The following is a 72089-nucleotide window of genomic DNA, read 5'->3' as shown; positions in this document are numbered from 1 at the left end:
CCAAATCTAAAATTTTCTCTAAACATTATAATGATACTACTAATATAAAAATTTAAATATATAAAAAATATTTATGAAAAAATTTGATAAAAAAATATTTTTATACACCTAAATAATTTCCAAAACTTGTTTTATCTTTCAGACACCTCGCTTTGTAACTCTCTCGGCTTCTTGCTGCTCCCGCTTCCTGTCTCATTCTCCCTCTCTTTATTTGTCTTGCTCCGCCTTTCTCTCCGCGTGAAGAAAATAGTGGGATTGTCAGGGTATTTAATACCCTCACATTAAATTTTCCCCCCAAATTTCTTCGTCCTATTCCTCTGTCTCCCTTCTGTTTACTCCTTATTAATGCGCCAACTACCCCCCTCCAAAGACTTTTTTCTGTCGGCAAGGGGATTATTTTTATATATTTTAAATAATAAAATATTATTTTATTTAATTATTACTAATTTTTTAATTTAATTTATTATTATTATTTTTACATAAATCCTAAAATAAAATTTAGAATATTACAGTTAGAAAAATATTTATGCATCTCATAAAATCATGATTTTGATTCTTATAAGTTGATTGAGTTCAAGATGAATCAAAATGGTCATGAAAATCAACCAATCTACACCCTCACCAGTATTACTCTAATAACAATATCAACGTGGATCCCCTCAGAATCCTTCTTCCTCTTTTTTCTCTAAAGTACTAAACCTTCATCAGTTTATATAGTAATTACAAAGTTAGGTGGTATTCCATTCTGTCCATAATATAAGAAGTTGGTTAACTTTTTTCACATATCAAAAAATAAAAGTTTAGTCATTAAATTTGTCCTAATATGATGAAACTTTTCTATTTTACCCCTTAAAAATATAGAATTACATTTAATATTATACTTTTATTATCTCTCGTGGGGGCAAAAGTGAAAAAATAACATTAATTATCCTGACATCATTTTATATTTTGAATCACAATTTTCTTCTAACCGATGTCTTATACTATGAACCAAGTTAATTAAAATCATGTGATTATTTTTTATGATAATTTTAAATTAATTAATTAACCAACTATTTTATGTTAGATATATAAATAGCCACACCATTTCACTTGGCTCTATATCTTATGCATCGTGAAACACATGTATTTTTGTCTCAAGTGCACTGGAGACCCTTGTGTGTGGAAAAAGGACCATAGTAATATCAAAACAAAATATATCTTTAATATAAGACCCATTTTGCCGTGCAAATTATATTACAAAATGAGTCTTATATTCATTTGGGATAATTAATTTGCCTCCCAATTCCACTTATAATCTCTCTATAAATTGACCTCATTGAGGACATATCGATGCACACCAACGACAACCAGTTTTAGAGCTGCATATCAACGTTCGACAACTTCAACTGAGCAAATGGTATGTAAGACACAATCTATCTTTCTATTCATGGTATTTCTCAAGGATTCATATGTTTCTGTGACTATTATATTAACTGGTTTTTATTTTATTGGTCAGGCTTCCTTGGCAGGAATCATTTCATTGGGACCGTGGGGAGGTTCAGGTGGCGACCGTTGGAGCTTCAAGGCAAGCAGTGGCATAACTGAGATAACCATCTATGTAGACAGTAATGTTAAGTCCATTTCTTTCAGCGATGGCAACGGTGATACCTCTGGCACATTTGGTGGAAAGAACCATAATGACTTGGGTGAAGAGAAAAAGGTGACCTATACAATAATATATTAATTAATACATCACTTCCTTAATCGTTAGCCTCATCATTTTAATTACTTATTACCTTGCCTGTACTGTAGATTAAAATTGCTTCGCCTTCAGAGTATTTCACAACTATAAGTGGAACTTATGGAAAGTATGCTGGACTAACTGTAATCACCTCCCTGACCTTCACCACAAATCTCACGAGTTATGGGCCTTACGGAAAGACTGCTGGTGATGAGTTCTCTATCCCAATAGCAGACAGTGTCATTGTTGGGTTCCATGGCAGATCTGGTCACTACCTTGATGCTCTTGGAATTTATGTGCAACCAGTAAGTAATTCATTTAACTAAAACATGCTCGCATGTACAAGTCATGCATTGGATTTGACCCTTCTTCATACATATTATAGTGTTGGTTTGCTGATACGGATTTCTGGTGCAGGTAGCTGGAAGCATTTCGTTGGGGCCATGGGGTGGTCAAGGTGGAGATGCTTTTAATTTTAAAGTGGCAAGTTGGATAAAAGAGATAACTATTTTCGATGGACAATGTATCAATGCCATTGTTTTTAAGGACGCTAATGGACACGAGTATGGAATGTTTGGTGGTCGTGATCCAAATGAAGCTGGTACCAAAAAAATAGTAAGAGTTTTGAATTTATATATGGCCTTTCTACCATAACAAATCAAATTATTCACATTCATTTCTATGATTTATCTTCTTCATTCGTGCAAGCTATTTTTTTCCTGAGGTAATAACAATTTACATTACATGGTGCCAATGATAATGTGCAGATTACAATTGATGGGTCTTCTGAGTATCTGACATCCATATCTGGAACATATGGAACTCACAAAGTGAAGACGCCTGTTATCACCTCACTTTCGTTCGTAACAAATCTGACCACATATGGACCTTTTGGAACTGTTAAAGGAACTTCTTTCTCCATACCAATGGAAGGTTCTTTCGTCAATGGATTTCATGGAAGAGGTGGTTATTATCTTGACGCAATCGGCGTCTTTGTGAAACCAAAAGCCACAATCTGATTTCTGATATATTAAGAGATGATGGAAGTCTATAAAATCAATGTGAAAATAAGGCTTGTTATGGCCAATAATGACGTTGGGGTTAAATGTTATATAACATATTGATAAAAAAAACGTCATATAATATATGGGTGTTGATGTGTTTAGTTGTCTTGTCAAGTTGTTTGCAAGGGTTTTTCTGACTCTTGCTTTGCTCAATTTCTTGATGGCTGTATTGTGTGTCTGTAACGTTACTTCGGTGAATAATTGTACTACTTTGTGAAATTAATTAAAAAAAAAGTGTTATTTTTTATTGCTTGATCTTATTCTTGCAGCTTTAATTTGACACACTCTAGTTGTCAATGCAACAGTCAAAACCTTATTTAATTTAAGGTTCGATTAAAAAAAATTAGGAAATGAGAATTTAATTGGTTACATTGCGATTAGAAAAAAAAAAAAAACCCTAAGAGAATGTCTTGTCAGTGTTCACTAAAATAATGTAATGGGCACCTACCAACGAAATGAATTTTTTTTTATAAATGGATCAATCTAATAGTTCACATTTGTCCCTACTTTTTAGTTGTGATGGGCCTGAATTTTTCGTTGTTAAGCTTGGCCCACTTACAATTTACAGTAATGATATTGGGATCCCTTATATATACTTGAAATAGAAGTCATAACTAGGATTTTTTACTAGGGTATTGTGAACAGTAAAATAAAATATTGAGATGCTATGCTATAAAAAATATTTATCTAAATGCTGCACTCAAAGTCAGTTAGAAAGAAGAGTTCTACTTTTTGTGAAAAGTGACAATTTTTTTTGTACTAAAAAATGAAATCGTTCAAGCACTGGACCATTTTAAGACTCTTCTCTTCTCTCACTTGTACTGTCTCATTCTCTTTCTTATATCATTCTTCTCCCTCCTGCTGCAAAGTTAGCGCATTTGTTTGTTCTTCTTGCTCCCCATCCAGGCTTTCTCTTCCTTTCCTAGTTCCTACCCTCCCATAAAATAATAAATTATTCCTTCTCTCTGCTCCTACAAAGCCCTAGATTTTACTGGATGTCACAGACTCATGATTTAGATTCTACATGGCTTTTTCTTACATGTATTTATTTTTAAAAATCACAATCATCCAATAAAACAATACATTGCACACCTAAACTAATTTCCTTTGCCCCAAAAAAATTATAATTGTAGTTATTCAAGATACACTACAAAAAAAACAGCTGATTAGTGATGGAATTTGTGACAGAAACAAATTTCGTCGCTAATTTCTGATTGAATTGCGACGGAAATTCCATCGCTAATTTTTTCAACGGATTAGCGAAGGAAAAATTCCGTCGCTAATACTAGTGACAGATTAGTGATGGAATTTCTATCCGTCGCTAATCTGTCAGAAAATCCGTCAGTAAATATTTAGTGACAAAATTAGTGACGAAATTTTTTTCGTCAAAAATTTCCGTCGCTAAATTGTTTGTCACAGAAGTTTTTGTTACTAATTCCGTTGCTAATTCTATTCCATCGCAATTTCGTTGCTAATCCATCACTAATTTTAAATTTTGTTATTTTAAATTATAATCTTACAAAAATTATATAATAACAATTAAGAATATAATGATTTTAAAAAAATTTTAATTATAAAATAAATTGATATATTTGTGGAGTTGGTGTTAATGAAGATGTCGTTATTATTCATATCATCATTATGTATATACTGAAAATAAAAAGACAATTTCTTAGAAAACTTGTTTATATTTTGTTAAAATAAATTCCTCTTGGTTATTAATAATAATTTAAAAAATACAATAAGAATATTAATAACTTTAGAAAGAAATAATTTTATCATATGTAAAATATATTGAAATATATAATATATGATAGAAATTCAAAACGATTTAATAAATTTATATGAATGCAAATTAATATTGAAGTGAATTTTGAATTTCAATCATTAAACAATTAAATTTAATCACGATATAATTAATATCCATAATATAGATTGATTTTAGTCTTCAATATAAAAACAAATGATATATACAAAGAATTTTAAGAAAATAAATTACATAGGATATATATACAAGCAGGAGAATACCAATAAAGCTTGTTATGGCCAATATTGACGTTGCGGTTAATTTAGGGTCCGTTTGGATTAGTGATTGGAAAAGTAGCTTATTGTCAATTTGACTTATGGAAAAGTGAAGTTGGATAAAAGTTAAATTGAATAAGCTGAATTGTGTTTGGATTGGAGTTCAGAAAAGTTAGTTTGTAAAAGTGAGATTAGTAAAAAGTTGTTTGGATGATGATTGAGTAAAAGTAAGTTTGGTTGTAGATATGAGTTTTAATAAATAATGAAATATGATTAAAAAAATAATTTTACATAATACAATAAATTTGAAATAATTTAATTAATTAAATGATATACTTGTGTACAATTTATATAAATATAAAATAAAAATAATTTTAAAAATCAGAAATATTATTAAAAAAAAAAAGGTATGTTAAGTGAGCATGTATGTAACGTATACGTAAGGGAAGACGGACCTGTTGTAAAGAGGAAAGGAAAAGCCACGACAAAAAGTAAGGGAAAAGAGAGAGAATCTAGTAAAAAAGCCCGATCAGAAAAGCGAAAAGCAGCTAAAAATAGCTTCTTCAAATCGCGCGATTGAACCCAACTTTCAGCCATAAGTCAGATATGTTAAACGCTAATCCAAACAATATCAATCTCCCCCAATCGTACTTATAAGCCCAAAAGCTGCTTTTTCATGCTCAGACCGCTCCTCTAAACAGGCACCTAATATATGGATGTTGATGTGTTTAGCTATCTTGTCAAGTTGTTTGCAAGGGTTTTTCTAGCTCTTGCTTTGCTCACTTTCTTGATGGCTGTATTATGTGTCTGTAACGTTACTTCGGTGAATAATTGTACTACTTTGTGAAATAACTTTTAAGAAAAAAAAGTGTTATTGTTATTGCTTGGTCTTGTTTATGTAGCTTTAATTTGACACACTCTACTTCTCAATACAATACAGCAGTTATAACCTTATTTAATTTAAGGGTTTAATTAAAAAATTAGGAAATGAGAATTTAATTAGTCACATTGCGATTAGAGAAAAAATACCCCAAGAGAATGTCTTGTCAGTGTTCACCAAAGTAATGTAATGGGCCACCTGCCAACCAAATGGGTATCATCATCAATATATCTTTTAATTCTCTTCCATTCAAGCTGGTGCTTTTAGACGGCTTAATGATGACTCCACACTCAAAACACTGTTCACAAGAGGTTCATGGATCAAATACAAAAAAAAAAATGCTTTGGGCTCCATTGTCAGCTGCACAGTTCATTAATTATTCATATGGCTTGGCGCCAGCCATCAAACTATGAAGTTAAAGAGCTCCCGAAATTTCTATCACTTTTTTTGTCGTCCACAAAGCTTTCCTATCACATTTCAAATTCAAATTTCAAAATTCTCATCTCTCTACTTTCCCTCTTCTTTTTTTCTTCCTTCATATCTTTGTCTTTTTTTTGGTACACCTCCTCCATATCTGTGTCACTTTTACAGTTTTATTCTGTTAATTTTTTCCTTCAAATTTCAAAACACCTTCTCTCCAAATTTCATCCTTATCTATCCTCTTCAGATCTCATGCATCCCTCTCTCCATACATTCTCATTCTTCTTTTACAATTTGCAAGTTTACCCTGAAAGAAGAAGCATGGACGACGTCTAAAAATTCCTTCTTTTCCCAACCAGGTTTTTTTTCCTCTAATCTCCTTATGGCTTTAGCTTTTCACTTTCTTTCATGCTACAAAATTCCTTCTTTTCCCAACCAGGTTCAATGTTATGGCTTCCAACTCTCCTTGCTGGTGAACTGCAGAAGAAGATGATGAGGGTGAGGAACAAGGGAGGCGAAGTCGTTGGTGATCATTGAAGAAGATAGGGTTGAGTTCACAAGGCTTCTGTTCTGGTTTGGCCGACTGTGATGCTGGATGTGAATAGTGAAGGTCGCCAATGGTGGTTACGGTGAAGGAGATAGGTGAGGTGGATGGAGATGGTGATGAGGAACAGAGAAAGAGGATGATGTTGACGGATGAATAGAGTCCAAGTTCATTGAGGCCAAAGTCGTGACGTTTAGGCTGACTGTTTAAGCAAAGAGGAGTATCAGATCTCCTTAAACCAATCGGTAAGTTTCACGCCCTGGAGCAAATTAATATGTAAGTGGCGGCGGAGGGACAGCGCTAGAAAATCCTGACACGTGACTGCATGTAAGTGGCAGCGGAGGGACAGCGCTAGAAAATCGCAGCCTATATATACCCCCCTCCGCCTCATTTGCACACTTTTGGCGAATTGTGAAGCGAAGCTCTGCCGAATTCTCTCCACAAAGCATATCCAAATCCAAATTCAAATAGTATTCCACATTTTTAGGTAAGAATAGAAATTTATTTATAAATTATTTTTTGTTTTTATTTTATATTTTATTTATTTAGTGTATGTCTTAGATAGTTCTCTACAGTTTGAATTATGTGTTATATTTTTTATATTGAGTTTAATAGATTGGTTTAGTTAGAATTGATAGAAATAATTTTTTATAATAGACTGGTTTATTTAGAGTTAACTGGAGTAATTGTTTATTTTGAATGAGTTGATATGAGATTTAAATATACAAACACTTGTTATTCAATTATTATTATTTGATTAGATTTATTTGAAGTATTTATTTAGAGTTATATTTTTTATATTGAGTTTAATAGACTGGTTTAGTTAGAGTTAATAGAAATATTTTTTTATAATAGACTAGTTTATTTAGAGTTAATAGAAATAATTATTTTTTTAATGAGTTGATGACAAATTTAAATTTACAGATATTTCTTTTTCAATTATTATTATTTGATATTATCTATTTGAATTATTTATTTAGAGTTGATAGATATAATTTTTTTATTTTTAATAATTATTAGTTGTAAAATATATTTTTCATTATAATTGCTATTTGCTATTATTACGATGACTTGTTGACCAGGGCAGGAGCCGGTCGATCCTGATAGAGGAGGACCAAGTGAGGATCATGGTGCTGGGGGTGATGATATTGGTGAGCCATTCCCAAGCATTCATGGCAAATGCTAATGTCTAGCTTACTGAGGAGGCTAATTTTTTGGGGGATGAACAACTCTATATTGAGGAGGAGGAGGAGGAGGAGGAGGAGGAGGTTTAGGGGAATGAGAATCCCCATAATGAGCAACGTCCTGCTCCAAGACGCCAGATCGGTTTTGAAGTAGAGTTTGTGGATAAGTATTTATTTAATCTTTTTAATTTGACAATTATTTGATTTATATAAAAATTGTTTTAATTTAATTAATATATAATTAATTTTCTAATTAAATTTTGCAGACTCTGAGGGGAACAAGTCCTATAAGAGGTTGATAGCCAGAGAGCTGTCCATAATAACGAGCAGACGGGTGGTTGTGCCGCTGAATGAATTGGGCCAACCAACTAAGAAAGGTGGCCAGTTATATAATAAGTATGTGCGCCTTTTTGGTCAGCAGTAGACTTTGTTCTCCATTTATGTGAAGGATTGGAAAAAAATCACTACAGATTGGGAAGTAATAAATGTAATATATATATTTTATTTAAATGACTTAATTGTTTGATTATAATTTGTTATTTATGTAATTAATATTTTATTTATAATTTTTTAAATTAGGTAAATGAATATATATATTTTATTTAAATTACTTAATTGTTGGATTATAATTTGTTATTTATTTATAAATTTTTTAAATTAGTTAAACGAATATATATTTTTTTATTTAAATGACTTAATTGTTTGATTATAATTTTTTATTTATGTAATTTATTTTTTATTTGTAATTTTTTTAAATTAGTTAAATGAATATGTATTTTTTATTTAAATTACTTAATTGTTTGATTATAATTTATTATTTATTTAATTAATATTTATTTATAATTTTTTAAAATTGTTTAAATGAATATATATATTTTATTTAAATGACTTCAATGTTTGATTATAATTTTTTATTTATGTAATTAATATTTTATTTATAATTTTTTTAAATTAGTTAAATGAATGTATATTTTTTATTTAAATCACTTAATTGTTTGATTATAATTTTTTATTTATTTAATTAATATTTTATTTATAATTTTTTTAAATTATTTAAATGAATATATATTTTTTATTTAAATGACTTAATTGTTTGATTATAATTTGTTATTTATGTAATTAATTTTTTATTTATAATTTTTTTAAATTAGTTAAATGAATATATATTTTTTATTTAAATGACTTAATTGTTTGATTATAATTTGTTATTTATTTAATTAATTTTTTATTTATTTTTTTTAAATTAGTTAAATGAATATATATTTTTTATTTAAATGACTTAATTGTTTGATTATAATTTGTTATTTATTTTTTTTTTATTTATAATTTTTTAAATTAGTTAAATGAATATATATATTTTTTTATTTAAATTACTTCATTGATTAATTATAATTTGTTATTTATGTAATTAATTTGTTATTTATAATTTTTTAAATTATTTAAATGAATATATATTTTATTTAAATTAGTTAATTATGTGATTATAATTTGTCATTTATTTATTTTATTTTTTATTTATAATTTTTTTAAATTAGTGAAATGAATATAATTATTTATTTACTTAATTCATAGTAAATTTATATTAGAAGAGGAGTTGGGGGCGGACACCATCAAGAGACTTGGGGTAGCATGGAAGAACAAGAGGGCCGACCTGTGACGGGAGAAGAAAGGTGACGGGATAAGGCCCCTGCAGGAGATACTGGCAGATATACCTGGTGGAGTCCTGGAGCAAGACTGGTCAAGTTTTGTGTATTTTAGGATGTCGGTTGAGCAAATGGTATGATATTACTACATTAATTATAATTTTTTTTATTTTTTTGTCCAATTTGACTAACTTGTATAGGACCCGCACGATGCGCGGGCAATCATTGGGTAATGCACATGTTAGACAATTTTTGGTTAAATAAATATCACTTATGCATGAAGGAATATACAAAAAGTAACAACATTTTACATCACTATCCTTGGAATCAAGTATTGAAGAGACAAGTTGTAAAAATTTTTTGTTTAAAACTACATTAGAGGTTTTGTTGCTGGCATTTCCTTGATCGTCAAGGATTAGTATTTTGAGGCCCTGCTTATTCTGAACCTTGGAGACAACAATGTATAATTGCCCATATTTGAAAACAGGACGAGGTAGATATAATTTAACATTGGTTAGAGTTTGACCTTAACTTTTGTTTATTGTTATGGCAAAAGATAGCATAATTGGAAACTATCCTCTACACAATGCAAATGGTAATGAAGTTTCTGAGGGCGTAATGGTAATCCGTGGAATTAAAACGTGATGGCCTGTACCAATTCCTGTAATGATACCTGCTCCAATCGCACGTGCTTCTCTAATCTTGTGACCACCAAACGGGTTCCGTTACACAATCCTATTGATTTATCCAAATTTCTCATCATCATTATAGGAGCTCCAATCTTCAAAACCAATTTGTGATTAGACAAACCAGACATGGTGATTTTGTTTAGGAATTCAACTAAGTGCATTTGTGCAATAGATGCACTGACACTGTTTTACTTAGAAATACTGTTTGCACTAAGATATATAACTTTGTCCCCTGATAACATGAAGAGTATATAATTATTAACATCATCAACTATTGATAGGTTAGATGTTAGGATTGAATGATTTTTGAATTAAGATTTATCATCCAAAAAATGAAGCAAATCTGGATATGTGTTATCAGTAATGCAATCCATTGCATCTCCTGAGGGAAATAGTAGCAAATCTTCTGGAATAGTAATGGTATCATTAGTTCTATCTTCTATAGGCATTTCACCATCACCAATCGACATAATCTATTGTGCAAACTCAGCCACTTCAACCTCTAATTTTTTGTTGGTCTAAATAATTTGCAATTATTCCATATGTAAGATGCATTGATAGTGGCAAACACGATATCCTCTCAACTATCCCTTGGTATAACAAAAAGTATTTGCTTAGAATCCCCTATAAGGACAATATTCTTTCATCCAAATGCCTGTTGCTCAACATAAGGGTTTGAGTGCTTCATTATATCTCGCAGTGTTCTATCCAATGCCTCAAAACAGTACTTATTTTCCATAAGAGCTTCATCCCATACTATCATGGAGGTCTCTACTAATAGCTGTGCAAGAGGTGTTCCTTGTCTTATATTGCAAATTGAATCTTTGGTTATTATAAGGGGAATAACAAACTATGAATGCGTAGTTTTTTCATTGGGTAATAGCAATAAGGCAATTCTATTGGAAGCCATACTCAAGACTATCTTTCATTCTGGCCTCAGTGATGCACACAATACTTGCCATAAGTATGTTTTATCGGTGCCTCCATAACCATAAACAAAAAAGACTCCACCACATTCTATGTTAATAGCATTCATGATAGAATTGAATATTGTGGCCTATTCATGAGTAAAACTATTGAGATATTCATGCAATTACTGTTGAAGAGCAACTCTATCAAAGTTTAGGAGATAGTGCATGTAGCAAGAATTGGTATATACTTACTTAGTAAGAAAATGATCAACCTCTTCAAATGAAGGGTGGATAAAAAGTCTTGATGAAAATAAGGTATTTGTAATCATTGTCTGTCCTAGTTATATAATTGGTTAAAAAAAACGTGATAACAAAGGACAAAATGCCCAAAAATAATGATACATTGGAGAATGCATAGCTGTGAGGGCTAATGGTCTACATAAACAATACTAATCTACATAATGATTTGCAGACTGAATTGAGTTTAAGATTTTATCATGATATTAACCAATTTTTTCTATATAAACAACACTAATCTACATACATGCTATTAATCTATAGAATTTCATGTCATTTCAGCACTTTTTCCTTGAGTTTTATGCACTCGTAGATGTATCTGTTTATCTTTTGCCTTTTATCCTTGTTATTTTTGAGCTTATAAAGTTTGTCACCTTTGCAAGGTATATTTTGACATTAACAGTAATTATGTCAAGCCACTTGGGAAGCCTTTGGAAGTATTTGAGGATCAAGGTTGCTTTAGAATCACATTATGGTGATAAAAAAAACAAATAGACTCTAAATCATGGGTAGAACTCCTCATTTGAGCTAGAAGAACAAAATTTTTCAGAGCAAAATGAGTTACTGCGCACTCTGTCTTGGTTGCAACCCAACTCAAAAAGAGTTCAAAATTTGGCTGAGGCACAAAATTTTTGGGCTGCAACACTGTTGCTGACAACAAAATGCATAGTAGCACTAAGTCAAAAAAATTCTAGGTTTTAAGGCCCTAAACTCAACCTTGGCCCTATCTACAATTCTAGGTGGTTCTTGGGAATATTGTGCTGTACGAGAGCTTGCTTCTTGAAGGAGATTAAGCTAGGAGTTGGAGCTTTGAAGAGATTAGGGCTTCTTTCCTGGGTTTTTTTCCTCTCCATCTTGCTTTGTCTACTCTTATTCCATTTTGTACTGATGTGTATGTATATATATTCTCATGAATTTTCTGAATATATGTGGTTAAATACTTTGATTCTAAGATTATTTTGAACTCTTATATGGATTAAGTACTCATTGCGTCTTTATATTTGTGATTAATGATATGATTGCACTGATTTTACTCTATGCTTAAGGCTTCTTGTTGATTAGCCACCAATTAGCTTGTTGGATTCACTTGATTGATGCTTGAGTGGCCTAGATTGAGTGTAGAACTTGAATTTAATCGTGTCAGAACTTGAAATTTGTGAGTTGGATGGATAGTTTTGTTAATGAGATGGAGATATACTCATTAACCTCACATAGCCACATAAGGTTTGTAATTAAAATTGGGGCTTAATTAATTAAGAGATTAAGCTCAACCCCTATTTGGAGACTTGAGAGAGCACTCATATATAGGTAATTTTTGTTATTGGCTAGCATAACCTATAATTAGGAAGCAAATACAATAGGGATTTAATTGAGTACTTTTGAAATATAAGGGAGATAAATAATCTTAGGTCCCTTTGAATCTTTGGAATTGAAGAATCACTTTCTCTTTTTATTAATTTTTAATTTTATAAATAGTTTGCTTTCCACAATATATTTAAATGAATACATAATGTACCATCCCTTCAATTCTATTAAACATAAAAAATGGCAAATTTATTCATCATTTAGTAATAAACAGTATATCACCAAATTAATAAACATATAAAACTAATTCCATACAAAACATCTTTATAAACTTTTCATCTCCAACGCATCTGGATGTGTAGGATCAAACATCACTCTTGTAACTTCTTGAAAATTGCTTATTATGCAATCACCTGCATGAAGATGTATAGAAAGTCACCAATTGAATATTATGGATATCAGTAGTAAAGATAAAACTACGCAGCCACACAACTACCCTCCACTTTGGCTATAGTTGCTAGGGGTGTTCAAGGTCGACCCCCCCGGTCGGCCGGTTCCAGTCTCGGTCTTATTGGGATGGGACGGACCAGTCCCGAAATTTTTCGGGACGGGACAAACCAAGACGGGACAAAAAAGGGACTGGGACTGGACGGGACATAGGATGGGGTCGTGCCGTCCTGGTCCCAATCCCAATCCCGGTTCCTTTTTTTTCAATTTTTTTATCCTATTTATATAATATTATTTTTTTATATTTTTTAAAGATTTGAGACTATTATATGGAACTATAGATATATTTATTTAGAGCTTTTATATTTGTTGATGATTAGAATTTTTAGCAAGTTTTTATTGTGTTAAAAGCTTTTGTTTAAAGTTTTTAATGACTATTATATGTAATATTGTGAGCTTTTGTTGAAGAGTGTCCAAACAAATAAAAAAGAAAATAAAAAGATGTTTTTATAAGGCATAAACCCAAAAAACTATAATTAAAAAAAATCAGATTTTATTAAAAAAATTAAAAAAATTTTAAAAAATAAAAATATATATATTGGGACATCCCAGTCCCGTTCCCGTTCCAGATTGGTCCCATCCCAATCGGGACCGGGACAGTATCGGGACGGACCGGGACGCAGGACAGATTTTCTGTCCCGTTACTATTCATTGGGACGGAATCAGGACGGGCCTGTCCCAGTCCCGATCCGTCCGGTGATCAGCCATAATAGTTGCAAGCTCAATAAGAATGACAACACTATTTCTTTTAGGCTGCAGATTGAATTCATTGAAAATCCACCACGTTAGACCATCTCGGTAGGAACACTTGATGGAGAACTGATTGCACATTTACCTACTCAGCAAAAAATGCTGCAAATACTCCACTGTCTGGAACTACAAAAGTCATCATATGTCTGACAACAATGACAAAAGTTAAGGGGATTGATTCGGTCTATGCCATCAAGAACAGTAGTAAGATCACCCGTTTCCTTGATTTCGCCCACAAAATCTAAGACACATATAACCATTGAGTTGACCCCGAGATTATACAGTAAACATAATAGTAATAAAGGCAAGTAAAAAATATTACTATAGAGTCTCCTGTCAGGAATGTTACCTCCATAAAATGCAGGGTATTTATCTTCGGCTGTAGCTTGCTTACTGCAATTGGTGATACTTCATACATGGTATAACTCAATGCTATAACCCTATATCTATCAGGAAAAGAAAAAACTAAAAAGTTAACTGAACTCTAACCCTTTTAAGAACATAAGTATAGTCTTCCTTCAGAGAACACATCATTCAGATCATTACAAAAGCACTTGTAGACTCAGATGTCGAAGCTTCATCGTCCCCTGAGGTAACTATAAACAATGCAATTATAATAGCTAAAAAAACTCATCATATAACTCTAAAAGCACAACATATAAATTACCTCCTCATCTAAAATAAAAGCGATGAAACTTTTAACAGACCAACCCACGTCCCTGTCAAATTCAATACATATACGCAGCACCCATGCACAAATACAATCTTCTTTTCGGCCATTGATCAGTGCTGAGAGAGGAAAGACATCTGAAGTATCTATTATTCTCTGAAAAGCACACTCACCCAATTATTGTGTACAACGTCGAAGCTTATGTTTCTAAGAACAGTCTACATGTCATACATAAGTAGTTCTCCAAATCGAATTCAACATTGAAATAATTTATAATGAAACCGTATCCCCATGTTCCATAGTGCATGATTCAAAACATGGGGTAACCAAGATATAAGATAATCAAACAATTATTAAATGATTTACTAAATAGCAAAAGAGATGACTCGTTAAATAAATTTTCCTTACAGACAACATTAGAAGTTTTCCAAATTCATATAAGTTGATTTAACTCAAATTCAAAAATGACCTCATTTATCTCTTTTTTTCTCTGCCGGAAGATCTCATTTATCTCACAATTTTAGAAAAACTCACCCCGCAAACAACACACTCATTTTTTAGATAAATTTACAAAATAAATTAGTTTAAATTTGCAAGTTTAGTTGGCAGTTACAGGAAAATTAGAAGTCTCATTGTTCATTTCTTTTTTTATTTTATATTTCCCAAAAAAACCATAAATAACTGCCACAATTTTGACTAATATTTTATGGGCAGTTCAGAAACTAATATTCTATAATTTATTTAATTGAAAAAGGAGTGTAGTTTATTTAAAATAATTAAAATTTTGCCCATAAAAAATTTATTTTAAACTTGCTAATACCAAAATCTCGGCCAAATCAAGGTAAACGGACATATTTAAAAAAAAAAAAAAGGTCATCTACATAAATAACTATGGAATAACAGGCTTTAATTATATCCCTTGCGTATTATTTACACAAAAAAAGTAATTAGTTAGACATTTATTTCAATCAGCACAAAAAAATAAATTCAAAAACTAATTAGTTCAGGACTAACATAATTACACCTTAAAAATTAATAACGATGACATAGTATCAACACACACAAAAAACTCAGAAATCAATTTTTTCAGTTACCAACAACCTCAATTTTGAAAAAACCTAGCCAAATCAAAATATTTATGAACAACATATGAGGAAAATATGGATTTCTCAATTTTGAGTGCAGAAAATAATTCAGTAATAAATTTCGTTAGATATTTCCCAAATCTATAGTTGACCCGATATTCTATTATGTGGAGAAAAATGATATATATACATATATATATATGATTTCAAAAAATTATATCCTATCGTTTGATTTTTGCTTTTTAACTTTTTAGAATAAATTATATTATATATTACTTATTTTTACTTAATTTTTACTTTATTCTATAATTTTATTTCCATTATATCATATAAGAAAATCCAATGCTTTATCATTTATTTATTTATTTTTTTTTACTACATTATATTAGAAAAAACCAATATTTTATCATTTATTTAATTAGGAAAAAATGATATATATGAGCTATTAAATGATTTATTAAATAGTAAAAGAAATGACTCGTTAAATAAATTTTCCTCCTAGACAACATTAGAAGTTTTCCAAATTCATATATGTTGATTTAAGTAAAATTCAAAAATGCCCTCATTTATCTATTTTTTTCTTTGCTGGGAGATCTCATTTATCTCATAATTTTAGAAAAACTCACCCCACAAACAACACATTAATTTTTAAAATAAATTTACAAAATAAATTAGTTTAAATTTGCAAGTTTAGTTGGCAGTTACATAAAAATTAGAAGTCTCATTTTTCAGTTCTTTTTTTTTAATTTTATATTCCCCACAAAAAAATAAATAACCGCCACAATTTTGACCAATATTTTATGGGCAGTTAAGAAACTAATATTCTATAATTTATTTAATTGAAAAAAGGAGTGCACTTTATTTAAAAATAATTAAAAAAATTTGCCCATAAAAAATTTATTTTAAACTTGCCAATGCCAAAATCTTAGCCAAACCAAGGTAAACGGATATATTTCAAACAAAAAAAAAAGGTCATCTTCATAAATAACTGTGAAATAACAGGCTTTAATTATATCCCTTGCGTATTATTTACACAAAAAAAGGTAATTAGTTAGACATTTATTTCCATCAGCACAAAAAAAAAATTCAAAATCTAATTAGTTGAGAACTAACATAATTACACCTTAAAAAAATTAATAACGATGACATATTATCAACACACAAAAAAACTCAGAAATCAATTTTTTCAATTACCAACAACCTCAATTTTGGAAAAACCTAGCCAAATCAAAATATTTATGAACAAAATGTGAGAAAAATATGGATTTCTTAATTTTGAGTGCAGAAAATAATTCAGTAATAAATTTCATTAGATATTTCCCGAATCCATGACTGACCCGATATTTTGTTATGTGGAGAAAAATGATATATATATATGTGTGTGTGTGTGTGTGTGTGTGTGTGTGATTTCAAAGACTTATATCCTATCGTTTAATTTTTGCTTTTTAACTTTTTAGAATAAATTGTATTATATATTACTTATTTTTACTAAATTTTTAATTTATTCTATAATTTTATTTCCATTATATCTCATAAGAAAAACCAATGGTTTATCATTTGTTTATTTAATGTTTACTATATTATATTAGAAAAAAACCAATATTTTATCATTTATTTAATTAGGAAAAAATGATATATATGAGCTAATAACAACAATCGAATAACTTGAAAAAAATAATAACAGTAACATAATATTCAGTAAAAAAAAAAAAAAGGAAAAACACACTGTACCGTTTTTTTTTGTTTGGTAGAAGAGTATACGGTTTCTTTTAAATTGCTCATCAGCCACAAATTTCGGATAAGTCAAGCTAAAAATAAAAATTCCAGCAAAATATATCGAGAAACTGATACATGCAGTTAACAAACAAAATAATATTTCATACATTATTTAAAAAATGAATAAAAAATTAGGAAAATCGAAATATTTCTGGAAAAAAAACGCGGGAAAACTGAAATGGGTAGGCAACAAACAAACATAATATGATTTATTAAATTGCAAAAGAGAGGATACATTATTTAAGAATCAATTAAAAAATTTACGTATTTATCTTCTTTCTTGCTGTGCCACTTGTCGCACTTTTAGATGACCTTGCGGAGACCTCTCCCTTATAATAGTAATAGAAGATTTAATTTTTATACATTTTGTTTTAGGCTCTTTCCCAAAGAAATGCTGGAAACGTCAGGCAACAAACAATACGTCATAAGGCTAGATCCAGGAGCTTTGCTATCACCTATGATGAGATTGTAAGTACATAAAAAGAATTTATATGTTGTGTATATGTATTTAATTTGTAAATAATAATTTTTTTTCATTTCATTTACAGAGGGAAAAGATGTTGCAGAAGCGGGGATATGTACCTACCTATGGTGAGATGTGGCAGAGTCTGTATAGGCCTCGAGATGAGTCTCCTGCATCGGATGAGGTTGAGGAGATGACGGTAAGTAATTAATTAATTAAATATTCATATCGCAGTATAAATATTCCATACTAATATTTTTATATTAATTTTGATAGGCGTGGATGACACAGGTCAATACCGAGCTGCGGGAGTCTTAGGGGTCTGCCTTGGATCCCACCGTCTCACTTTTAGCGGGTCGTGGCCGAGCACAACACCCCGACTGAGCTAGCGGGCTCGGTCTTGGACCTATACCGAGTAGGCTACCCCGCTCAGGTGGCATTGGCCCTTCATACATTGCGAGGAGCTCTCAGTCAGCAGCGGCTTCCCATCAGGCCAGTGCAAGAGCGAAGTGGCTGGGTTCCTCGATCTCAGATCAGCTGTGAGAGGAGATCAGGTGAGAGATGGAGGCCAGAATAGAGGAGCGTGATCGTCAGTTGCTGTTACAACTTGACCACTTCAAAGCAGCTGCTATGGCCATGTGTGATTTCATGATCAATTTCGCTCCGAACATCCTGTTTCCCAAGTTACCTGACATACGCCTGATACTGGCAGTGTGGATGACCAACAGCCAGCGTAGCCCCAGCATGACCAGCAGCCTGTCTAGCCCCGGTAGAACCAGCAGGAGGATCCACAAAACGACGATCAGGATGGTGCTACTTTTGCCCCTCACCCTTGATTTACGTCCTTCCCTTGTATTGACTTTTAATAATTTGAATTTTATTATGTTATGTTTTATCTGGATATTTATTTAAATTTTATGTTTATTTATTTAAAACCATAGTTGTTTAATTTTATTATTTGTCACTCATTCCTTATTTTTATTTGTTACTGTTTTATTTTTTCTTTTTATGCAGATGAAATTTGTAGTGGTTACAAACCGCTACAAATGTTGCAAGAAATTTTAAAATTTCAACTTCAGATTTTGCTCCTACCTGACAATTTCTAGCGGCTACTAACCGCTAGAAAATTCTTACTGTTACACTCTTTGAAAATTCTTACCGTTACCAAATTCAAATCTCCCTCCCACCTCAACATTTCTAGCGGTTAGTAACCGCTAGAAAATTCTTTGGAATTCAAATTTCTAGTGGTTGTAACCGCTAGAAAATGTGTATAAACGCTAGAAATTTCTAGCAGTTTAGAACTGTTAGAAAATGTTGACAGTTATCTATTCGTTGGCAGCTCCCTTTATAAGTTGAAGAATTTCATCTGAAATTCATTTTAACTTCTCTTTGAGCTTTTCATCTGATATGTTCATGAAATTTGAGCAATATTAGTGATGGATAGGTCTTGCATCAACTTGCACCGATCGACACCGCAATACTTGGATGGTCTAAACTATTTCTTGGATTTTGCTTTTGCCAATGCCGCTATAAATGGTAAGATTCAGTGTCCATGTCCTAAATATAATTTCAAGAAGTGGCATCCAAGAGATATTGTTAGAGAGCATTTGATATTTAAGCCCTTCCTGCGAAAGTATGTATTTTGGCAACTACATGGGGAACGACCATATATGATTGCCAAGTCAGTTCTAGTAGTTTCACGGATGGGAGTTTGAGTGGAAGAAGCCAATGTCATGAACGATGCTGTGCATGATGCTTTTGGCATTCATAAAAATGAGGATCCCAATGAAGATGAAGTCTAGGGGCCTTAACCGGAGTTCTTTAGAAACGAAACTGCCTAGGAATTTTTTAACCTCATGAACGAAGCTGATAAGCCTCTTTATTCTAGGTGCACAAAGTATTCTAAGTTGTCATTCTTGGTGAAGTTTTATCATATCAAATGCTTGTGTGGTATGACTGACAAGGCGATGTCCACGCTATTGGAATTATGGGATATGCTTTTCCTCAAGCTGAATTCCCTCCATCTTTTTATGAAGCAAAGAAAATTATAAACAAGCTTGGCTTGGACTACAAGAAGATAGATGCATGCCCAAATGATTGTATGTTATACTAGGGAGATGATGCAAACAGGTAGATTTGTACGAGAGGTAAGACATCTCGCTATAAGTCGGTACGGAAGGGGAAAAAGCAGAAGAAGAAACCAGCCAAAATTCTTAGATACAATTCATTATAATGTGTTACTTGTTCTGTCTCTAAATATTTGATATTTGAAATTCTTAATACATTATTTTGTTAGGTACTTTCCTTTGAAACCGCAGTTGCAAAGAATGTATATGTTATAAAAAATAGCTGAGCACATGAGGTGGCATGTGACTGAGAAAAATCCAGATGGCAGGTTAAGATACCCACGAGATTTGGAGGCATGGAAAACATTGATGCGAAATTTCTAGACTTTGCCGATGATCCTAGAAATGTACGTCTTGCATTAGCAACCAGTGGTTTTAATCCCTTTGGAAATATGAGCATAAGCTACAGTATTTGGCCTGTTGTTTTAATTCCATACAATCTCCTAGCTTGGATGTGCATGAAACAGAGCTCTTTTTTGCTTTCCATGATCATTCCTGGCAAGAAAGCACCGGAGAATGATATAGACGTGCACCTGCAATCGTTGATACACAAATTGATCGACTGTGGACGGATGGTATTGAGACATATGACTCATATGACAAGCGACTATTCAATCTCCGTGCAGCCTTGATGTGGACAATAAGTGATTTTCCCGGTTTGGGAACTTTGTTCGGTTGGAACGTGCATACTGGGTTGGCCTGTCCTGAGTGCAATTTTGATGCCATATCATGTCACCTTCCACACAGTCGTAAGTAGTGCTTCATAGGACATCGACGGTTCCTCGATTCCAAGCACAGATTTCGATTGCAACATATTCGCTTTGATGGAAAACAAGAAAAAAGAGATCCTTCTATTACTTTGTCTGGTGTGGATATTTTGTGGCAGTTAGAAGATGTTGATGTTGAGTTTGGCAAGAATATGGATCCCGAATGACTGGAACGATGGTCTCGTGAGACATCTAATGCACAACCTATGCAATGGTGGAAGAGAAGCATATTTTTCACTCTTCCTTATTGGGAATCTAATTTGCTACAACACAGTTTGGATGTTATGCACATTGAAAAAAATGTGTATGATAATGTGCTATATATATTGCTCAATGAAGCTGGAAAGTCCAAAGACCATCTCACAGCTAGAAAAGATTCAAGGGCCTAGGAATTTGTGAAGAGGCTTGGCCTGATGAAAACGACAAGTTTCAACCAGCTAAATTCACCTTGACGAAGCAGAACAAAGATATCTTCCTTTTGACGCTGAAGAACATAAAAGTACTTGATGGATATTCTAGCAACATCTCAAGGTGTATCGATCTGCAAGCTCAAAAGGTTACTGGGTTAAAAAGTCATGACTCCCATGTTCTTATACAACAGTTACTTCTATTGGCTTTGAGAAACACACTTCCTTCTGATGTATCAGTGGTTTTGGTAGAATTGTATTCATTTTTCAAGAAGTTGTGTGCAAAGGTCTTGATACCGAAAGAGCTCGATCAGCAGCAAAATAAAATAATTATTACACTTTGTTACTTGAAGACGATATTTCCTCCATCATTCTTTACTGTCATAGTTTACTTGATTGTCCACCTTGTTCGAGGAGTAAAGGTTGTTGGTCTAGTTCAATATCGATGGATGTACCCTATAGAGAGGTACTAGATTATCTTTTATCCCTATCTCTTTAAATTTGACATTTTTATTTCAATTGCTCACAATTATTAATGGACTATTAACCTGTAAGTATTTGAGAAAATTAAAATCATATGTTAGGAATAAGGCGTGACCTGAGGGGTCAATAGCAGAAGGTTATTCCAGAGATGAGGTCCTAACTTTTTATTCAAGGTACTTTGATAACATAGAGACATCTTTTAACCGCCTGTGTTGCGTAGATAGTTGTCCTCCTGATCCTTCCACGTCCACTTTATTTTCTCTTGTCGGGAAACCAGTTGGAGGATATGAATTCTTCAGACTCACTCCCACAGAGAAACTCCAGGCACACAAACATGTTTTGATAAATTGCAGCCAAGTTGAACCCTTCATGCAATAAGTATTATATAAGCTCACTAACTTTTACACTTTATATTTGTTTCTCATTGACTCTTCTAACAAATTACACTTCATTGTAGTGAGTTTAGAAATTACCTCAGGTGGCAACTACGAGGGCGTGCGCGTTCCGCTGACATTGACAAAAGAGTTCACAGAGAGTTTCCCAGTTAGTTTACATGTCGAATACATAATGACAACAGCTCATACATAGATGAATTCAAAACTCTTTCCCTCGGTCCGTTAGACCATGCATGAAGGTTTACCGCGTATAATGTCAAGGGGTTCAAGTTCTGTACGGTTGGACATGATCAGGGATTGCTCACACAAAACTCTGCAATTTGCAGGACATTCAGGACAAGATGTTATGCTAGCAGCAGTGACGATGATATGCACTTTGGAGGCATCACTTACTATCCAAAGCTAATTGACATCGTTGAGTTAAGTTACCAGCTTTTCACCGTAACTTTGTTCAAGTGCTCCTGAGCAAATATGACAACTTCACGGGGACTCACTACTGACTACTTAGGCATCACCTCTGTTAATTTCTCTAGAGTCATTCATATAGGGGAATCTGAAGATGGTAAGTCATATATTCTTGCCTCTGAGGCACACCAAGTTTACTATGTCGAGGACGAGAAACATAAAGACTGGAATATGGTCGTTCACCTCAAGCCACGAGATCTTTATAATATGGGTGATGGTGACATTACTTAATACAATGAATCCTTCCAACCCACGAATTTTGAAAACTTCTTTCTTCAAGGAGATAATAATTTGGCCATTATTAGGTATATGTCTTTTCTTAAATTATTTAAATAATTAACTACTAATTACTAATTTTTTCTAAATATATCATAATTCTAACAATAATTTTTTTTTAATATCTCCTTTTAGACAGGATGATGATCAAGAATAGCAGTTTCAAAAATTTTTATCATTAAAATAATTTTTTTATAAATAAATATGTACAAATTAAAATTGGTTCAGTTTTTTAAAAATAAAAAAATTACAATTTGTAGTAGTTACAGAGCCGCTAGAAACTGCACAATCGCTACAAAATTAATAAACTGTTGCAAATAGTAAACAACTGCTAGAAAAGTCTCACTGATCTCTATAAATACCATCTCACCTTCTCATTCATTTACCCCATCTCTTTTCCTTCATCTCCTTTTCTTTTTTATAATTCTCTCTTTTCTTTTTACTCTCTTATATGGTAGTTTTTTCCTCTTCTTTATATGGTAAGATGGTATTCATTTTATAAATCTTAATTTCTTTTATTTATCTTTATTTATAACTTACTAACATATTTATTTATCTTTTTCTTTCAGATTTTTCTTTTTCACATTTATTATGCCCTCCTCAACTAATTCAATCAATTTTCAACATAAGAGTTAAGGTTCAACATTATAAACTATCTCATGTCCAATTCAACTATCTTATTAAATTCAATTTAATTAAATTCAATTCATTTGACACAATCATAATTTAATTACTTATTATTTATCAAAAAATTCAAATATATAACATGCAATACATTGGTAAATGTACATATTAACATAAATTCTCTAATATAATCTATTTACTGGTTTTTTAATTTATAATATTATATTTTATAATAATGAAACATTTGAATTTTATTCTTTTTTCACCTGGAATGAATTTTGTAGTGGTTTAGAAACCGTTAGAAGAATAAAAAAAAGTGGGAAAAATTTCACAAAATTTAAATTTGGTGCTACCTGGTGCCAAATTTCTAGCGGTTCAATTTTTTTACAAATTTTCTAGCAATTTTAAACTGCTACAAACGTCGTCGCATTCTCCTGCACCTGCTTGTTTTTTTTAGTGGTTAACGTAATTGCTAGAAATTTTCTAACGTTTTGATCATACTGTGTAACGGTTCCCTTAGCCGCTAGAAAACTGTTTCTTACACTTGATTTTCTAGCAGTTTTTTTAACTGTTACAAATGTTGTTCGTTGCTGTTAAAACTACTAGAAACGTCATAATTTAACCACTAAAAAATACATATTTTTTGTAGTTGTTAATCTAGAGTATTAGTAGCTTAAAGTGTCTTTCAATCTACTTATATATCCCAAATCAATAAGGTTATATCTAACTCAAATGCTTAGAAGGATAAATAAATCATATTCACTCTTAGTCAATTATATAGGGCTCTTAGATATATTTCTATCCTACTCACAAATCAGATAAAAATCTAATTTCATATTACGCAATCTTAGAGCCTAATTAATATTTCTTTCATCAAGGCTAACTGCAATGCTATCAAAATCATATTTAATGCTGATCAAATATTAAATAAATATATCAAAGCGTGATTAAGTAATCAAAATTGACATCAAGCATAATTAATTAAATGAAAACAAAGTCAAATGCATAGTTCAGTTTATAGCTACTCTAAGTCAGAAAGAAAACTAACCAAAAAAGCAAATCTATGGAAGGTCCTTCTTTCTTGATCACTGCTCTCGCATGAAAGAGAACAAGGAACCAAAGGAGAAGCCTTCACTGCCATCACAAGGAAAGATCTTCACTTAGTGGCAACTTTTTGTCGCCGCCGAAAACTTTCTTGTTGAAAGTCAAATTTTTTTGTAGTGACAGGACACTTTCATCCTGCATCCCATCCTATGCTAAGACAGTTTTATCCTCACTTGCTTTTGTTATGTCTCAAGAATTTTCAAAACAAGACTGTCCTATCCCATGATGGTTGGAACCAGGCAGGACGTCAAAACGATTATGGTCGGACACCCCTACTTAATATGTGTAATTAATAAAGAGTTCAAAAAATATAAATTTAAGCGATAAAGACACAAAATAGACCAGGTTCTTATGTTTAAAATTTGCGGAGTCTTTTACCGACCCTTGAAATGGAGAGAGTACAACTCATTGGCTTCTCTTTGCCTAAAGAAAATCCAAACCAAATCTTTGTAAAGCTTAAAAATGGCATGTGTCGTTGAATCTCCATCTCCAACAATATCAAATAAAACTTCCTTTAACGGTAAATCTTCAAACATCGATCACAAACTATTTTCAGCTTCGGCGCAAGAACTATACATGTATTCCACAATTATTCTTTCAGTCTTCCTTTTTAAATTCTTAGCCGTTCATTCATCAATCACCAACGATACGGAAATAATCTTCGGACTTGAATCTTCTAAGAAGAAGAGGTTGCTCCGTGATCTGCGGAATCAAGGATTCCTAGCCTCTCTTGTGTCCTCAAGTTTCCTAAAAAGCAATCTAATTATTACAAGTTATGAACTTGATATTTCCAAAAGTAATTGCTTTATATATATATATATATATGAATGTGATAATCTTCTTGATCTTTCTTTCGTGATTCTCTTTCCATTTCTCAGAATCAAGCAACAACCACAAAAATGAGTTCAAAGCATCGACCATTACTCGCATGCACTGTATCGATCTTAGCAATGGCTGAAATTGTCTCCAGAAAAGCTCAAGATCTCAAGGGACCATTAGGCTCAACATATAGAACAACAGCGAAATTGGCCATACTTGTGATGAGCCCTCTAATCTGCGCCATGAAATATCAATGGTCAGTCATCGTCTTCTTCGTCGATTACCAGTTTCTGGCGATCGAAAAGACGATCAAACACTTTTGCCCGTCCGCATCACACGTGTTCAACAACAAGATCGAAGAAATCTTGCTCATGATCGAGTCCATGCCGGAAAAATTCGACGATAACATCGACAAGTTGCCGTCGATAATCTACCAATTCTTGTTCTCTATCAAACAATGGTCATTGGTTCATTTGATTTATTGGTTGAGTCGTTTGATCTCAACGTTGAATCATATGAAACAGGAAGATTCGAGGATCAAAGAGATAGATATGGATCATCATAATCGTAATAACCTGCAGCGACTAGGACCACAATCAGATTCTATATATACAATTGAAAGTTTCTGCTCTGCAGTACAGTCTTTTCCAGGTGAGAATTATAAGGATATGGAAACGATATTGGAACGGATGGATTATGAAGGCGCAAGTGGAAGAGAAGAGAATGATAATAGTAATATAGATAGGGCAAAAGATAGTGCAAGTACTGTGAATTAGAGATATTGGAAAGAGAGTAATTATGCAGGAAGAACATCCATTTTGCAATTGTTTGAGTCTAACTGGCTATCAAATTAGGGTTCCAATGCCCTCCTGATTCGTGAAATAGACACATAGGATGGATAGGTCAGAAAAGAGAGCCGGACCCTCTTATCGATGCCTTTTCTCTTATGCAAAAGCCTAAATCTAGACGTTATGTGAGTGATGAATGGGCTTTTCACTCTACCATCCTTCATTTTCACAAGTTTATATATATGAAGCGAAACTCCAAGTTTTCCTTCTGTTTTTTTTTTGGGGGTTAATTTTACTTGTTTTATGTGCTCTTTATTTTTTTTCAATATGACCTAGTATCTTTAGGGGAAGATACCATATTCAATGGAAAAAGAAATTGTAATTGATTTTATAGATTGTCGATGAATGTATCATACACTTCTTATACTCCCAATGAGGGGTGTGTGTCTATATACACACACATATAAAACTTTCAGAGCTATATAATCAAAGTTAGAACTACCATTGCGTACTTTTAATTTGAAAATTCTTAGCATACGTTCGCGACATTTTCGGCCTGAAGATCTTTTCACAGATGCATGCATGTCACTAATATATGATATCAAATTCATCATAAGTTACGTTATTTGTTTAATTTTTCTTTCCATGAAACAACTTTTTCATTGTGTTAAGCTTTTGAAAATAATTACTTTGAAGTTCAAAGTGTTTTTCTTTTCATTTACTTATTTTCTTGCCAGAGAAGAAATCCATATAACTGAAATAACCAAAGTGCAAGAGTTCGAAAATAAACAGCAAATAAACAATTAAAGTCGAAGAAAATGAAATTATCCATTATCCCAAGAGACACCGCAGCTATATATATCTCGATGGATGGAGGAGACGCCGAAGAGTAGGAGGCGGTCTCGAGTCGAAACCCAATATAATCTGCAGGGAACGGCTCAGCCAGGAAGCTTTTTGCAATCCAGTCAGCAACCGAACTAGCCTTAGCTTGCACGAAATCCACACACAGGAATGGTTCCTCATAGAAGTCATTGAAAACACGAGATTTTCAAGGATAATATCACATCTCCAGTCCAGAGAAGTAGAGCTGAGAATTAGGGTCGGCTCTTCAGGGCTGATGGGCTTAAAAGTGCCGGCCCTCTAGGGTTAAAGTTTCAAAAATACCCTAATTTGCTAGGCCCGGCCCTTAAGCCACAGGGCTCAGGGCCGGTCCGCGGGCTTTTGGCCTGTTTGAGAAAAAATACTATTTTTTATATTTATCATAATTTTTATAAAAAAATAAAAACAAACCAATAAAATTATTAAAAAAAAGATGTAAATATGAATAAAATTAAGTCACAAATATAAAATATCATCATATATAAATATCCATCAACATCATCTAAAACATTCATTAACAAAATAACAACATCCAAAAGTTTTATCTATAGTGCAATTGTGCAATAAATAAACACTACCATTAATTTTTTGAAACTTCATCATCACTATAATTAATTACTCTTCTTCATAAGTATGCTTTTCTTTCGTAACAAAAATATTAAGTTTTTCTTCTTTATAGGACTTTTACTTTTAAATTGTACAATCTAGCTATTATTTTACTTTAATGTGAGAAATATTGTTGTTGAAACTCATGAATTTCTAATTCAAATTATAGAATCACAAGTTATATAAGTATAAAAATACTCTATTATCAAATATATATATATATAGTTTAAAAATATCAACGCATATAATATAAATCAAATCATTATTAAAATCCAAATTAACACATTTTTTAAAAATTTAATTGGATAAATTATTGTCTAACACTAAATTTAATTTTAAAATGATAATAATAACTAAATATTTGAAATATTATTAACAATGTAAAAAATTAATAATATTAGAATTATATAAAAAATTTAAAAAACTAAAAAAATTATAAAAGGGCTTAAAAGGGCCGGCCCGCGGCCCTCCAAGGCCGACCCTTTTAAGCTCTCGGCCCTTCAGGGCCGGCTCTTTTAAGCCCTCGGCCCTTCAGGGCCAGCCCTCCAGGGCTTATTTCCCATTTGAAGGGAAAAATATCAAGCCCGGCCCTTATAATTTCAGGACCTAAACGGGCTCGGCCCGGCCCGCCCAGAGCTCTACAGAGAAGAAGCCTGATTGTTTACACAATCCATTAGAGTCTTGTTATGTGACTCAAAAAGAATGTCATCCATACCATTCTCAATGGCATAATTGAATGCTTCTTGAAGTGAAGCACCTTCTGCTTCCAAAGAGGAATCAGCTCTAATTAGTTTAGGCACCCCATCTAACATGAAACCATTAGAGACATCATGCACACTTATCTTCATCTCTTCTTCTTATGCTCTTCATAGAACCATTCCCGCTAACAATTTCCTTTTACACAGGTTAACAAATGTGGGTAGAGCATTATGTAGAGTTCTCCAAAGAAAGTTCTTAAGAAGGAAGAAAAATAACTGATAAAATTTAGGGAAAATTTCGTTCAAGGACCACAATAGAATTAATTTTAAAAAGCCTCCAAAGCTTTCTGAAACTTTACTGTAGGACCAAGGGGACAAACTGATATTAATTCCACAAAGAAAATGACACTATTGCCCCTCATAATAAAAGTGGGAGAGCCCATTTGCAAGTAAGACTAAACAATTTGCAACATACATACATATATTTATAACTAGAATTAGTTCCTTTACCACCTGAAGAAGGTGTCCATGAGTGAACAAGTATGGGAGAGCCCATTTACAAGTGGGACTAGACAATTTGTAATAAACATATATTTATTTATAACTGAAATTAGTTCATTTACATGTCACCTCCTTCACCTGAAGAAGATGTTCGTGAGTGAAGAAGTGTAGGAGAGCCCATTTGCAAGTGGAATTAGACAATTTGCAACATACATATCTTTATTTACAACTGGAATTAGTCCATTTGCATATCACCTTACAATAAGTATTATGAGGGGCAATAGCATCATTTTCTTTGTGGAATTAATATTAGTTTGCCCCCTTGGTCCTGCAGTGAAATTTTAAAAGCTTTGGGACTCTTTGAAATTAATTCTGTACTGTGGTCCTTAAACAAAATTTTCCTAAATTTTATTAGTTATTTTTCTTCTTCTTAAATTACTTGTAAATATCTTCTAGGAAAAAAGACAAGGAAATACCTTCAAAGTATAAAAATCCCAAATCAGTGCTCCAGATTTCATAAGTACCAAATCAGTATTCAGGTACTAAATTGAGATTTAGAAATGCTGTTAAATTACCACACTGCCCCTCCTTTATCTTTAATCTAACATCCCTTTTCATCATCCTTCTCACTCTCTCTCTCTCTCTGGGGTGAGAATCTTAGTGGCTCTGTCCCCGCAACTACTCATTGGAGAAGAAGGTAAAGGTTAGAGGGGGTGCTTGCCAGAGAAGAAGACAACAATGATAGGCGACAGGGAGGGGTGCTTGTTTTCAATATCTTCTTCATTCTTCTTCAACCTCCATTTCCATTTCTCCTTTCTCTGAGCTCCAGCAAGTGCTCACCTAATCACATCTTTACCCTTCACACTCCCAGACCAAAGTGCCGCTCATCACCCTCCGCCAGTTACCTTATCATCCGCAATTTCTTCATTCTATCTTCCATAATCTGGGTATGGCATCTAAGAATTGCGCTTTGAGTAGAAAGATCGGTTCTATCATTCACCACTTTCGAGAGGCTTATTGGAGCCAACTTGTGCCTCTTTGGGGGATGAGTTGATTCAAGTGGTGCTTTTTTTTTATTCTTACCCTCTTGTTTCTCTAGTGTCGTTTTTGTGATGTGGTCCGTTCAAAGAAAAATTTTCTTTTTCAGACCTTGACATTTGATGTGTGTTTTATTAACTCTGGAGAATCTTGTTTATTTTGGGCAAGTTCTTGTATAGCAACAATTAAAACTGAGACCATGATGGCTGAAAATATGCTATTATTTGCATTTATCATGCTGCTAATTCTGATGTTAATTCTCCCTAACTGAATTAATTTTTATCTCCTTTAGGAAGTAAGAGGTGATCGATGATCAAGCTTGGGGATTTGTTGCCAATGACACTGACATTTTCATTTTTTATTGGTTACTTATAGCATCTCATTTGGTTATAGCTGACCCAAATGCAGCTAGATACTTTGAATTTTGTGATGTAATGAAGATAGATGGTTGGAGTTTTTGGACTGATATATTATATCAGTTTGTATAACTTGATGGATAAATTTTGAATTTTTCCTATCTCAAGCCTACCTTCCCTATTAGTCTTCAGCATCATATTTGGTTCTATGGGATTTTGATTTCCTTGCATGTAATGCTTTTTGCTATGAAATTACTTATATTAAATATTGAAGAGAAGCATCAATTTCACTACATGATGCTAAATTGCTCATGTTTGGGGTGTTTGTACTGTGAAGCAAGCAATAGCAGAACATTAAATAGCATGCTAAATTGGGCTTTATAACAAGAAGTCTGCAATAAATAGTTCATGTTAAGGGTGCCACTTAATCAGATTTTTTGTCATTGATTTGCTGATTTATTGTCATTTTTTATTAAATTATAGTTAATCACATATGTTCTCATTGTTTATCAACAACATAGATGACGGAAAGGAAAAGTCCGGAAGGAATTGCATGAGTCTTCCATTATATTCATTGGCACTAGTTACGAATTTGACATACAAAAGGCTTACTTTATACTCTCTTGTTAGAGTCTTCGGTCCATACTGAATGGAATGGGAAGATGATGGAAAGATCTAGGGCGTTGGGTGAATAAGAAGATGATTAGATGAGAGGAACTTTCACATTGCAGGAGATATTTTTATGCCCCTGTAATTAATGATTCTTTTGTTAAGTGCATTGACAACTCTTTCAAATATATTAACAACACTTTTATAAGTATTGATAACAAATAATAAAGAAAATTTATTACAACTTTGTTAGGCACATTGACAACTCTTTGAAAAAAAATTAACAACACTTTTATTTGTATTGACAACAAGTAATCAGAAAAATTCATTAAAATTTTGTTAGGCGCATTGACTCAAATAGATTAACAACACTTTTACATGTATTGACAACAAGTAATAAAGGAAATTCATTTCAGGGCAAACCAATTAGTAAACTTAAGCAAATCACATGGACCCAATATTGGTTATGGCCATTGCTAACTCTTCCAAACATATTGACAACAGTTTTATGTATATTGATAGCAAGTAAATAATGAAATTCATTGTAAGGCAAACAAACTGGGAAATGTAGGCAAATCACGTCATCCCCTTATTAGGTGCATTGACAACTCTTTTATACTGATTGACAACACATATATATAAATAGACTACACTATCTTGCTTTTTGTATTGTCTATCCTTTTCTCAATTTATCCAGGGCAATGTTGTCTTTTACCAACATTTGGAAATGTCAAATCAGTACCCTTGTACTGATATGGGTTTTTGCATTTGACTAGCATTGATATGAGATTTTATATATTTAAGGGTATTTTCTTGTCTTTTTCCCTATCTTCTATCTTCTTTTTTTTTTTTTTTATAGAGCAAAGATGGACCCCATTTTGTCTTTTTCCCTCTTGTACATCTTTTCTCTCTAAGGCAAGAATATGCTTTTTTCTCTAAAAGCAACATAAAATAGCTTCACTAGTACTGCACGGTAGAACCAAAAAATTCATTTGCACAAAAGCTATCCCAAACAAGTATTCCTCCTTAAATAACCCTGAACCGCACATTACACAACTTCTCAAGCACATTTTTCACTCCAAACAGTGATCCAAACACACTTGAAATCTCCAATCAAGTTGAATGACTCAATTAGGAATTTTAAAATTTAGTGAAATGAAAAGAATGGCCCTGTGTAATTAAAAATAAAAGAGAAAGCAAGTGAAATCCTTTGTGTATCAGAGTCAAGAAGCAACCTGAAAAAAACCCTAAACCCAACAAACTTCCCTCCTCTCCTAGCAATCACATAATTAACAAAGAAAACAAAGCAAGAACTTACTAAAACTTAGGCACAAGACAACATTATTAAAATTAACTAGTTAATTAGGTGGTTCACAAGTTTCAATTCTAAACTAACAATTTCCATTTCACCACAATATATTGCATTAAATCTTGACTAAAACTTTATTAATCGCAATACAACATTAAAAGTTAACAAGTTCCATTACGCAAATCACAAGTTACAATTTCCAATTAACAACTTTCTTTTCACCACAGTACATTTGCAATATATCTTGACTAAAATTTAAACATGATATAGCCTTTTAAAATTTACAAGTTAAATTACAGCTCTAAATTAACAACTTCCCTTTCTCCATGGAACATTTTCAATAAATCTTGAAAAAAAAAAAAAGCTTGAGCGCAAAACAACGTCCTACTGTTTTATAATTTTTATATATGCATTATTTATTATATATTAAATTGATCATGACTGGTTTGACCACGTCCTACTGTTGACCCCTTGAACCATAGCCTTAATTACATGACTGATCCGATTTTTAAAACCTTAGTTACACCTTCATGTTACGAAGATATTAGCTTGCTTCTTTATTTCTTTGGTTGGAAGGAGATGGAGAGAAGGGAACGGATCAATGGAGGAGAAATCGTAATGAGTTTGATTTCAAAGAAAATAGGAAAGTGAGATTAAAGTTTTTTGTAAATATTTTTTATTATTTTTTAATTTACATTTCTTTATTAAAATTTTACCGTTTATCCCTTTTTTTTTTTTTTTAATTCCAACTAATTAGAATCTCCTCCCTGCCCTCTTCTCCGACTAAAAAAGGGGTTATGCAATTTTTAAGTTGAATGGCGATGAATGAATAGGTCATGTTTTTCTTTTTGTGGGTATGATAAGCGTACGTACTAGCAATGAAAGAGAAACCTGGAGTGCAATAATGGGTTTCAAATTAGCAAAAATGACAGAAATGCCCTTTTCTTATAAGGGAAGGCAAAATCAAATGGATATTTTGAAATTGAAGCAAAATGACAGAAATACCCTTTTGTTAATTTCTATTATGAAATTAGGAACATGAATTGAAAATTTGTTATTAGCGCCTGAAGTTTAGGAATTAAGAATTTCTTCAACATATGATTTTTCTCAAGTATTCAGGTTAAAATTGTGAATTGCTAATTTACTCCAAAGCTGTTATTACTTATTGAAATGTAATCAATACCTATACAAAAGTATGAATGACTTGAAAGAGTGATTTTGTTACTTGCTAAACAGAAGTTGTTGATACCTATTAAAATATAATCAATACCTATTAAAAAAAGTTGTGAATGACCTAAAAGAGTGGCTTTGTTATTTGCATGGAAGTAGTTAACTATTGAAATGTACTACGTACCTCCGATTCTAATTATAAGATCTTGGTTGTAGCCTACAAATAAGGTCTTATAATTAGAACAGGAGGTAGTAATCAATACCTACATAAAAATTGTGAATAACTGGTAGTCAAAGCTAAGTAGTTTTTTTTTTTTTTGAGTTGACAAAGGTAAGTAGTTAAACTATAAATTTTTTCACATTATGTTAATACTACCTCCAATTCAGTCCTAATTATAAGATCTCGTTTGTAATCTACAAATAAAATCTTATAATTAGAATAAGAGGTAGTAGTAAAGTATTGGTGGTCCAATGGTCATTCTTATTTTGGCACAAATCACTACTAGTGGAATCAAATTCCACCTCCATGCACTTTCCAAAAAAAAATCCTCCCACAGTAGCTCTAGTAGTGGCCAACTATTGGTGAGGTCTTGGAAAACTTTTTTTTTTTGGAAATAAAGGGCATTTCTGTTATTTTCTTTAATTTCAAATGCCCATTTTCGTTTGGGGGCAAAATAATAAGATACCTTGAAAATTGCTAAATGACAAATCAATATGGGTAAATTTCAAAATCCTAATTCAGACTCCTTGTACTATTTTGAAATTTTCAAATCTTGAAAAATTACACAAACTCCCTTCATGATTTTTTTTTCCTAAATTGCCATCTCATCACCCTTAGCCAGTTTTTCAGCCACTAGAGCTTCGATGCCGGTGACCTCGCCGCTGGTTAGCCACCGGCGCTCTAGCAACATGTCACCGGAACTCTAATAATCAGTTACTGAGGCTCCAGTGACTACTGTTTCTTATATATTGACTACTCTTTTTTAGCTATTGATTATATTTGTTTTTAGAATTTCGATGATTACTTTTGTTTAGCTACTAACGACTCTTATATTATGATTGACTACTTTCATTTTCAAACATTTGGTAACTATTCCTGTTTAGCTATTGACTATACTAGTTTTCCTATTGACTACTTTTGTTTTAAAAATTCAAAAAATGCATCAACTATTGTTAGATATCTAGTTACTACTTTTTGCTTCATTATTTACTACTCTTGTATTGTTAATGGCTATACAGGAGTCATCGGAACTTTGAAAAGAAACGTAGTTAATAGAAAAATTAGAGTGGCTAATAGCTACATAAAAGTAGTCACTAGGAGTAAAGGACAATATTGTCATTTCATAATATTTTAAAATTCCAAAATAGTACAAAGGGTCTTATTTGAGATTTTGAAATTTATCCAACCTAATTTGTCCTTTAGCATTTTTGAGGATATTTTAGTGTTTTTTTTCCTTTTAGTTTTCCTCAGCTTCCCTTTGTGACATTATTAATTGTTAGCTTCTTCAGATTTCATATTTTTATCTTCCTTTTCATCATTTTCCCTTCAAATTACTCAGTTTTATTTCTATTTTTATCCATGACTTATAGTACATTTTTGCCATGAAAAAATATATTTATGGAAAAGCATAATTTTTCAAAATCAGTCTAATAGTGATTTTTTTAACCCTCAAAATTAAGTTAATTAACTAACGAGCTATTGATTAATATGGTAAGAGGTCTCATTCCCCTAAGGAGAAGAACACAAGTTTGAATCTCGGAAAGTGTATTTGTTTGAAAGGTTTTAATTTTAACGCTCTCGACCCAATTGCTTAAAGATATTGTGAGTTATACTAAAAAAATATTAAGTTAATTAATATTAGTTAATATGGGTTAGAAGACTTTTTGTTTTACCCAACATGGAGTAGAGAATGATTATTTTCTCTTCAGAGAGAGTATTTTACTTTGCTTGGCCAATTTTTCACGCACTCACGTTAGGTAGTAAACACTACACACACAAAAAAAAAAAAAACAGTTGATTAGTAACGGAATTTGCAACAAAAACAAATTCTGTCACTAATTTCTAACGAAATTTGTGACAGAAACAAATTCAGTCGCTAATTTCTGATGGAGTTGCGACGGAAATTCCGTCACTAATTTTTTCGACGGATTAATATTAGCGACAGATTAGCGACAGAATTTCTGTCTGTTGCTAATCCGTCAAAAAATCCGTCAATAAATATTTAGTGACGGAGTTAGTGATAAAATTTTTTCTGTAAGAAATTTCTGTCGCTAAATTGTTTGTCATGGAAGTTTTTGTCACTAATTCCGCCGCTAATTTATTCCATCGCTAATTCGTCACTAATTTTAAATTTCATTATTTTAAATTATAATCTTACAAAAATTTATATAATAACAATTAAGAATATAATGATTTAAAAACATTTTTAATTATAAAATAAATTGATATTTTTGTGGAGTTGGTGTTAGTGAAGATATCGTCATCATTCATGTCATCATTATGTATATACTGAAAATAGAAAGACAATTTCTTAGAAAATTTGTTTATATTTTGTTAAAATAAATTCCTCTTGATTATTAATAATAATTAAAAAATCTAATAAGAATATTAATAACTTTCTTATACAAACTAATATAAGAAAGAAATAATTTTATCATATGTACAATATATTGAAATATATAATATAGATAGAAATTCAAAACCAAAAAATAAATTTATATGAACACAAACTAATATTGAAGTGAATTTTGAATTTCAATCATTAAACAATAAAATTTAATCATGATATAATTAATACCCATAATATAGATTGATTTTGGTCTTTAATACAAAAACAAATGGTATATACAAAGAATTTTAAGAAAATAAATTACATAGGATATATATACAAGTAGGAGAATACTATTTATCATAATCTATTCAAATCATTTAATTTTTTATATAGAATAATTTATTAGATTTTATTATAGTAGTTATTTTTTCAATAACAAGATTTTTTGACTAATTGTAAATGATTTTCTTCAAATATATAAAACACATATAGATAATATAATATAATGTAATATAATACATATATAATTAAATTGTATATCTTATCAATGTTAATTAGAAAATAAATTTAAAAAATATCTATAAAAAATTATTTATGATTTAAAATTTAAAATTAGTGTCGTTAGAATTTAAAATTATATGAAAAATATTTTTTAAAAAATAAAAAATTATAAGACAAAAAGTAAAACAAATATTTAAAAATTATGTTTTCATTAAAATAGTTATGATTAAAATTATCATATAGTATATTTTTAGTTTTTTAATAATATATATGTATATATATAATTGTTTGTGTAAAATAATATTATATATATCTATTTAATTTTACATAATAAGTCAATAGGTTCATTGCAACTCAACTGGTAAAGTTGCACGCAGGCACAAAGGAGGTCTTGGATTCGAGTCATGTAGAAGTCACTTTGAGGAGGGAATTATGTGGTAGCAACACATGGCAGGCAGAGGTGAGGTGAGGTGGCAGCACAGCACACGTGGAGGTGGTCACTGGTGATGATGTGGCGATTGGTAGAAGTGCCACATTTTAATTTTTTTTTTCAAAAATTGGGTGAGGGACGGAAAATTTTTGTCAGAAATTAGCGACGGATTAGTGATGGAGAATTTTCGTCGATAATTAACGATAGAATTTTTTATCGCAAATTGGAATTAGCGAAGGAACAAATTCCGTCGCTAAAAGCATTTTTTTTGTAGTGAAAAATGGTACTTTGGGACCTTGCTAAAAGAATTATGACAGTCAAAGGCATTAATTTTGAAATTATCAAATTTCTGTTGAAAATAAAGTTATAGTTAAAAATAATAAAAAGCTGAATTAAAAATATAGAAGCCAGTTGATTAATTTGAAAAAATTAGAAAAGCTAAATTATGCTACATAATCTCTCTAAAATACTTATATCTATCATTAGATCATATATTAATTTATAAGGTAAGCAAATTAATTTGGAGAAAACGATAAATATAAATATTTTAAAGTAACTTATTTAACTTTCTTAATCTCCCTAAATCAGTTAAAAAAAACTTAGGTCAAATTCCTTATCCATTTTTTTGTTTTATATAAATTTATAATTAAATGCTATTAAACACTAATATTTCAAAAATAAAGCATGTGTTCATGTGTAATTAAAAAACTTGATATAATAAATATAAAAAAACTTGATAGAAGTACATCAAGGAAATGAAGTAGCAACAATTATGTCAAAATATAACAAATAATTAGCGGTTGACTCAACCAGCCAGCAATAATAGTGTGACACATTAAACACTCCAAACCCATATTTTATATTTCTATAAAAAGAAAAATGGAAAATACACACATACCCCAGCACTTTTTTTTTTTGGAAAAAAAGATAAAATTTATGAAAAATTAGCAGAGGAAGAGAAGAAACAAAAAATCATAACTAATTAGCCCTGTACATCTCGTGGCTTCCCACAAAAAATGATGGTAAGCAGCAAAAATCAATGAGAACTAGCTAGATAGAGGGGAAGCCGGAAGCAAGACAATAGAATCATATAGATACAAAGATTTTTAACATACCATTGGAGCTTAATTGTGATAAATAGAATAACTCTTGCTTTTGGAGAAAAATCTAAAAGGCTTCTCAATTATTCTTCTAGACAATGACTTGCTAATCAGAGGTTTTGTTTCTTGCTGAGAAACAACCAAATTCCTCTTATTATCAGGTTCAGGAGCAGGAGGACACAAACGTATCTTAACAGGTGAAGGATCTCGTCGCTGCTCTCTAAAGAGCATCAAAAGTTTCTGAGCTTTTTCTTTCCCTCTTGGGGTCCCATTTACTGATATCAAAACCAATGAAGGTATTATACCTTCTCTTAGGACCTTGTGGCTACATTTCTCATTCCCATTACACAAGATTAAAAGACAAGACACAGCTTGTTCTTGCTCTAAGAGCTCACTAGATTCTAGTTTCTTAGCCACTGCATTAATGAGTCCTGGGGTTGAGATTATTTCCTCTTTTCCCAAATTAGAAGCAGCCAAATTTATGAGAACAGGAATGCATTTCTCTGTCCACATGCTATTATCATCACCCTGGCCTGAAAGAAGGGACAGAAGGCCATTGATGATCCCAGATGAAAGGAGGTTTGGAATATTTGAAGGGACAGTGGAGAGATTATAGAGTGAGTGGAGAGAATCTTGTTTGCATTGAATTTCGGTGTCATCTTGAAGGAGACGGATCAGGAACTGGACAGCCTGAGTCTTCCCTATCTTGGTCTTGGCTTCTTCCAGGCAAGAGAGATTCAGATAGAGGGCCGTTGCACAACCATATGAACTTGAGTTAGAAATTTCCTCCAGCAATGGTAACACTCCTGCCGATAACATAATTGCCTTATTTCTGTTCAAAAAGACAATAAATAAATTATTCAAAATATATGTGGTTAATGATGCTCCCTAAAAATTTCCGAGAAGAATCGTTTCCTAAGTTTACAGCGCCAACATGGCTTACAACAATATCATGTTCCATATCTTTGGAAACTTCAGTCACATCCTGGAACTGAAAAACAATGTCCAACTATTTTGTTCATAAAACATGCTAATAAGGAGCATTGGCCTGAAAACTGAAGGAATAATTACACAGTGTAAAAGAAGTATAAATAATGTTTTCTAAAAATCAGCAAATCTGTCACATAACAACAGGACAGTAATCATTTTGCGAGTGTTCTGTAGTGAAATTGCGTAAATATTTACACAAACAATTGTCATGTCTTTTACTAAAGTGCAGTGGCGGCTGAACAAATATCAGAAAAAGAGGCCCAGACAGCAATCACGAAAGTTGTGATAAGTTACAGTATAACCATATTTTTGTGATAGTTTAAGTTCGTATGGCAATAATAAAGGATATATAGAAGGCACTACAAAATCCCTGATGTGGCCTGATCTTGTAATAACAATAAAATTAGTGTCGTTCAATGTTACGAAAATGCAAAGGGTAGAACAGATAGTACACCTGTTGTTATTCACAGCAAGGTTGAAGAGAGCCATTGCTCCACTTTCCTGAGCTTTCAGATTCCCTTCAGACAGAGCTGACTTTAGAAACTGCAAAAGTGCCTCAACAAATCCATGAGCTCCCATATAATTCCTGGCTTCCTCCTTATCCCTCAGTAATATCCTTAACTGTTCGACCACATTGCACTTTGTCTTGTAATCTGTCTTTTCAAGCAAAACTTTCTGCAACCTCAGATACTGCTCGGTATCTTCCTCCGGTGCAGACAAAGCTTCGTTTTTATCTACTCCGGCTTCTTCTGAGAGGCCGCTCTCTTCTAAAGGAACCACTTTGACACCATTCGACTTGCATGAACTCAAACTATTTACAGCTTTTGAATTTGTTGATTCAGGCTCTGATAAAGCCAAGGTCGAGTAGTTAATATCAAAAGATTCAGGAGGTCGACCAGGAACAGGGACTCCATTCTGTTCACACCAGTTAACAACGAGACCCTTAACACAGTAATTCGGAATCAACAAAAGATGATCGAGTTTCTGTTGTGTCTTGGGGCAAGTATCGTGTCCATCTCTGAACCATTTCTCTATACAAACCCTTTCATATGTTTGACCGGAAACGATGATGACGGGATCACACATAAGTTGCAAAGATATTGGACACCTCAACTCTTCAGGTGGAAGAGGCATCTGACCTGATCTCCTATTGATTGGATTTAAATTAATGGAACAGCGTTTTGAAATCTCTCTTTCAAGGGCCTGACATTGACTATTAGGAACACTGCACTCAACAGATCCCTGAGTACTGGGAGAACAAGGAGCGGAACCTTGTGAATCATTGTCATCAGAAATTTCATTTTTAAATAACTTGGAATATTTCCTCATGAGGTGTAGAAGATATGCAACTATTGATTCCTTCTGATTGTCTTCCTCAGCCCTGGCTCTTTCAATGAGCTTCTTGAGAGCTCTTCTTTCTGTAAGAGCTTCTCTCGAAGATGTGATCCCAAGTCTAATAGCGCACTGGTGAAAACACTCAAGCTCGCTGGCGTCATTAGAGTCGCTACATTGTCTCCCTTGATGTAGCAGTTCAATTAAATCAGCACCAACTTGCTTCTCCAATGGGTCAAGTGCAAATTTTACACCCTCAAGTTCATTCACAATCCCCTGAAATGAATAAGGACCATTTATGAAGAGGGTTCGAATGCTTTCCGGTTAGAATAACAGAAAAGGGCAACACCTATGCATGTGCATATTCATACAACAGTCGGAATTGAGCAAACACAAACCGGATGGTCTACATTAAGTTTTTCATTCTAGTGCCAAAATTTTCAAACTTAGATGGCATTCCTTCAGGATGAAAGGATGAAATTAAATACTAACGATAAGCCCCCACTCTCTCATGCACGAAAAAGGCACAAAGCATGATTCATCATCAATAATGTCCACTTCCCATTATTAAGGCTGAAAACTACACATTTAAAATGTGAAAACATCATCAGAATATATGCTTCACCCACATATGGAATACTACAACATGAGCATGCCACTTTCAAACAAGAAAGACAAACTAGAAAGTCATATTGTTCAGGTACCTGACACTGACATGCCATAGAACGCGGAACAATATCTTCCACCTGCATAAGGCCATCTTTAATAGCAGATTTAGACTTTTCAAATTTTAGAAGAACGGCATCCGCAGTTATAGCCTGCATAAGTATAATAACGCATTTCAGAAAAAGTGACTTCATCAAGCCACAGTTAAAAACCCATTCGATTTAAACCCACTATTTATTGTCATAGGCATAAGGGAATAAATAAAGGCATGAACTCATACCAAGTAAAGTTTACTACACTCTGAACAGTGCTGAAGAAGATTCTTGGCCTTCTCTAGGGCTACGTGTAATGAACATAAAGCCTCAATACCAGCTTTGCTCCTAGGCCTAGCTGCTTCTAAAGATGGAAATATTGACAATACTTTGCAATACAGTATAGAAAGAGCTTTGCACATTTCTCCATGTAACTGTGTGATAAACCAAATTTACATTGTTTAGACTACATTATTGGACATGAACAGGAAAGAAACTAGCTGCAACTTGTGAAACAATGGCTCAAAAAACCAAAACAAAAAGAAGAATGTATCATCATACCTTGGCATCACTTGCTGCAAACAGATTTTCTTCAACCTCGGCAGCGTCCATCATTCACTTCTTGGTGCTAAATAATCTCAACTACTTTAGCTGTTTGGTCAAAAAAAAAAAAAAAACTTTAGCGCCCAAGTACATGTTAGCCAAAGGGGTGAAGAGGTATTATTACTTATTTATTTTATAAATAATAACAGCATGGTGAAACTGATTTTAACTTGTGTTTAGTAACGCCCATAAAAGCAAGCAGAATAAAACGTTGAAGGCGATGAATGTAATAACCAAAATTTACTGAACAAGCAAAGAAAAACAGATCTAGTTTTATGGCACGGTGTTCATCTCATGATGGACTCTCCTTATGCCGTGAACACAAAGAACAGTGAAATGTACATTCTGTGGGGCATTGTGCTCATCACAGTCCCATTTAGGACGTAATCCGTGACACAGAAGGCCAAAATAAATAAATGAATTAAAATGAGATAAGGGTCTGCTTATATATAAATCACGTACAAATGAAAAAAAGAATATGTGGTAGCTGAAGCTAGAATACGTAGTCACATAACTGTCTTAGGGGGAAAATAATCCTAAAATCCAAAAGGCAAATAATTAAGAGAAATTTCAAAGAAAAGAAAATACAAGTACATCAATGAACACATTTCAAAATTTCAACGAATAGGACATAGAACGCGGAACATTGACTCAGAACAAGAAAGGATAGAACAGTCGATCATTATTTCGGTAAAAGTGTTAATCATTATAATTTATAAAGGTATTTGGATAAGAACAAAATCATGGTTTCAGAAGTATTTTTTTAGTATACGAAGTAAATATGTGAAGAAATGTGTCTCGATTTTCAAAAAAGTATTTCTGAAAAGTGATTATAAAGTTACCTACCCTAAGAATTTGGCTAGAGACTCTTACTCCCTGAATAACACCAAGTGGTTCCTTTTGTTCAATAACATTTCAGACCAGATACAAACATAGAAGACTTTGAAAACAGAATTCCTAGCTCCCACGCCCATTAAAACAAAACCCAGGAAAAAATCTTCCGCAATACAATTTCCAAAATGCAAGAAAAGGACAAGCATTCTTCGTTGCAGAAAATGAGCCGTATAACCACCAGTCGCCAATGAAAATTCTTATTCAGAAACAAAACAGAGTCCCATATAGGGGGAAGAAGAGAAAAGAGAAATTTCAGACACAAACAACAATATAATCAGTAGATGCGAACAGAGAAACAAGATTAGGATTCGGGGCAAATACTTACCCACAGAAAATGCAATCAACTAAAGCCCCTTCATCTAATGACACTTCTAATCTAAAATAGCACTTGTCGGAAGATACGTAACTTCATTTACGTCAAAATCAATGTGCCAATTTCTCAGAGGACCCATACACCGGAAAGAGACGTAAAAATTGTAAGAAAAATATGGAAACCGTTGAGAAATAGAACTTGGGTTTTGATTAATTTGAATGAAAATAACACAACGAGTCAACGACCATGATGTGTAACTTTATAAATTTCCATCTGGGAAATGAGCATCTTAAAGACAAAAAATCGGAAGTTAAAAGATAAAACTTTCGCCGCTGTCATCCCTCCGGTTTACCGGCCCGCAGTTGCCGACCTCCTAGTCTATCGGCGGCTAAAACTTGTCATAACCATAATTAATTAATTATGGTCCAAACGAAGAAAAATTGGTTATTTTCGGCTTTTTTTGGGCTTTTTGTTAGTTCTTTTTAATTTTTTTGCCTTTTGCCAGCAAAGTCTTTTTTTAAGCTTTTATTTCTTAAAATTAGTAAAAAAAAATTTATTAAATAGATAATTCATTCATTTAACCATAAATAGATTAAGTAATGCAGCTTGAAATTAACTCCAGTAATTAAAATTTATAGGGATAATAATAGAGGTAGTTGAATAATAATTTTTTATATAAATTTAAATGTTTTTAACATGGTATTAAAACCTTGTTCGGATTGACTAATCATACCAGTAAACTAGTAAACCAGCCCGGCCGACTTAGTTAACAGTTTTAGTGGAGCCAACTGAATTGGATTTTATATATTTTTTGTTCTTCATTGATTCTAAAATAATATTATTTTAGGTGTAAAAATTAAGAGAAAATAGCAGCATATCATATTTGTGTTTTAATAATTTTATTATGTATTATTTATGGTTTAAATATTATTTTAATTATGCGTGATTGGTTTTATGGTTTATACATAAATGTGTAGATTAATAGCTTTTTATTTAAATATTATTTTAATTATGCGTGATTGGTCTTACTCTAAGTTGACATCCATCGACTTAAACCATCAATCTTTTAAATCACTATCTTAAGCTCATCCTTGCCTACCTAACCAAGCCTGATTTTTTTTTTTTGACCTGATAAACAAGCCTGATTTAAATTTCTTTTACGGGAAATGAATTATTTGAAAATACTATCAAAAGTTAAGAATTTATATCACTTTTTTTAATCTATCTAGTTGATAGGCACAAAATTGCCAATTCGTTATTTGTCATCCTCATAATCTGTTGCCTAATATATGTGACTTAAATCTTGGACACAGGACTTGTGTGTGTGTGTGTTTATATTTTGGGTGAGCACAATACTTGTATGTAGTGATGAAACAAATGTTTTAGGTTAGCATGTGCGCAATTTTCCATCAAAGTTTGGGTCTAATTATCATAACTGAACAATGTTCTTGTATTTTTTTACTAGAGATATCTACAATGATATAATTTACAAAGATATAAAATCAGATGATAAAAGACAGTCTGATTGACATGAGATGATATCATAGGCTTTTGACTAGAAGATTAATCACATAATAATAAATAATCTTAATATGCCATTAATGATTAAATTGCATATAAACACTAGTTAATGGCTTTATTTAAAAATCAAAAATTACAAAATAAAAAAAAATTAATGACTTAAACAAAAATAAACATATTCTAGCTTGATTGGTCTTTAAATGATGCTTTTTGAGCTTAAACATGCAAGACTATAACCCAAATTGCTACATAATTGCCCTCTAAGTTTGCATCATTGCAAGTTGTAAAATTTGAGAGAAATTCAATTTAATTTAGTATAATTTAGAAATTTATTTTAGTCTTAACAACAAAATATAGAGGGGAAATGGGAGCAACCTTTTTGAAGAGCGACTGAATAATGTTACTTCACTTCACAAGTAATTACAATTGATGAAGAAGACAAACATTAGCTAAGAAAACACTAAAAGAAAATAAAGAAAAACAATATAGGCTTTTTAAACAATAACCTTCTCTTACAAATGGGAGGTGGTTGTTCAAAGATTCAAAAATTCTAAGATTATGAGCAAGTTTTGCAAATTGATCTGTCCTGGTGTTACTCTCCCTAAAAACATGTTTGATAACTATCTACCAATTTCTGTGAAATAAGAGTCTGAATTCATCTACAATATCCTTGTAAGGGTGATTTATGCCACATCCTCACAAGATCATATTAACTGTCTCGATGCAATTAGACCAAACTTTGACTTTGTTGAGTCCCTTATTCCAGCGTAGATGCAAACCGTGGATAATTCCTATTGTTTCAGCTTTAGCTGATAGGATTGCAGTAAGTTTGGAGTTATATCTTGAAATCCAGCATCCATCCTCCCGAAAATAGCACCTTCACACCCACTTTAGCTACAGCAAAGAACCAAAGCATCAGTTTGTAGCTTGACAAAACCTATATCGTATTGGGAAATTCGTCCGATTCCTGCTTGGACTTTCCCATATAGAACTTACAATTGGCTATGAGATCTTAAACAATGGTCCTATTAAGCACAGAACAGGATGGCATGCCCATTCTTATGCTTGCGAGGATACTCTTCTTGAAAGAGCTTTTTGCAATAACCAAATGTCCCCGCAAATATATTCAAAGAGAATGGGCCAAGAAACTTCTTTTGTGAATTCTTTGCCCACTCTACACGTTGTAGCGAGACGAAGATTACCCACTGTGTGTCATTGATTATCGAGAGCCATTGTTGTTTAGCACTGAAGCAATCTGTCAATATTTATTAGGAGGTGCGGTTAGGAGTAACTTAATATTTTTAAATTTATATTTTAATATTTGTTCCTTCTTAATAATTACAATTTTTATGATTCTCTGTAATAAATATTTTTATGGATTTTAATAAATATTATTTCCTCTAGGTCCTTCTCTCTAATTTCTTCTCAATAACTTTGTGTCTAAAATTCAGGTCCTTAACTCAATCCCTCAGATTTTAGTCATTTAATAAATTTCAGAAAACTTATACTATATATAGTCCTAAATATAAAATCCACTTTGTATAGTGCAAATTTAAGATTCAATTTGTACTGCAATGCAATTTATACTACATAATAGATTAAATTATATTTAGGATTGGAGGTAGTAGTTAAATAAGTTATAATCAAATAAAAATTTATAAGGACTAGCAAACTAAATAATGGATGAAATTCGATCGAGTAAGTTGCAATTGAATCAAAACCATCAGAACAAAATAATTTATTTTCCTATATTTCATTAAGCTTTTAACTCACATATATAAAAGCCTGATGATCGTACATACTTTTTTCTCGGTAAGGAAATAGCATTATCATCATTTATTTGAACTTTGAACTATTTTTAGAACTCGTTTGGTTCAAAGAATCCGTTGGAATGAAAATGAATGGAAAAGAATTGAGAGGAAGAGAATGAAAAATTTGCGGCCGAGTGAGTGTTTGATTCGCACTGGAATTAAAAATGGGTTCAATGAAAAATTTATGTTTGGTTGGATGAAAAAAGGTGAGAAAATTGAGTTATTTTACCATATTATCCTTGATGAAAAAATATAACATTATTTAAATAAAAAAATGGTTTTTTTTAAAATAAGAACAAAATGATATAAATAAAAAAATACTTTTTAACCTTATAAAATAATAATATTATTGAAAAATTCGGTAATTTATAATTTAAATTAATAAATGAATATTAAGATTCAATATAAATATAAGATTCACAATGGATATTAAATTAATAAAAATAAAAAAATAAAAAAATAAATAACAGGGTAAAAAATATATTAAAAATAACAAAATATTAAATTGGAATATGAGAAAGATATAAATAATATATAAATATTATGCACCCTAATTTTATTATGAGAACTGGAATTTTTTTTAATTTCTTGTTTATACTTTTATCAATTGAATATTTTTATTATAGACAAAATTTATATAATATATTTTAAGATAATCTCATGTGTCTTTAAATTGTAAGATGTTATATGATTTGTTGATTATGTTCCTTACAACAATGCTGGAAGATGATAATTCATCAAAACAAATTTTTAAAAATAGCCAATTAACATCTCAATTTTCTTATTAACAAAAAAACATGTTTTAGTATTAAAAAGACAAAAAAAATCCTTGTTTGCCTCATTGAACTTACAAGAATAATTAGCCAACATTCTAATTTCTTTATTTGTCAAATGACATATCATTGAAAATCCCACTAAGCCTAGTTTTTTACGCAATAAGACCCTTTCCAAAAAAAAATAATAATTTGTTTTCAAAGTTATGTCCTGTAAAATTTAAGTTTTAATATAACAAGGAAAGGAGCAAGTGAATTCGAATTTAACGCGGCAAATTCGAATTTCCTACAAAAGTGCAACAAAATGTCCATTAAGTTCAAATTTGTTCCATCAAATTCAAATTTCCTACATTATATATCAACTTTCACACAAAATTTTAATCTTGCTACATTCTGTTATACACTTATACTCAATTTTTTATGCACCAAACAGAGTAAATTTTCAAATAAAAAATCGCGACATACTGTAACCACCCGCAACAACTAATGAATATATAATTTATCGTTCATATATATATATATATATATATATATATGTAGTCATTACAACCACAACCATAACTAAAATAAGCAAACCGAATCAAACAAGAATTAAATATGACTATATTCATATTTTCCACCTCGAAATGGGTTTTGGGGCATTTGGTTCCATAATCACTACACACAAAAAAATACTATTGGCGACGGAATTTTTTATTTAGCGATGGAAACCGATTAACGACAGAATTAGCGATAGAATTTGTTCTGTCACTAATTAGATTAGCGATGGAATTTTCTGTCGCTAATTATCGATGAAAATTTTTCATCACTAATCTGTTACTAATTTCTGACAGAAATTTTCCATCACTAACCTGATTTTTGAAAAAAAAATTAAAATGTCACTTGGCACCTCTACCAATCGCCACATCATCACCGGTGGCCCCCTCCACATGTCCCTACCACCTCAATGATGACTGTCACATAATTCTCTCATCAAAGTGACTTTTCAATGGCTCAAACTTAGGACCTCATCTGTGTGCGTGTGTAGCTTTACCAATTGAGCTACAATGAACTTGTTGACCTATATAAAATTATATATCTAATATTATTTTATGTAAACAATTATATATACATATATATTATTAAAAACTAAAAATATACTATATGATAATTTTAATCATAACTATTTTAATGACAAAATATTTTTTAAATATTTTTTACTATTTGTTCTATAATGTTTTATTTTTTTAAAAATATTTTTAATATAATTTTAATTTCTAAGGATACTAATTTTTGAATTTTACATTATAAATAATTTTTTATCAATATTTTTTAAAATTTTTTAATTAACAATGATAAGATATACAATTTAATTATATATGTATTACATTACATTATATTATATTACCTATATGTGTTTTATATATTTGACGAAAATCATTTACAATTAGTCAAAAAATCTTGTTATTCAAAAAATAAGTGCTATAATAAGATCTAATAAATTATTCTATATAAAAAATTAAATGATTTGAATAGATTATGATAAATAATATTCTCTTATTAATAGTACCTCAAAGAAAATTATCTCTAATAAGAAGATATTTTTTGTTAGGAAAAAAAAATACTTCCTATGTATTTGGTTTGAGATTGAAATTACTACTTTGAGACATTTGAATTTTCTCTCCTTAGTCGTAAAAATTAATTTATTTGACGCAATTAAAAATAAAAAATAAAAATTGTATACACTTTTAAAGAAGTAATTAACCATCGTAATTTTTTTCTGTAATATCACATGACTATAAATAATCAGTGTATGGTTGGTCAAAAAAATATTTAGTATATTAATACATTGTACTTTATATGAATACGATCAAAATGCAAGCTGCACGCAATGCATCTATATATAAGTGCTTTGCCTTCGTTCGTTCTACCACCAAAAAAAAGGACCTCAATCTATCATTTATTCAGCATAATATATAAATTAAAACAAATACGACTCATCATCGTCAACCATTATAACCTTGATATAATTACATTTTCCCCACAGTTACCATCTAAAATTACATGGGAAATTGAACCTGTAACCCTTAGAACTTTCACATCACTAGACCAAAAAATTTTATGCATAATACAAATATATAATGCTTATGAAAATCACGAGTATAACTCCAGTTTCAACCTCAATTGAGTATATCGTGAATGAAGCGTCCTAAATAAGAATAGGAAGAGCCACCCTCCATTAAAGCCCTCTTACTCATCTCGCTCATCTCCTTCACTTTCTTCCTCACTTCACTCTCTTTCTCCATAACTTGTTTTATGCCTTTCTCTATTCTCTCTGCACTTATCACTTCCGATTTGCTCACATCACCAAACTCCATCCGATAATCCAATGAGATCTCCACGCCCAGTTTCAGCTCACGTGCCAGCTCGAATGCATTCAATTGTTGCTCCGAGTAAAGTGGCCACGTGGCAATGGGCACTCCATAATATGTGCTCTCCAGTATTGAGTTCCACCCACAATGCGACACAAAACCTCCCACCGCTTTATGGGCCAAGATTTGGGCTTGTGGGGCCCACCCAATCACTTTTCCACTCTTGGCCGTTCGCTCTAAGAATCCCTCCGGTAATACGTCTTTAGGGTTAGAGCAATCACTTGGCGCTTCAAGAGGCTTCGGTGTGGGCTTCTGTAAACGGAGAGACCACACAAAGTGGACCCCACTTCTTTCAAGAGCACGTGCGATTTCTATCACTTGATCATCGTCGTCGAAACAACCCATACTACCGAAGCACAGGAATAAAACCGACAGAGGAGGCTGACCATCGAGCCACTCTATAACGTCCGACCCTCTTTGAACCGTCTCGCTCTCAGTCTCCCCTACACTTAAAATGGGCCCCACTGTGTAAACGGTAAAATCCGCGTTACGAAATGAACCAACCGCATGCGATTCAAGCTCCTCGAATGTATTTACTATAATACCCTTGGCTTTCTTTAACCTGCACGCATGAAGGTAGAAAAATGTCGCCCACTCCTTATCCAAGGCGGCGCCCGGAAAAACATTAGCCGGAACAAGGTTCTGGAAACTCGGGATGGCAAACTGCGCTCCGGAGTCCTTGAAATTTAACGCAGTCGTATCGACGTTTTCTCGTTCTCGAAGCGTGTGGATGTGAAGCATGTACCCAAGGAAAGCAGCACCCGCAGTGAAGAATCCCACGATTGGAACTCCGAACTCGTCGGCGACGTCAATCATGGTGGAGCAGTACATGTCGACCACGAATCCGGCGAGGCGAGGGGAGTCGGGGCCTGAAATGAGGGCGGAGACAGCTTGTCTGACGTTGAGTTTCTGGTTTTCAACAACAGAATCGATGAAGGAAGCTGGATTAAGAGACTGATTAGAGTTAGGGTCGTGGTTCGGATCAGGCAGGAGTATGAATTGGAGCTGTTTTGGGAAGGAAAGGGAAGAGGTGAGGGAGAGCGCGTAGGCCTCGCCGGCGGGGTCATACGGTGCTTTGATTATGAGGATGGTGACCGAAAGATTTCCATGGCGGTTGACGAGAACCTTAGCGAACTCGACGGTGGACGCTAGGTGACCCCTGCTTGGTAAAGGCACAAACACTAGCTGCGATTTCTTCATCTGATGTGTGTTTCAGGTGAATGATGAATCAAGGTGCCGAAAGCAATCTTGCAGGTAACGAAGTTACGAGAAAGGAAAAAAGGGATTGTGAGATTAGTTAACGAGATCTACGTCGCTTTTTTAATCTGTCCCAAGAAACGTCCGCATTCCGTGCTAATCACGACTGATGAGCACGGCGTGCTCAGCACTCAAAAGCGAGCAGTATGGGATCTTAGGCTATTTTTTCTGGGTTATGCTCATCACCTACTGGTTAATTTGAGCCGTCAGATTAAATCTGGACGGTTTATATTTAATATTATTAAATAATTATTTTAAAATAAAAAAATTATATTTTTAAAGAATGATCGTTATGAGATTATTTTTATTTTTTATTTTATACATATTAAAATAATTATTTTTAAAAAATAAAAATAAAAATAAAAATAAATCTGGACAATCTAGAGGAGTGATATCACCTGATGAGCACCTAATACAAATCTTTTTTTTTTCCCACCTTTTTGGGTTTAAGGTTTATTTAAAAATATTGTGTTTTATTAGATATTTTTTCCAGGTGTGCCCATAACTTAAAATATTTCCTGATGCAATTATTTAACACCCTAAATTATTTTTTAGGCAAGTTCAGCATTCTAGAAATAATTTTTGATTTATCTATCACCTTAAAATATTTTGTCAAACACATATAGTATCTTAAAATATTTTATGATTCATCTAGCCTTTTTAAAACATTTTTCAAATACATCTAGTATTTTTTTTTAAATGCACATGAAAATTTTTTTAGAGTATTGGATGAAATTTAATCCAAAAATAATTTTAATATATACTATATCCGATTTTTAATATAAGAGTTAGTTGGTTAATTTAAAGAGATTAAAAAACTAATTAAATTAGTTATTTGTAATAAATAAACGTTATCTTTTCTAAAATATCTTTACTAATCAAATGTATTTGTTAAAACTATCATTATTATAATGAATATTTTAAGAAAAAATAGATAAATATGAGAGATAAAATAAATTAGAATTTATATTTAAAACCAAAATAAAAATCAAACAAACTCTTATATTAATATCTTATAATATATTTTTGTTGTGATGAACAAAAAGAGTAAAAAAGCAATAACAAAAAAACCGAGGTCCCACACTGCCAGCGTTTTGAGTGCTGAGAACGTGGAATGTGATTCTGTACGGATATAGAGAGGGGCCTGCATTCGGTGCTCATCACTTGATGAGCACCCAGTGCTCATCAAGTGATGAGAAATCTGGACCGTCCAGATCTAATCTGGACGGTCCAGATTTAATATTTTTAAATAATTATTTTAAAATAGAAAAATTATTTTTTAAAAGTATGATAGTTAAGAGATTATCTTTATTTTTTATTCTATACCTATTAAAATAATTATTTTTAAAAAATAAAAATAAAAATAAAATAAAATATGGATCGTCCAGATCCGATCTGGACCGTCCAGATCCTGATGAGCACTGGGTGCTCATCAGCTTGATGAGCACCCAATGCAAATCCGATAGAGAGAGAAGATATTAGGAATAAAAAAGTTTTTTAAAATAAAAAAAAGTGCTATTTGATTTTTTTTTCATTTAATATTCTTTTTGCCAAGAAAAGGGGAAATTCCTTCCTAATATTCTTTAAAAATAAAAAGAAATATTCTTTAAACGAAAACCTTAAAAAATATAAAACATAATTTGGGTTCTTTAATTTATAAAAAAGTTAATATAATTTTTTGTCTTTTAAATTTGCCTTCATTTTGGTTTCATCTCTTAAGTTTTAAATCACAGATTTTAGTCTTTCAAATGACAAAATAGTCTAAGTTTTTATTAGATTATAGAGATAAATGTTTTAAATAAAAAAACTTAAAGAACCAAATCTTATAATTTGGAATTTAAGAGACTAAAATTAAAATGAGGACAAACTTAAAATTTGTATTAACCTTTTATAAAATTAGACCAAATTTTAACTATTAATTATGAAATATTAGAAAACAAAAATACAAAAATGTCCTCTCATTACAAAAAAAAAAAATTCAATTACTGACAAAAGTCAAAATTACCGACGGAATTACTGACGGATTTGCGACGAACATGAATTACTGACGAAATTTCTGACGAAATCCATTCCATCAAAATTTTGAACATCACTAAATTTATTTGTGATAATTTCCGACACATTTGTGACAGAAATTCCGTCAAAATACCAATAGATTTTTGACAAGTAATCTCTGTCACAAATTTTGCGACGAAATATTCTGTCAAAAATTTGTCATTGAATCAGCACAAATTTGGCAATTTCAGTTGATTTTTTTAATTATATTTTGCTATTTTAATTTGATTAATCCTCTAGTTTTTTAAGAAGAAACGAAGGACAATTGAATTTGTCAAAAAAAAAAATCAAACATGCTATAATTAAAGATATATGTCTTTCACACATCTTGGATGTTTCAAATGTCAAATGTTAAGTAAAAGCTAGAAATAATAATAACAATTGCCAACTATCATTTCTTAAATTTATATTGCTATTAGAGGGCTTAGATAATCTAATTCCTATTCATTCCAATGCAAACATGATTTTGTTATAATTTTGTCTCATCTCTTGATGCTCTTGTCTAATTTGTTGAATCTCCTGTGTAAATTTTGTTATCCTCCTGCGCAATTCAGTTTCAACATTATTATTGATACTTGTGCTGTTGATGGAAGGAGAAGATCTCTACATACAAATATCATCATCAGTCTCAGATCCAAATCCATAGATGCGGCCCTTCTTGTTTTTACCACCTATAACATTTAACCATATGTTAAATTCTTCCTGATTAGATTGTACACTTGGAGAGCCTCCTTCAGAACTTAGTTCGGCCTTTCTCCTTATGAACTCATCCTATAAAACAAAAGGTAACAGGAGTATATGAGATAAGTATATGTTTTGGAAGGCAAGATCCTTTCAACTTAATCCCAACAACAACTAGATCAAGTTAAGTCTAAAAGAAATGAGTGTTATTTTTTTTTTGAAGACTAATTACCAAAAATAAAATTGCACTAAGAATAAAAAAATACCATAATTCATTAATTTCTAGCATATGATGACATATTCACCAATTCTATCAAATTGAATAATATGCAAATGTAACCCAAGTTTAGCAACGAAGCAAAGTAGATTGGAGAATAGCATGTGTATAGGTTATATAACTTCTAATAAGTCAGATGCAATAAATTTTTGTCTAACACTAGTGTGCCCTTAGAGAGTTAGCATAATCAAATTGATTTTTTATGATAAACATTCAATAAGACTCATAGCACAACTAGTCAGGTCTCTAGCCATCAGCACAATTTCAATGATCCAACATGTCAAATATTAGAAACATATACTCATATGAGCTGATTCCACTCACTGGTCTGCAAATTTTCTAGTTTTATCATTTAAATGTGTCATCTTGAACAATTCAAACATAGAAGGATCTCTTCCTAACTCCAAAGCCTGCTATTATTTACCAAAATGTATTATACATGCATTAAATAAATAATAATTTAATTTGAGGATAAATTCTTACCAGTCTCCTCTTATGCTCAGTATTAGAAATATTTCCACCTTTGTGTTGAGTGCCTCCTGTGGTTGAGGCTCGATTAGCCTTAACAATCTCACACTTAGCTTTATAATCTTCTGATACCCATATTCTCTCTAACTCGTTCATCACTTGACGCAAAATCCACTTAGCCCTAACTTGTTTTTTATACAAGTCTTGCCTACTAGTATGCATTGTATTTCTCAAAATTTCTGCACACTTTGCATTCCAAAATTTCTTAATAGCATGATCATATTGTGGCAACCATTTATATTTTCACTACATAAATGAGAAACAAAAGAAAAATATAAATTAAACATATGGAGAGGAAAAATTTGAAGACATAAAACAAATACAAATAGAAATAAGATTTACCGCCCATTCATCAAACAACACTTTCTTATATTTAGGCACTGGAACATGAATGGTCAAATTTTTCTTGAATAACATGAAGAATATTTCATACAATAGCAACAACAGAATTAAACCTAATAACAATTTTATACAAAATATCATTACAAATGCTGTTAGCTAGCATTAATATAATAAATTAAGATGTGAAATAATATAAACTTAATGGTGACTTTTGTTTTCTTTTTAGGATATATCTTTGTTCGACCATCTGAAGAATCATAACTTGATGGTGAAAAACTAGGAGGGGCCTGAGAAGTAGCGGGATACGAGTTTTCAGTTCTAAGAGATGGGATTTGAGGAGATGATGCTTGAGATGATAATAAGGGTCTATTATCTGACTGAGTCATAATTGGAGATAATCTATGGGATGATAAGGGTTTGCTATATTCTTCATTTATAGTTGGAGACCTAGTAGATGTTTCACCCATAGGTAGAGAAGATGTTTGAACAGGAAATTTGTTGAGTTGGTCAAATAATTATAGAGAAGATGAAGAGCTCAAGTGTACAGCACGCATATGAAAGTTTTGTTTCAATGAGGCATCATATGTTGGCACCCTTTCATCCCACAATAATTTTAATTTATCTATTAAAAGTTGCAGATATACATCTATTTTTCATTTGGGATTACTAGGACCAGGGATGATCACTGTCAAGAACATATATTCTCGTGTCATGCACATCTCAGGTGGTAGATTATATGGAGTAATAACCACATGCCAACAAGAATATTGTCTCCCAAATTACCCAAATAGCATAAATCCATCAACACATAACCCAAGCCTCACATTTCTTGGATCATATGCAAAGTCTGGATATATGCTATCCAAAACCTTCCCCACCTGACTGTCAAAGGGGTGAGAAAGGACATTAGAACCTCGACGGTTCTCATAGTGCCATCTTATTTCCTTTGCAATTTTTCCAGAAGTAAACAACCTTTGTAATCTAGGAATGAGAGGTGAGAACCACAATTTCTTTCTTGCAATGTTCTTTTTTCTTCCATGATATTTTTTGGGAGAAATATCTCGTCTCGCAACAAACTTTACATTGGGTTGCACTATCATCAGCTTTATAATACAAGATACACCCATTCACACAACAATCAATCTTCTTGTAATCAAGACTTAGTTTTGACACTAACTTTTTTTGTTTGGTACAAGTCTATAGGCATACGAGTGTCTTTTGGCTATGTCTTTCACATTGGTTGGGAGACTAAATTGTAGCTTTGTTGTGACACGTTAGTTGCTGCTTTAATACTCAATAATTACAAAGTTGCTGAAAGTTGAGATTCCTTTTCATGACCTTCCCACAAAGGTTGTTGTGCAGCACGCAGCAAGTCATAAAGTGCTCTTACACCAGGATTTGGCATCTACTCAACTCCTTTATCATAGTTATCCCAAAAGCTTAGCCCAGCTGCACCTATTACCATAGTCTTATATTAACTTTGTTGGTTACCAAATGGACCATGCTCAACATGTAGCGCATCTTCTGGCATTAGACAAATAGGTGAAGGATATTTTGGTCGTCTTTCGCCATAACTAGTCCATATATAGTAGTTTGGCATAAATCCTTTTTCATAAAAGTGTGTCTTCACCTCATCAAAACTTAGATATGACCTATATTTACATTTCACACATGAAAATCTAAGCTCTTTCGACGTTTAAGAATAAGGAGATTGAAATGCGTAGGCAAGAAACTCCTCAATGCCTTGCTCGAAATCCATTGTAACCCATTTATACTTAAATCAATTCTATTATATATCCATCTTCAATTTTTTAGAACCACCATTCTAATAGAGAAGAATATGATGTAAATAGTAAGAATCAAAGCAAGCAGGAAATATATATATATATATATATATATGTATATATATATATGGCAAAAGAAAACTACTGTATGAAAAACCTAAGATTAAACACCAATTAAAACAATGAGTAATTATATATATCCCAGATTTTTCGCAGTAATGTTTTCCTTTTAAATTGTACAATATATTACTACTTTAAATTCTTTATAGTTATTTAAAATCAATTAAAATGATGTGATTTGAAGCAACTTTATCATATATGTCATGCAATTTAAGGCGTGAGGCTTTTTTTAATGGGTTTATTACATCAATTTCTTTAAGACAATGAAATTGTACGTTGCCATGACCTGGTGCTTAAATATTACATAATTTTCATTTGAATTATTTGATATTATAGAATTTTCAACTTTATTGGTATGTATAGGTGATTTTCTTAAACTTTAAGCAAAATAGTCATGTTAGTAGTATGCATACATTAAAGGAAGTTGATTGACTTTTGGACTTGGTGGATTTTAGTATTGATTATTTCTTTGTTAATCTTTCGTGTGTGGGTGTTTAGATGCTTGGAACTATTGGCTTTTTGCAGCTTCTCTCTTTGTTCATCATGTGCATCCCATCAAGTGTGAGTAGGCAATTTTTTTTTTTGGGGTTGTGAGATACAAGAACAGCTGAAGTTGAATTCTCTGTATTTATCATTCATATACACTTAGAGAGTAAAAGTGACAAAAGAATAAGACTATTCTTTCAGCCAGCAAATAAGATTGTATTTGGGCTTGTATTTCATCTCTAAGTTAGTTTCTAGTAATAAACATTAAATGCTTTTTGACACAAGCATGCATGCATGTATTGACCATTTCCAGAAAAATCAACCTAAACAAAAGTATTAGAGAGGAGGAAAAGAGAATAAGAACCAGCTAGTATCACTTGCAGGACACTAATAATTAGAGAAAAAAAGAATAAGAATAATTGGGACTTCAAGCTTTTTGTTTGTGAGGTGAATCAATTGATCCTTTATTTTTATGAAAGACGATATGTTATTAACGGCGATAAGTTTACGCACAATACATCCCAAAATGTAAGCATCAAATAACTAAATCACACAAGAATCTATTTTGCACACTCTGAAGTTCATGGCAAAAGAAGACAAGTTAAATACCACATAATCAGAACACACAAAGCAATAGACCAAACATATAACAGTAGCAATATAACACTAATATATTTCAAGCTTAAAACTTTCATGACCTATCCAAAAATTTGTTTGACACTTAAAGACCCAATATAGCAAAATAGAGCAAGATTCCAAATTATTATAGATTCAATGAAGAAGCAGGAACAGAGGATTGCAATTCATATACATAACGTACCTTAAAGGACAAAGGTTGTGACAAGAAGAGAAATGCTAGTCTTGGAGCAAGAAAAGGTCTCACAGCTGTAGACTAAAACTTCCACAACCAACCAGAAAATGTATCCTCAACTCTCATCCATCCAATATAGCAAAAGGAAGTAAGGTTTGAAATCATTACCTATTGAATGAAAAAGAAAGATTAGGGGACCAAAAACCATATATAAAACTTACCTGGAAGGGACAACAGTTGCAAAGACAAGGAAAATGATGGTCACCGAAGACTGAAGCACAAACAGCAACATATTGAAACAGAGAAGAGGAGTGGAATAAGTCAGCGACACCAAGCTATTATTTGAGAAGGAGAGAAGTCGAGTGATTGCGTGGGGTTTAGAGCTGGACGAATGGTGAAAGACGACGATGAAGTACTGGAGGACGTCGAGCTTAATGGTGATAATGGAGGATGCCGTCACCATCAAAGCCTGATGGAGGAAGAAGTCATAGCTTTTGGTTCTCAGGTGAACGGCACTATCTGGTTTGGCGAAGAGGAGATGGACAGCATCGATGGTGTTGGTGGATGAAGGGAATTTTGATGTTGGTGTCAACGATGGAGGAGAAGGGAGAAGCTGATGACGACAATGAAGAATATGGATGAGCTCGACAATCAGTGGAGAAGGAGCTAGACGATGGTGTGCTACTGGCTAGGATTCCAGAGGAAGAAGCCGTCGTCCCCTCGTGCTGAAGAAGAAGTGATTTAGATAGTGCCCTAGCTCATTCCAAACGCAGCAGTTTTGGTTTTCACTGACTTTCTTCTTGTTTTTTTTTTTTAAATTTTTTTCCAACTTTTTAATTCCTTTCCAATATAATATAATAACCCAAAATCAATACTTTTGTCTTAGTGACCTGCAAAATAATGAGATAATAGGATAAAGTCCTAGAAATCATTATTTAAGAGCAAAGATAACACTATAACAAAAATACCCTTTTAAGCTCCATTTTAATAAACTCAATTTTTATTTCAAATTAACCATAATAAATGTAATTTAGCTCATTTTAGTTGATAAGAATCCCTTAAAAGATATAAAATAATAAGGTAAAATATGGTTTTATCAGTATTACAGAAGGAGGGCGAATCATTAGAAGAAAGAGAAGAGAAAAGTTAAATTTTTTTTTTACAAAAATAAAGTCTCAAATTAAAGGGGTTAATGGAGGGAAGGTGAAAATCTTTAGAGAAAGAATAAATTTAGCCTTCTAATAAATGAAATATGGTTTCTTCAAAAAAAAATTGTCAAAATTAGATTTTATAAATTATAAGTCTAAATTTAAGTCTTACTATTTTTCACACACAAGAACAATAATATTATATTTAGAATAATATTATAATATTTAGCTATTTTTTTCAATCTATATCTAGCCAACTTGATATTAATGTTGATATATTTTATTGGTATAATTTGATTTATATTAATTTGTATTAAAAGTGTGCTTTGACTATTAGATATGGTGGACTAACTTTAAACAAAAAAAAGTTAAAAAAAAAGGAGAAACTATTTTCATATTTACCATTTTTATTTACATAAGATTCTAATTTTTATTTATTAGCAATTCATTAAATATATGTTTTTTATGTTATAGTAAAACCTTCAAATTGTATTATCTGTAAATAGTTGTTAATATTAATTTTCTAATTTATGATCTATCAAATACCAGTTTAATTTTTTTTAATATCTTTTGAAATGATTTGATATTTTTAGTTTAAAAATGTCCATATATTTTTAAAAATAGATAAGATATTTATATATAATATAACATTGACAGTACCTAATTACATGAAGATGTGGAGTAAAAAGAAAGAATAACATTGTCATGAATAAATTACAAGAGATGATGCTTAGGATTCATGCATCTCTCACATTTTAATGAGGATTGGTATAAATCATTATCATGTACAATCAAATCATAAGCATTTTGTTAAATTAACAGGACTTGTAATTTTTTAATCAAAATTATCAAGTCTAAATCCTCAAAATATAAGTATGTTACATATTTGGTAGGAGAATTTTGTTATTCTTTACAGTTTCATGAAACTCAATACTAATAAGTTAGCAATATTGTTATACATTATTCCATGTAAATATTTGCTTTGTACCCATTATATTCTTCATATGATATTCTCTCAAGATTAGTAAAATCCAATTTTGTCTCTAATATTTATTCTTCTATATTATGATCAATAATATTCAGTTAATTTTCAAATAGTCACAATCAACCAATAACTCAAAAAATAATTTTTACTTTTTCATACTTAAGGCAGTCAAGTGCATAGATCGAATTATTATAGTTCACCAATACCTATAGGATTTCACTATGTCCCTTTACGAAATTTTCATTTGCTTCTTTCTTACATAATGGAGTCTTTTACCTCATAAAATATAGAACGACTACATTTTATAAGATCAAATATATAAAATTTCTAATAACACCTAATATCTTGGGGAAAAGAAATTAATATTTCTGATGGAATTAGCCAAAGACAACATTCCGTCAATAATTTTTGCTAGAAATTTGTCGAAACTTCCATAGTTAAATTTACTAACGGATTTCTCATGGAATTTGCCATGGAATTGCAATAGAAATTACCTACAGAATATTTACGTGACTAATTATGTCGGAATTATTTTACTGACGGAATTACCTGTAGGTAATTTTGTTGGTAATTTCTGTCACCAATCGGTGGCAAATTCTGTCGTTAATATTTTTTATGAAATTTGCCACAGTTTTCTGACAAAGTTTTGGGCCAGAATTTATTCCGTTGATGATTCAATGTTTTTTTTTGTGGTGTCTTTTTTTTTCCCCTCCCATCTGGCCCCCTCTCTTTTTTTTCCCTTCTCTCCTTCTTCCTTTCTTCTTCTTTCTCTTTCCTCCTTCTTTTCTCCTTCCCATTCTCAGCTTTTAGTTCATTTCTGTGTGTGAAAACTATGAGCAAGATGATCGGGCTGAAATTGAGTGCATATACTCATATTCGGGTTATCGAATGGATTATTGAAGTGTCCTCCTACGCATATTTTTAACTGGTGATTACCAGATATTTTCTGAATGGGAGGAGTTTGTTCTCGGAAGCAAGAGCAGGACATTGAAGACAGTCCTCAAGAAAGCGTTTCGCGAAAATATCAGAGATGTTGGGTTTCCATGTTTTATATGAGGTGTTTGCTTACATAGCAACATGTGGGAAATTTGGGTTCCTTAAATGATCATTGATGCTCTGTTTGGCGTGTGAAGGAATGACAAACGGTTATTAATTAGGCTGTGGGTTAAGTAAGATTTTGTTTCCTCCATTACTCCTCCACTATATCTTTAATCTTATAACTCATTTCCATTCACATTCATGTGACTTATTACTCACTATCTATCATTTAAATATAAGTGAAACCTATGTGTAAAACTATGCCTATAAATAGGGCATATCATTGTATTGTGATGCAAGTGAAAGAAAGTGAAGTAAGTGAAGAAATACAATACCATTCTCTTTTTTTTGTTTATATCTTTTCTCTAATCTACTTTCTTTCTTGTTTAATTTTATAGTCCTCCGATCCTTAATATAAGATCTAATTGTTAAGCTGATTTTGGTTCTAAATATAAGACATATTTATCATATTTATCAATTTTTTTTAAATTACCTCTATGGATACTTCCTTAACCATAATCAAATAAGAAATAGAGAGAGGATATTAAGAAAGATAATTATGATGTTTTAGGAAAAACATGTCATATTTCTTATAATTAACTAACTTACCTAAGTTCTTTAATCTAATCAAATTAGTTAAATATGTCTTATATTAATGACCGAAATAATAACATATTATTAGTTTTTACATTTCTTTGCACTGGTGCCCACCACATCGGGAGTCCTTGGAACATCGGCTAACCGGAACTACACGCTTATTGGCACAAAATTGCTATTATTAGATTGGACAGATTCAATTATTAAAAATATCAAATTAACTCTAAAACCTCTTGATAAATATTCTGTAGTTATTCTTGATTAGATCTAACAATAGTTAATTATAATCGCTAATACTTAAAAATTATATAGTTGAATTAAAAAAAATTGGGATTTTAATATGGATTTTTTTTCTACATTTATTTTTTTAAGAAAAACTCCAAGTCTAAAGTGATGAAGTATATATAATTTGATTCATGGTATTAATACCGATTTTATTCTGTTAAATGGAAGACACCATAACCCATTACTAGTGGCTACATTTTAAAAGGTGCGCCTCTGTTTTAATTTAAGCAACCAAATAGCATAGTTACAACCATCTTTAATTTATAATTAAATTTGAAAGCCCATGCATGGTTAGCAAAACAAGTAGCAAATGTTGTTGTTATTCTGACTTTCTTGAATATAATTAGGCCAAATTAAATGTACAAAAACAAAGATGAAATAAGAGAGAAGATATGTATATTGAAAAGATAAAAGATTAATAACCATTATTATTAATATCACCTAAATCATCATTAAAAAGTATAAAAAAAGGCGACCTAGTGCTCAAATCTCTCCCTAGGGTTATCAGGATTTGAATCTCTAGGTCACATGAGAGCAATCTTACCATTACTCCAAGAGTCACATTTATATGAATATATAAAATTTAGAGAAAACTAATTTGGAAGTTCTTATAGTTTTTTTGGATTTTGAATTAGGTCTCTACACTTTTTTTTTTCTTTTTATCGACTCCTTAAACTTTTTACTGTTAGGCGTGTTAATTCTTCTTGTTAAATAAGTGCTAACACTGTTAAATATGTCTGTTAAAATGCCTGAAGCATTTACTTTTATCTCATTCCACTCCTTCGCTCATGCCTCAATATCTTCTCCTTCACCATCCAACATTACCGCTATTTGGAGCGTCCAATATTTGAGCTGTATCTACTTCTTTGGTCAATAAAAAAGTTGTTCGGTCTTCTATTTTCATTGGTTTGCTCTTTATTTTTGTTCGTGAAAAGGCCATTGATTCTGGGCAACATTGTGGATATATATTGATGGTAGGTTAGTTGCTATGAAGGAAAAGCCTGGCATTGGTTTAGTAAGCATTTCAACCGAGCACTACTGTGCTGGTGTTACCCAAATAAAGATTTTTTTAGAATAATGTTATTATTAATCAAAGGAGTACATTGATTTGTTCTCAACACAAGAAAAACACCTTTAGAGATAGTACTCAATATAATAAAAATCTGGATATAATAATAACACTCGTGAGGTTGATGATTTTCATGAGATTCTCTTGATCATCCAATTGGCCTTTCTCAATCTAACAATATGTGCTTTGCTCTTGCACATAATACTAATCCAACATCCCACCTTCAATTATAGTTCTCCTTATTAGAGAAATTTGAAAAGCAGTAACTATAGCAATGTTGCATTTGTTTCATTGCCCGCAGATATCAATGCCTCAAAATAACTCTGTTTTTCTTTTTTTGATACACGGGAAAGTTAACTCTGTTTTTTTATTACTCAAACAGGGGCAAGCTTTATGACTTTACAAGCACCAAGTAATTATTTTCATTTTGTACAATTCTAATTTCTTTTATCAACTTGATTACTTTTCAAATTCTTTATGTGTTGTTCACTTTTGATCTATACATGCCTCTACTTTTTCTTTTTCTTTTCTTTTCTTTCTCTTGTTTTGGTTGAATAAGTAGCTTGATATTGCGATATGGTATAGTTCATCGTGATATTGGTTTTAACAGTTTCTAGTGAGCTTCTTATCAATATATATATATATATAATAACAAGAAGAAGAAAACTAAGGATGAAGATGAAGAGAAGGTAGTGATGAAAAACAAAATGGGAGTAGAAGGTAAGGGGTTGTGTATTAATTGAAGGGTCAAGGTGTAGTCATTGGTGTGAACAGAAGAAGGCAAAGGTTTGTTAGCAAACTCTTTTGTGGGTTACTCCAGTGTGGGCCAAGAAAGCTTAATCATTGGAGGCTCAAAACCGGAGTCAACCTGGACGATGATGAAGGCCATAATTCATATGTGGGTGATGGATCGTGGATCAATGCATGTTAACAGCAATTTTTAACGGTGTTAGCATTTATTTAATAGCAGGAATTAACATATCTAATGGTAGAAAGTTTGAGAAGTCAATCAAAAGAAAGAAAAAAAGTATAGGGACCTAATTCAAAATTGAGGTAAATTATAAGGACCTCTAAATTTATTTTCCCTAAAATTTATATGAAACTGTATTTCTCAATCACATATGTTCAAGTAGTGCGGTTTGTTTTGTTTGTGTTTACTTTTTATTTGGCTTAATATCATTTTTAATGTTTGAAATTTTACATTATTTTAGTTGTGGTTCTTAAAATTTGATTTCATTTTAGTTTTGATCCCTAAAATTTTAAATGTAAAATTTAATCTCATTTTGATTATACTTCTTATTTTAAAGACTAAAAACATTATTTTAGGAAAAAAAATTTAACGGATCAAAATGAAATAAAATTTTAAAGATTAAAACTAAGACGAAATTAAATTTCAATTACTTTTTTTATTTGCGAGTTATAATTTTCTCTCACTGTAAACAGGTGCCAGTGTTCCGCCAGCACATGCATAGCCACGAAGAATTGGATGCCAAAAAGGAATGAAGAGAAGAAGAAAAGACGAAAGGGAGGGATCGGACTCTTCAAGGTCAAGTCAAGCTTCAATATTATGAAGTGCGATGCGATTGGAATTCCTGCGTGTTACTGTGAGACACTTGTCAAAGTTTCTCCCAAAAATTGCATTCTTTTTTACCGTATGTTTTTTAAATAATGAAAGGAGAATATAATTAAGCAAAATCCAATTCTATTTCATTTTCATTATGTTGATGTTTAATTTTTCAATCATGTAAGTGTTGTTATTGTAAGACAATATGATGTTGTTTTTTTTTTCCTTTCATGTAATTGTTGTTATTGTAAGTGTTGTGGCCATAATAGCAATAATATTAATAACAACACTTACATGGAAAATAACAACATTCTTATAGTTAATAACAAAAAACCAGTATAGCTATGCGACAACTATTTTTTAACTAAGTTAACTTGTTATTTTTAATTATAATCTTGTTAAATCCACGTACTAAAGATGTTATTTTCAAATGAAGACTTCTTATTTTGCTTGTATCCTAAAGAGAGAAAGAAGAATCTTTTATTTGTATTGCAAAAATGGTTACTGTCAAACACATATTGATTTTTTTGTTATTGGTGATAACATTGTTGTTATTTAATTTTCACTAAATTGTGAAAATTGGCATTAACTTAGGTTTTAGCAAAAATTGACATTACTTTCGTAATTTAGTTGCCAATAACAAGTTTAGTATGGGAAAAAACAAATGTTAAAAATCTTTTCATATTAACTTAAGTGTTTGCAAAAATTAGCATTATTTTCACATTTTAATTGCCAATAACAAGTCAAGTATGAAAAATAACAAGTGTTGAAAAGTTATTCAGATTAATTTAAATTTTAGTAAAAATTAGCATTATTTCTACAATTTAATTACCAATGACAGGTCTAATATAAAATATAATAAACGCTAAAAAGCTATTCACAATAATATAGACCTCTTTGCTAAAACTCGTCAGGGATTTATGCATAATTCTTCTATATGTGGGATTTGTTGTTGATAAATTTGGCAAAACAATCAAGTAGTACATTCCAATAATGGAACACAAGGAGTGTCGTTAGTTCCACATAGAATTTTAGATTTATTCCATTATTCCTCTTATCTCTTAGCCATGGATGACTCTCTCTTCCCCCCCCCCCACACACACACACACAAGGCACAAGGTGCGTGTTGTCCCTCACCATTAAGTCAGAAGCTACCCTTGTTGCAAACCAAAAAGAATCATCATAGCAATCATCAACAGCCCTGTGGCTTCTTCAACATATTCGCCGGAAACCAACGATAGAATCAGGAAAATTATAATAACTCTCGTCATTAATGCACTACTTCTGGTTCTAATTATAAAGACTATAAACGAGGTCTTATAATCAGGACCGGAGATAATAAGATCTAGTTGACTAATTTGGGAAGATTAAGAAGATTATTAGTTATTTGTTATAAATAGATGTTGCCTTTTCTAGAATACCTTTTCTCATCATATATATTAACTAGAATTATCATTTGATAAAACCTTTAACATGTGCAACTATCACAAAGACTACTTTAAAAAAAAAGAATAAATATGAAAGACAAAATAAATATATTTATGACTAAATTGAAAGTCAAATAAGTTCTTATAATAAAAAATGGAGGTAGTATTATTTACAAGGATTCGCAGAAACCATCATCATACGCAAATATAATAATTTCTACTGAATTAATCTTTTTCTTCTACCTTCTTCTCAATATCCTCCATCGCCTAAGCTCATCGATGGGTCCCTTATTGCTTAGAAGCTACACCCTCAGCACTCAGGCATCTTCACCGTCCGTTCACAATCACAGGCTCCTCAACATTTGGTGTTTACCCCATCTCTCTTCCATCTCATCACTACTTCCCTACCCTCCAGGTTCATTTCCACCGATCATATCACTTGGAATTGATATGCCGAGAAAGAGGGGTTATGGATGGAGAGGTGGGATGAGGAAGGAGAGGATACTACTACAGAATGAGAAATACTTAACGGTTATTTTAGATCATATTTGACCGTTAAAAACCGTCAAGTATACCTGTGTCATATATTTTGACAACAAATATTTGACGGTTATTAACTGTCAAATATTTTGGTAATATTTGACAGTTTTAACCAAAGAACCGTCAAATATTGTTCCGGAATACTTGATAGTTACTAGTAAAACCGTCAAGTATTGTCCAATAATTTTAAACAATACTTGATGGTTACCATTAAAACCGTCAAGTATTAATATAATACTTGACAGTTACTACTAAAACCGTCAAGTATCATTACAATACTTGACGGTTTTAACATCACAACCGTCAAGTATTATGGAATTTTTTTTAATAAGGGTTTTGCTTTGCTAGTAGCTCCCCTGCAATTATGAAACCTCATACAAAGTAGTATTATTCAACAGAACCAAACCAGTATTCAAACCAATAATTCAGCCATATGAATGTAACCACACGTATGAGGTAGAAATTTACTTTATACACATCTTAATTAATAGGAAACCAACTATCATATTAAAAGAACATGTGTTTAAGGCAAGTAAAAATTTTGGACAAGTACAAAAAGTAAAAGCAAAAGGTGAACTAAAACCAAAATTGGCCAATTGCCAAAGTTGTTCAATGCCAAAAACCAACAACAAAAAATGAACCAAAACCAAAATTGAAACCAAAGCTGAACATGTCGTTCTACTTCCCTATCTATTTTTTGCCCATTGACGGTATAAGGCCATTACCAACTCTTCAATGATTTCTTCCATCTGAGCGGATGAATACACTGTGCAATATATGTCGGCAAAGTATTGTATGCAACCACAAATTACATTGAAGTTAGATATAAATGTAAAGTTACAATAAGTACAATTCTTAAATATATAAATTGAACTTTAACAAATGCATATTACCTATATAGAGATTGTGTCAGCATTGTGCATAATTATCTCCTTCATGAATTTTATCACATAATACCCACAATCGGAGCTTTTCTCGGCTGATGTGGGCACTGTAAAGAATGGAAAAAGAAATAATATTAGTCAATCATATAAATAAACCATATTTAGTAGAATAGTAAATAATGGTAATGAATACCTTCACTTTCTTCCACAAGAAGATATCGTCAAATTGGCCATTTTTTACCGAGGGGCAGGGTAAGGCTTGATTTGTGTGGTATAGCCACAAAGCCCTAAAAAGACAGTAACATTGAATATTAATTATTGTTAAAAATTAGATTGAAGTAAGAAATTAAATTAAATTTAAATAATAGATATAAATGTTACTTATTGAATAATGAAACCATAAATGGTCAATTGGTTAGATCCCCATGAAGAGAATTGAGATACCAAATCCTCGGCTTTGTGAGATTGACCACAATCAACATCCAGTGTCCCCTAAGTATAAGAAAGACAATTAGAACAATTACAAAATATTTGAAAATAAAAGAATTTGAGAAAGTTCAATATACTACGTACCCTTGACAGTAAGGCGCCAAAAACAAAGTCTCCCTAGTCTTTGCTGCCCTAGAAATGAAGATATCTACTAAGTCTCTGGATAACTCTTTCTTCTTCATATCAGGTCCGTGGCCAACAAAAGTGTGGGGGTTGATAATCTTGAGCTTGTCATCAAAGCCACTAGGGATTATAAAGTCCTTGAAAAGATACCTAAATCAACAAACAAAGATATCAATAGAATAAATGCTCAAGTACTTAAGTATTTACTTAAGGTTTTAACAAATACTTGATATAAAAGTTATAGGCATTTGTGCCAGTCATTCCATCCATCAAAATTTCTTTCAATACATCATTTGTGACGTACTCTAACGAGGGTTGACCATAGACCCCTGGCTCAAACTCTAAGAGAATCACAAAATTCTCGCCATGTTCTAATCTAGCCCCAACTACATATTTCTCAAAACATATTCGGAATCTTGATGATACTACTTGAACGGGCTCAGAGGGCTGCTTCTATGGCGATGATAATGAGTGATCGCCCAATAGGCTCTTCTTCCCCTTAGACTAACAAACAGACTGTTAGTAATTAAAACGGAGGAGTTATTTTAAATCAACAAAAGGTTTCAACCTATACATATATACCTTTAAAGGATGTCCTAACATAAGAAGATGGCCAGGCTAAGCAACAAAGCTACCCACTGCTTCAACCATTGTCTCTGCATCTAGGGTGGGCATCGGAAGGGCATAATTAGGATCAATAGCAGTGTTCAATTGTACTCTCACATGATTAGCAAGGAGAGGCACATTATGAATCATGCTCTCCCCCGGTAAATTGAACATGCGGCTTGTTGCAACAGTGTGATGTTTAGGGCTATTCGCCACACAGTGAACGTCCGCTTCACCCTGATTTAACATAGGAGACAAGTTAGTGCGATATGAAAATAATTGAATGTAATTGTATAAACATAAGAAGTATAATACCTCAAGTAGCAAAGGGAATGTGTAGCTATCATTGCCATTGGGCTGATATTCGGAGCCTGCTGTGGTGCTTGATTCTTGATCAACTGCTCTATTAGGAGCGCTTATGCTTTAACTTGCTCCTTTAACCAGCATGTTTCTTCCTTTAGCTCCATAAACACAGTAGAGGAAGATGTGCACAATGAAGAGGGCTTTTGTAGGTACCCTACTAATCCCTCTTAGTGACTCTATAATCAATGCCTCTAAGAAGACTAGGATGATCAAGAGTCCCCAATGTCCTCCTTAATATATCCTAGTCATCTGCAGAATATGCCCTTTACGAAACTTTTTGGGACAAGCTCTCCTCTGCAACAAACATTGTTAGTATTCATACTTTAAGATATTTGATAAAAATGTGAGGATTATTTAATTTAAAATAATACTCACCATCTTATCCACAACCTCCTTGATGCGAGGATTATCAATTTGGCCATCTTTATTTTGCCTGGTCAATACTCATAGCATCTAATAGGATACAGTGACATCTAATTCCTCCTTCTAGGTCACCTCTTCCTCAAGGCCCGCATATCCCAAGCGCCCCTTTCGATAGGGATATTCATTCTTCTTTACCTTTTCCTTATTTTGGGGGCTTAATTCCTATAAAAACAAAGTAGATTCATAATTAAACAGTATATATATTAAACAAAATAGACTATTTAATTTAGAATTACGCGAGGATTATTACTTGAAATTAACTATCACAATGTGACATAACAAAAGCAGCCCAATCCTCTGGTTTGACCCAGTCTTGTATCAAGCTGGGAACCTCAGACTCGTTGGCTATGGAAGGATCCTTCAAGTTCACAAAATATCAGAAAGAGCGTAGTGCCCTCCCAGCCTTCCCCAAAACAAACTTCTTCCTGCTCTCATCTATATCAAATCCAGATTGCAAAACACATAAAACAACACATTAGTGTAAGGCAACTTGTAAGAAAATAAAATTTGAGTTGTTATAATATATTACCCATACAATTGTCCAAATAGCATCTCGCATTGAATGATCAACCCTCCTCCAGTGTTGTATTGTAATGGGCATGGTGCTTCGTGCCACTGTCCTAATATGACTGATAAATTTATTTAACCGTACAACTTGTCCTTTATTATTTCACTGTATTGCAAATTTCTTTCTTTCCATTTGAGCTTTCACCACCTCTTGCATGACATAAAGGCCTCTCTATATGTGTGCTGCCTTGTCCTACAGCTGTCTCTCCTAGTCAGAGGCATCCCTGGGCTGAGATGGATGATTGATGCTAGATCCACTATCGTCTTTCATTTGCAATGAAATTCAATCAAACAAAATGAATTAGAACCCTTAAATAAAAATAAAGTCATTAATGACAAAATTCACTTAAATAAAATTAAAACAAATAAAAGTTAATTAAAGAAAGTAATAAGAGAATTTACATGCATGTTTAGGTAGATCTTTTCCTTTTTCTACTCTTAGGTTTCTGTATATTTTTCTTGGTTTGAATTGTTTTGATCTTCTTGTGAAGCACTTTCCTCCTCTTTGAAATCTATATTCCGTCGTTGTGATTGTGCCTGACATATATGGATTCATTTTCATTTAAAAGAGATTCAAGTGATGTCCCTTGAAATGGATCATCTTCAATTGCATTGTCTTCATATCCCGTCTCCACATTCATTTTATTGGTCAACAAAACAAAAAACCATCCTTTAGTAGCCGGGTCTGAGAGATAAAGAACTTGTGTAGCTTGTGAAGCCAAAATGAAAGCCTCTTCTTTGTATCATTCCTTATTCAAATTCTATTGTATGAACCTTAAGTCATCAATCCTCAATGTATTATTATTGTCCACCCACTTGCAACTAAATATCGGAACTCTGAATTCAATATAATCCAACTCCCAAATATGCTCAATCACCCCAAAGTATGACATACATGCATAGATAGGATTTTTATCTTTGGCATTCGATATATGCATGATATTAGCTACAAGAGTTACGCTACTATTTTTCTATTTACTCTTATCATCTTGCTGTTTAGTATAGAAAGTTAACCCATTGATAAGGTAGCTTATAAAAGAAATCACATGTTTGCTTGGTCCATCTGCTAACAACTTTAATTTCTTCAAAACTAAATTAGGATCAACATTATACTTGCTATGCACGTGCTCTCTCAACCATGCTATAAATTATTTATTGTGTGCTTTAGTCTACCAACTTTCAAATTTATTGGAATTATCCCTCTTCAGCTCATCAATATGCTTGTTCACATAGTCCTTAATCTCTTTAGAGTTGTGCAATACATATAGATGTGTTTGCTCCCACTGTTGGTTTGAAATAGTTACAACTTTCTTTCCCTTAATCCCTTCTCCATCCGTCCTTCCCTTAGGATGAGACACTGGAACTCTAATATCACTTGCATTTTTTAAGTCATGGGTATAAAATTTAGTGGTTGCTTCACAAATATATCATTCTACGATATAATCCTCTGATCAATTCCCGTTTTTCACATACCCTTTCAATATTTTCATGTAACGCTCAACTAGGTATATCTATCTTAAATACACTGGGCCACACAGTTAGACCTCTCTAACTAAGTGGGCGATTGTGTGGACCATGATGTCAAAAAAGGCCGGAGGAAAATATATTTTAAGTTCACATAATGTAACTATGATTCAGGTTTGCAATCTTGGCAATTTATTGGGATTAATCACTTTGCTGTAAAGAGACTTAAAGAAGAAAAATAACTTCGTGATTGTAATTTACACCTTATTAGGTAAAATAGCTCGTATTGTCACTGGAATAAAGTTTTCCATCAAGACATGGTAGTCATGAGATTTTAAACCTTTTAACTTTAAATCCTTTATTGAAACAAGGTTACTAATGTTAGAAGAGTAACCTTCCGGCACTTTTACTGCAGCAAAAAACTCACAACAGCTACTTTTCTCTTTTTTAGAAACCGTGTGAGCTACTAGACGAAGAAATATACGGGTTCCCTTATCCTCTGGTGCTAATTCCTTCCTTATCCCCGTCTCACTCATCTCTAGCTGCGCATTTATGCCATCTGTAATCTTCCCAGGAATATAAAGTACTATGCCAAACAAAGTTTCACATACGTTTTTCTCAATCTGTATAACATCAAGAAAATGTCTCACATTGAGGGTTATTCAATATGGCAACATAAAGAAAATAGACCTCTTCTTCCACCTACTTGTCCTAATATGTCTTGCGAAAGGTTTTCCAAATTCACAATATCTTTCACCTTTTGAAATACATCCTCCCTAGTTAACGGTATAGGTGCCTTACCTTCTTCTGAATTCTCATTGAAATATTTTTTAAATCACCACTAAGGATGATTACGATGCAACCATCTATGATGTCCCATATATGAATTTTTCA

At 32.0% G+C, this 72089-nt stretch overlaps 2 protein-coding genes, 1 long non-coding RNA gene and 1 pseudogene across 3 annotated transcripts; 1 reads left to right on the top strand and 3 right to left on the bottom strand.

Annotated features, from left to right (window-relative positions):
* LOC114753455 (mannose/glucose-specific lectin-like) overlaps positions 1–2838 on the top strand; it is a 25312-nt pseudogene extending 22474 nt beyond the window's left edge.
* A 34990-nt stretch (positions 2839–37828) lies between these two features.
* On the bottom strand, positions 37829–41571 carry LOC114753458 (U-box domain-containing protein 6-like). Its single transcript, XM_028942147.1, has 5 exons — positions 41518–41571; positions 41205–41390; positions 40963–41076; positions 39381–40534; positions 37829–38768 (listed from the first exon to the last, which is right to left on the bottom strand). The coding sequence occupies exons 1-5, from the start codon at positions 41569–41571 to the stop codon at positions 37961–37963; spliced, it is 2316 nt and encodes a 771-aa protein (XP_028797980.1). The 3' UTR covers positions 37829–37960.
* A 7279-nt stretch (positions 41572–48850) lies between these two features.
* Positions 48851–50482, bottom strand: LOC114753459 (anthocyanidin 3-O-glucosyltransferase 2-like). Its single transcript, XM_028942148.1, has one exon. It carries the CDS (start codon positions 50480–50482, stop codon positions 49031–49033), a length of 1452 nt encoding a protein of 483 aa, XP_028797981.1. The 3' UTR covers positions 48851–49030.
* A 3412-nt stretch (positions 50483–53894) lies between these two features.
* LOC114753460 (uncharacterized) lies at positions 53895–58190 on the bottom strand. The gene is made up of 3 exons (XR_003740997.1): positions 57633–58190; positions 54036–54326; positions 53895–53962 (listed from the first exon to the last, which is right to left on the bottom strand). It is a non-coding gene; the product is annotated as an uncharacterized LOC114753460 (long non-coding RNA).
* Positions 58191–72089: the final 13899 nt, after the last annotated feature.

This window comes from Neltuma alba, unplaced genomic scaffold (genome assembly GCF_004799145.2).
Source record: "Neltuma alba isolate B1F8T4 unplaced genomic scaffold, ASM479914v2 tig00007934_pilon, whole genome shotgun sequence".
NCBI classification, from domain to species: domain Eukaryota; kingdom Viridiplantae; phylum Streptophyta; class Magnoliopsida; order Fabales; family Fabaceae; genus Neltuma; species Neltuma alba.
The sequence above is the reverse complement of the archived record's forward strand: the minus strand, read 5'-3'. Positions and strand labels throughout refer to the sequence as shown.

Excerpts from the sequence above, each read along its gene's own strand:
- LOC114753459 (XM_028942148.1), bottom strand. The coding sequence starts at position 50,482 with ATGAAGAAATCGCAGCTAGTGTTTGTGCCTTTACCAAGCAGGGGTCAC.
- LOC114753458 (XM_028942147.1), bottom strand. The coding sequence starts at position 41,571 with ATGATGGACGCTGCCGAGGTTGAAGAAAATCTGTTTGCAGCAAGTGAT. Across the intron at positions 41,077-41,204 it reads AGTGTAGTAAACTTTACTTG|GCTATAACTGCGGATGCCGT; the intron begins GTATGAGTTCAT and ends ATACTTATGCAG. Across the intron at positions 40,535-40,962 it reads CTATGGCATGTCAGTGTCAG|GGGATTGTGAATGAACTTGA; the intron begins GTACCTGAACAA and ends TATTCATTTCAG.